This window comes from Saccoglossus kowalevskii, chromosome 1, assembly GCF_978046115.1.
Source record: "Saccoglossus kowalevskii chromosome 1, keSacKowa6.1, whole genome shotgun sequence".
NCBI classification, from domain to species: domain Eukaryota; kingdom Metazoa; phylum Hemichordata; class Enteropneusta; family Harrimaniidae; genus Saccoglossus; species Saccoglossus kowalevskii.
In genome coordinates this window covers 43,675,035-43,747,123 of record NC_140641.1, presented here as the reverse complement: position 1 = coordinate 43,747,123, position 72,089 = coordinate 43,675,035, and the positions used below count along the sequence as shown (strand labels likewise).

Here is a 72,089-nt window from a genome sequence, read left to right as displayed (position 1 = left end):
TTAAACACTCATAATGCTAAACAGTTAAACACTCATAAAGTTAAACACTCATAATGCTAAACAGTTAAACACTCATAATGCTAAACAGTTAAACACTCATAAAGCTAAACAGTTAAACACTCATAATGCTAAACAGGTAAACACCCATAATGCTAAACAGTTAAACACTCATAATGCTAAACAGTTAAACACTCATAATGCTAAACAGTTAAACACTCATAAAGCTAAACAGTTAAACACTCATAATGCTAAACAGGTAAACACCCATAATGCTAAACAGTTAAACACTCATAATGCTAAACAGTTAAACACTCATAAAGCTAAACAGTTAAACACTCATAATGCCAAACAGTTAAACACTCATAATGCTAAACAGTTAAACACTCATAAAGTTAAACACTCATAATGCTAAACAGTTAAACACTCATAATGCTAAACAGTTAAACACTCATAAAGCTAAACAGTTAAACACTCATAATGCTAAACAGGTAAACACCCATAATGCTAAACAGTTAAACACTCATAATGCTAAACAGTTAAACACTCATAATGCTAAACAGTTAAACACTCATAAAGCTAAACAGTTAAACACTCATAATGCTAAACAGGTAAACACCCATAATGCTAAACAGTTAAACACTCATAATGCTGAACAGTTAAACACCCATAATGCTAAACAGTTAAACACTCATAATGCTAAACAGTTAAACACTCATAATGCTAAACAGTTACACTCATAATGCTAAACAGTTAAACACTCATAATGCTAAACAGTTAAACTCTCATAATGCCAAACAGTTAAACACTCATAATGCCAAACAGTTAAACACTCATAAAGCTAAACAGTTAAACACTCATAATGCCAAACAGTTAAACACTCATAATGCCAAACAGTTAAACACTCATAATGCTAAACAGTTAAACACTCATAAAGTTAAACACTCATAATGCTAAACAGTTGAACAATCATAATGCCAAACAGTTAAACATTCATAATGCCAAACAGTTAAACACTCATAAAGCTAAACAGTTAAACGCTCATAATACTAAACGGGTAAACACTCATAATGCCAAACAGTTAAACACTCATAATGCCAAACAGTTAAACACTCATAATGCCAAACAGTTAAACACTCATAATGCTAAACAGTTAAACACTCATAATGCTAAACATTCCAAATGACATATTTGTATACGAATCGCTGCCACCATGATTGATGTTGCATGTGATCTTGATGTAAGAAGCATTCTACAATGCATGTATTTTATACAAAACTTTTTGATCACTTCAATATATTTGCATTGCACTATAGAGTCTACAGCAAGTATGGGCTACGATTTAAGCTAATCTCATATGTTTTCATATCGATTAGACCCAATTGCATTCATGCATGAAAGGAATCAGCACAGGCTAAGTAACATCCAAACTTGTTAGGAATATACAAATCTTATTATAGTACTCAGTACAGTTACCAGGAAGGTATACATGTTAGTTCTTTGTTATGAAACAATTCAGAAAGTGCAGATTACACAATAACAGGAAGTAGTAAAGTGTTGCATTGTCTATTTTTTTCCCTCAAGAACATGTTCTTGGATGTCGGACATGGCATACCCAAATTAATAGTTAAGAATATAATAGTAAGTCTTCCAAATGGGTCTTAAAAGCTGATCACATTTAGCTCATATTTATTGTTCACACAAGTTTTTTTATCAGCACTGACTAAGTTTTTAATAAATTTGACCTCTTAGCCGTGCCAAGAAGCTGTACGCAAATGCTACTTATGATTGTACTAATCTTTTTCTAACCATGTAAATAAAGTCTGTTTTTGATACTTTTGATATTTATAGAAATATAATTTGAAATCCAAAAGCGCTGTTTTTATTGCTAAAGAAGTCATTTGGTAATGCCAAGGATATGTACCAGTGTGTTATATGCAATGACATGTCACTTGAATTGATGAGGTCATGTGAATTCTGAGATACTAACAAAATCACATGACAAACCAACATTTCTAGAATTCCTTATGCAAATTAGTGAGTATTGTATGCGAAAAAAACTAGTAATAATTTCAGACCTATTTTGATAGTATCCTTGTATTTTCACAAAGCGTGTAATACATTTTAAATGTTTAAATTTATTATATACTTCTGTTCACACAATCACACGACCACTACATTCTATGATGCTATTTTTTTTTATTTAAATATATTGCAGTTTATTCTATATATATTGTCAGAAGTTATTACATTTCAAATCATAATAAAGAGTTAAAATTACATATCACAGAGATATTCTGTTCTCAAAATATGTGTTCTTGACAAACCAAATATATTTCTCACAGACTCACTTATATGTGCGATTTGTTGGGGGTATATAAATATACATGACGCTATTTGTTGCTCATGGGTAAACAAAGAGTTTGTTTCTTGTGAAATCTTCATCTTGCATAAATCCAGGATACTGCCCATTACCCATGAGTCTTTGCAGGTTTCTATCAATAATTAGCTGATGTACTGCCATATGTATGCAAAATATTCTGTGTTGTGATTGGTCGATTTACTACTAACACTAATTATTCAAATTAACACATAATGTATCATAATTACTAATGGAGCATGCACATAACAAACAAAATAATTCTAAAAACTAAAATTCCCCACAGTTTTTGTATACAGAGTGAAAGTTAAATGTACAGAATCACAATCACAAAGTCATATATTTCGACATTATTGATATTTACTAAAACAAGGATTTGGAAATTAATCATAAAGCAGAATGTTTTAATATTATTCAGTGTATTGAAATGTCTATAAAGTGATGAGATTTGCTCATATAATTAATTAAATTTGTGAGCATTTTATATTTAACCAAAAAATGATATTCAGATTACACTGTCATCAATGTTATTGCAGTTACAAAATTGTTTGTCTAACTTTATGTATTATGTGTATATTTGTCAATTGGAAGCATCTGGGCAGAAATTCAATTTTTTTTAAACCCATTTTTAACCCAGTTCAATAAAATTATTACAAATTGACAGATGCAACTTAGTGAGCTGTATAAAATGTAAAAGATGTTGAACAAACCTGTACATATCATGGATCCAATTTTAAGTTTTGCAATGTTTAAAAGTTGTATCCAAATAAAAATCAATGTAGAATACTTTATTTTCGCTTGGAATTTATTTTCGCTATTTTCGCTGAAGGGATGATTCCGTGAAAATAAAATCCAGTGAATATACTTTTTTTCCTATATTTCACATTAAACTCATGAAAAATCAGTGAAAATAAATTCCAAGCAAAACGCCCAAAAAGCCTTTTCAGCGAAAATTAATTCCAGCGAAAATAAAGTATTCCACAGTAGTTTTCTTAAGGAATACAGTGAAGGGATTAAAAGTGTGGTCATCATAAGCATTTAATAATTATACATTTTTATAAATCAAATTGGATGTTAGTGTTAGAATTCAAATTGACCAATCCAGAAATGGTATTGTGACATTGTTGTTAGTTCTAATTAACACTAATGAAAAAAATTATCCAATAAACAAAAAGCCCCATTTTATACAGTAAGTGGGATGTCACAGTTGATGTGTCAGATGAATACATGCACACTATTGAATATTTGAATGAAAGCTGATGATCAACATTTACAACTTTTATAAATATGTTTATAAGTAAATCTCCAGCTTTGTGATTTTCACTGTAAACATTAATGTAATTAAAGTGGATAGCAGTCAAGTTCATCCATGCAATGCATTGATTTTGTGAGTAGTTGATCATTGGTGGTTTAATAATTAATCCACCCCAAATATCAGGGTCATAAATTAAAATTGGTTTGGTCAATGCATTGAACAACTTACATAATAATACCTGTATCACAGAGTAATTACACTCTCTCCATATACTAGTAGCATCTTGTACATTTTGAATAATGCCTTTCAAGACTTGGACAAGGTAAATTTGACATTTGATTGGAAAACAATAATAAGATGGTTTATTTAAGTAAAATTGAAATGTATCTTTTAGATTATTATTTTAATTATTTGTAAAATACAATTACCCCCCCCCCCCCCCCACTCCGCCGGCCATTTTCAACATCAGAAGTTGAATGAGCAACCATCCCTTGGTCACCAATAACGAAGGTCCCACTGAAATTAAAAGTATGTTTTAATATATTTAATATATCAACATAAAACTAGCGAAACTTTACCTTGTTGAAGAACTGGAGCATCGATATATCGGGGGGGGGCACTTTTAAAGGTCATATCGTGGGATCATTAGGCTAACATTATTTCACTTCCGGGTAAGAAGCGTCCGTGCTGTGATTTGATTGGTTAATCAGAGACAGCGATAACCAATAAGAACATGTTATGGGCGTTCCAAATTCCACCAGCGTGTATTTCAAATTTGCTTGGAACGAACACAAAGCAGTTGTTGTCCAGCGAGTGTGTTTAGTTTCTTTCGATTTTTATTAGTTTTGCACAATCCTTGGCATTGAAACTAATTTAACTACAACTGCAACGTATCTTAAGAACATTCTTTAGTTTACAAACGTTATTAACGTGCGTTGTTATTCGAGAAAACATCAACACTGTGATTTTTAAATCGGTCATTATCGTAATTCCGTTTCCGACGTGACAAATCTTTAATCACGATGCCTTTAACCAGACGCGGGGTTTCTAGCAACTTGACGACTCTTTCCAACGAACAGTTCGCACAAAATGGCAAGAAACAGCGAAAAAACAATCAACTGAAACAGGTAGGTTCGACAGAGTTACATTTATTACGGTTGGTCTAATAGTATTCGTAAATAGTAGGACATGTTTTTAACGTCTCCCTGACGCCTTAGAGCTTCGGCGTTTTACATGCGTTATTCTGTTAAACTATGGAACTGCTCTATGTGAAGACTTGTTTTTTTTTTCGTACACGTGGTGCTATCGCACTGGAATACCGGTGAAACGTTCTTTTTCCGAATAGAATTCGTAGCTATATGATCTCCGGGTGTTCTTCGTTTCGCTGTTGGGTTTTGTGGTAGCCCTGTATCCACAGCGTTACATCGAGTCGCCAGTGGTTTATGCGCATAATGGTGCACACGCTTTTGAACCAAATAGATAGACCAAATACATAACAAGAAAATCAATTTCCCTGAAAAAGATTTAGTTGAATTCTCGCATGCAAACAAAAAAATGGATTATTGTTGTATGTATGCGTATTGAAGGTTGAGGTGCATTTGTCTAGCTTCCTGTTTATTAAGTATTGCTAGTCTCATAAACCAACCACGTATCGAAAGGGATGACTGTTTGACGGCATAAAGTGTATTGTACTTCAAAAATGACATGGGCTTAATTCATTAATTGGTAATAACACTACAATGGTAATGGTCCCGGTAGTTTAGGTTGTTTAGTGAAATGCATTTATAAATCCGGCAGACATTAGAGCAAAAACCTCAGCATGCTGGTTGTCTTGGAGCAAATCTAAGTTGCTGGCATCCATTCTGCCATGGGAGTACTTGTGAGGGAAAAGTTTCAACTCTTGGATTCACTGGCAACACTGGCCGATATGCTGGCAAACAAACAGACATGCTTCTTTGTCTGGACTTGGTTGTGGCAGTTGCAGTTAGAATACTGCACTGCACGACTGTTGGTTGAAATTTAGTTTTTCTTTTGTACATTTTAGGTCAGGAGTTTATTTTACACTGTTACGCCACACACAACGTATTTGCTGTGGCATAACAAATTGTGAACTCTCGCATCTCTAATCCATCTCCCAACTTCCTTACAAATGTTCTTAAACCAGTACGTCTATGTGGTATTCTGGGGTGGACCTGTAGCAAAAGCATGTACACACAGTAAAATGACAAGACACAAACACGACCAAGGCTTAAAGAATACTGACCACATTTTATTGAATTACATTTCTTTTATAGCAGTGCATGCCAGATGTACTGGCATACCAGGTGTACATTAATTATCATATCAATAGTGTGTACAAATCACTACACCTCTCTTCACCTTTAAATAGTAAGCTCGGCACAGATCTAGAAGCAGTACCTACACACGAATTGGTGACGTCATAAAATACATGACCTTCAATCGGGGTCGTTTCCTCGGTATATACGAATTGGTATATACAAATTACAATAAAGATACTTAAGACATTACACATAAGGTAAAACAAATCACGTGACAATATAATGATAATAACGGTAATAAATCCTAGCTTAACAGTTGAACAGAACGCTCATACAGTCAGTCGGGTGACGCCGAGGATCACGAACTGTGTTGCAAAATGGCCGTGTGGTTGAAACTGGGTCATGGCGTTACGGGTGAGGAAGACATCATTAAACACTCAAAATCACAATAAAACGGGGAACTGGTTGCATATTACGGCGTAGCCAACATGGGAAATAAAAAAACGCCCAATACAAACGACATGGGTTCGAATCACACTAGATACACTCACCAGAACCGAAGCAATCAGAAACCAGCAATCGTTTGGGCTTTTCCGTTCAACTCATCGGAACACTGGAGTAGTTAGAAAAATGAACACCACTTAACGACCAACGTCGTGGCGTGGTACACAAGCGTGCCATCAAAATAAAACAAAATTAGCTTGAAAAGACAGTGGGTTCGAGTCCCGCTCAGAGCTACCGTAAAAACGTAAATCAAATAAACTGAAATCTCTCAAACCGTAAACAAGTAAACAAAGAACGTTGCAAAAAAATAATAAACCTCACAAAACTCCACCATACAAAACTGAATGAATAAATAATAAAATAACTAACGTCTTAAACTGGACGACGCGCAATTTGTTCAACAGTTTCCAGATTGTGACAAGAGATAAACAAGACCCAAGTCAAGGTAAGTTTTGTTAAAGTGTCGATGGCGTTCCCTATATTACGAAAACAATTCAGGCAACAGACGAATATCTTCTGTCGTGTTGTGGAATTTATACCGTGTCTGCGGAATTGTTGATTGAGGGTTCGAAGCCAGCAGTTAACATTTTGTTAGAAAGTTTCACAATTAAATCAAATATCCAATGATACCAGTATATTTATTTCATTATTTTAACAACTTGCAATGGCAGTGTTCGAAATACTCGGGTGCACACTGCACTATACACATAGGTTATTAGCTAGTGCAAGTAAACTCAAAATCCAATGTGCACGCTGTGCATGTAGAAATTAACACAACATTTTCTCATTATATTCACTAAGCCTAAATTAGTTTCAACCAATATTGTAAAAAAACTCAAAAGCACAAGTGAAAAAAATCAAATTCGTCCGTGATCGCATCGTTCGTGAACGCATCGATCGAGAAACTGGAAGTAAATTGGTAGCTTACTCGCGTACATTGTGAGAGTACTTTGGGTCTCGCGTGACCTCAGAACAGCATACAGATTTGCGCATGCTCGGTAGTCACGTGTCATTCGGTTTGTATACAATCATGTCAAAACAACGAAGCCTTTTCGAGTGTGGGCTATTGACATCGTTACAAAAATCTGAGACGGCTGAATGCCCAGTATCTCAAGCAACAAAAAATGATCCCGATAATGGAAATATTTCTGAACAAGGTGTAGTACTTGGACACGTTTCTACCACTGAAGGAAATATTGAATCTCAGCAGAGCACGAGTGCGGCATCATGTGTCAACATTGGGGGCCGCGACGCAAGTACTTCGTTTGACTCAGTGATTGAGTCGCCACCCACTAAGAAAAAAAAGTTTATCGTTTTCAACAGACGTGGCTTCAAGAGAAAAAATGGCTAATATTCGATGAAAAAAATAACGTAATGTTTTGTGATGTTTGTCAGAAGTTTGACCACAGTGGAAAGGTAAAAAATTTCGCACACAAGGGTGTAATTCCTTTCGTTTACATGTTTTAAATGGTCATGAAAATACAAGTAACCATGTCCAGGCTGTATTATCAAAGCAAGTCAAGGAATGTAATCACATCACATTTGTTCCTGACAATGCAATTGACTAGTGGTTTCAAGATAGCAAAACAAGCAGAAGACCCCAAAAAAGACGATATGGATCTCGGGTACCAGAAAATGAGGCTGCATGGTCTGATGACGACGATCTTATAAAGAAACTTTAAACTTTATTAAAACTTTAAAAGTGGTGCATTTCACAACAAGTTGGTGCAGGTAAATTTCAAGTTCAATATGCACACTGTGCATGCAGGTAAAAAATTCTAATTCAATCCCTGAATGGTGGAAGTTGGTCAAACACGAGTTCTTACACCTAAATAAGTATCAAATATTTGTCGACACATTTATTCTCTCAACCTTGTAGAGGTGGAAATTAATTAAACAACAGGTATTTACTCACAAATATAATGGTCAATATTTGTCCATACATTCATTCTGTCAATTTAAGAACTTGTAATTGTTGGAATTAATCAAATGAGTTGTCTACACCAAAATAAGTTTCAAATACTTGTCCACACATTTATTCTCTCAATTTAACAACTTGTAATGGTGTAAAATAATTAAACGAGAGTTGTCTACACCAAAATAAGTCTAAAATATTTGTCCGCACATTTATTCTCTCAATTTAACAACTTGTAATGGTGTAAAATAATTAAACGAGAGCTGTCTACACCAAAATAAGTCTAAAATATTTGTCCGCACATTTATTCTCTCAATTTAACAACTTGTAATGGTGTAAAATAATTAAACGAGAGCTGTAGACACCAAAATAAGTCTAAAATATTTGTCCATACATTTATTCTCTCACGTTAACAACTTGTAATGGTGTAAAATAATTAAACGAGAGTTGTCTACACCAAAATAAGTCTAAAATATTTGTCCGCACATTTATTCTCTCAATTTAACAACTTGTAATGGTGTAAAATAATTAAACGATAGCTGTCTACACCAAAATAAGTCTAAAATATTTGTCCGTACATTTATTCTCTCAATTTAACAACTTGTAATTGTGGGAATTAATCAAACGAGAGCTGTCTACACCAAAATAAGTCTAAAATATTTGTCCGCACACTTATTCTCTCAATTTAACAACTTGTAATGGTGTAAAATAATTAAACGAGAGTTGTCTACACCAAAATTAATCTCAAATATTTGTCCACACATTTATTGTCACAATTTAACCACTTGTTAATAGTGGAAATTACTTAAATGCGACTTGTTTAATCAGTTGACATCAATGCAACTTACTGTAAATGGGGTAATTATTCACTGGGTTTTAATTTAGCTTATTTCGCTGACTGGAAAATGCGCTAAATTAAAACACAGTGAATATGTACAATTTAGCATAGAACACATTATCTAAATGACGAAACCGTGAATTTAAAACCCACTTAATATGCCTGAAATGGTAAATCAGTGAAAATTAAACCCAATGAAAATTAGTCATTTTACAGTACCCGCAGACAGTGCACAACAGAGTATCATTATTGAGCAATTATAAACAGGAACGTGTCTTGGCATTAGGGTTAGGGTCGGGTCAGGTATGGGCAACGGAATTATTAACAGGAACGTGTCTTGACATTAGGGTTAGGGTCGGGTCAGGTATGGGCAACGCAAATGGCAAACACCCAATTGGCAAGATGTACACTAACGGGTTATGGCATGCATATAGTTTACATAAGTAAAAACACAAAATTGGCAATTTTTTTGGACAATTGTAACTCAATAATAGAAATATGTTGTATTTCTATATATATACACACTATATAGTCTTATCAAATGCAAACACATCCAGTTAGTCCATTGTGGTCTTGTGGGTCAGTTCTTTACATAGTGATCAGGAGGACCTGGGTTCAATTCCCTTGCCTGCCCATCTTTTTCTCGCAAACACCATTTGGCAATAAAGCTAAATATGACAACAAATTATTTAATTTGCATGACTACCCACATAGCTCAGTTGATTTGTACTATGTCAGCAATGTGAGCGATCGCTGGTTCGAATCCAGTATGTTTAGTTAGATTTTTGAATGCTAGTGAAGACAGTGCTCCTATGAGTAGGACTTAAATCCAAACTCCTGTGTGAAGACACTCGTGGTACAGTGGACAAGACAGTGCGCTGGGAACTCAAAGATCGCAAGTTCGAATCACGGATTGGACACTCCTACAAAAGACATGAAAGACGTTAAAAACATAAACAGCGGTTTCAAAAACTCAAGTCAGGAAAACAGAACACAAGAATACTACCCCACATGGAAGCCCGTCGAAGAACGAACACAGTCGAAGAACGAACACTGTTGACAGCTGTAGGTCACGTGCAACAACAGACACGAGGAGCATGGCTGCTCTCCAAATGGGTCCCTTCTTTTGTATAGACCCCCTAAGGATTGCTAATCCCCCTTTCTAACTCTTCCCCCAAAAATAATATATCGCCCCTTTTAAAATGTATTGAGCCTTAAATTAATGAATATTCATGAGCACAGAAACTGCTACGTCATGAATAAATTAGCATAATTTTAAAAAATTTGCATAAAGTGTAGGTACTCCTTCTGGAGCTCTGCCGTAAGCTCTACAACAAATTATGATTAACCAGTATTCAATTTTTTATATGCAATACATGAATAACTATACTTTTACAAATACAAATTACAATTGTTAGTACATACAATACTCGTCTAAATATATACTTTTTTTTTATTACTTTTATTTATTATTCAACTTTTTTTGGATTAGAACAATTGTTTTTATTTATTTTATTTAATCTATACATTTAATAAATAATCTAATAATATAAATAATCTGGTCTAATATTTGGTTTTCTTATTCGTGTTGACCTTCTAAGTGGTCGTGCTTGCTGTGTGTTTTGTTGCGTAATCTGTGCATCTTGCACTTCAATATTTGGTGTATTGTTTTCCGCAGGGAGTTTTTGGTTATTAATTTCATTCATAATTCTTTCTAACTCTTCATCTTCATTATACTTGTCCATATCAACATTATCTACATTTGGACCATGGTAACTTTTAAAGAAGGATTTATCTCGAGTAATTTGTTTATTATGTGCGTTGCTGGCTGTCACCATACTACCTTTGGAACGCACAACACGGAATATATCTTTCTTGTACCTTGGTTCATATTTTGTTCGTTTCGTATTTTTCACAAACACTCTCTCCCCATCAGGAAATGATGTTTGCTTCACTCTAGCATGTTTATCGTGGAACAATTTATTTTTATTCATGCTACAATTATGTCTTAACATTATACTCTGATCACCTTTAGATAATTTCGTATTGAGATCGATAGAAAGAAGTTTATTTTTAATTTTTCGATTGAAAATAACTTCTGCTGGACTTTTCCCAGTTGACGGATGGGGAGTCGAACGGTAGTTCAACAAAAATTTTTGGATTTCAGTTTTCCAATTTTTTCGTTCTACTCATGAGCAACGAATTATTTTACCCAAGTTTTTCATAAAGTTTTCTGCCAACCCATTCACTCTAGCGAATTCGGGGGTAATTGTTTGATGTTTAAAACCAGAAACCTTTGAATATGTCTTGAATTCTTTTGAATTAAACAGAGGTCCGTTGTCACTTAAGTTTATCGGGGTATCCATAAGAAGTGAAAATGCGATCAAGCTTTGGTATATCCGCTGCCGAACTTGTAGAACTCGTAATTCCAACTTCTGGAAACCGCGAATACTCGTCTATAACTACAATTAAATATTCACCGGACGGCAGAGGGCCATACATATCCGTTGCTAGAGATGACCATACCGCTTTAGGTAGTTTCGTTGGTTTTAATGGTTCTTTGACCTTGGTGTCAATATTAAGTTGACATGCATAACAATTAGACACTGCAGATTCAACGAGAGAATCCATAGCAGGGAACCAAATTTTCTCTCTTACAAGGGCCTTTGTTTTGGATGACCCCAAATGACCTTCATGTGCAGTCGAGATAATTTGATGCTGTAGTGAAGACGGGACTACAATTTTAGTACCTCTTAGAAGTATTCCGTCTGCGAAACATAATTCATCCTTAATTTGTTTATATACATTCAGAGCATCTTTATTCACATTTTCATTGATGTTCTTGTGCCAAATATTATATTTTAAACACTGCACAACAAACATTAATGTTGGATCATTTTGGGTTGTATTTCCGCTAAACTAACGGCACAAGGTTTGGCATGTTGTTGCACAAAAGAAATATAGTTATTTGCTTTAGTTACGTTATGTAGCTTAGAATGATTCGGATGGCGCGACATGTAATCACTGGGATTTTTGTCGCCCTGTATATATTGAACATCGAATCTAAATCTTTGAGATTTTATCACCCATCTTTCAATTCGTGCTGACATTTTATGCAATTGTTGACGATTAAATATTATAACGAGTGGTTTGTGATCGGTTTGCACTACAAATGTTGGTGAACCGTCGAGATACAAACGATGGTAATCTAAACCCCAAAATATTGCCAACGCTTCTCTTTCTAGCTGACTATAGCGAGTTTCAGTGTCAGTCAGTGCTCTACTGGCACAACTAATAAGGGTGTTACCTTGACGTAGAATCGCGCCAATACCAACAGGGCTTGCGTCTACAGTCAAAGTAGTCTCCTTATTTATGTCAAAATATCCTAAAGAAATGTCAGAACAGATAGCGTTTTTAATGGCATTAAACGAAGCTTCTTCAATATCACCCCAAACAAATTGTACACCCGTCTTTGTAAGACGTCTAATTGGCTCAGATATGGTACTAAATTGGGGCACCATCATGGAAGGCAAACCCAACATTCCCAAAAATGAACGTACCTCGGAGGCATTTTCCGGACGTTTCAACTCGCGGATAGTTTTGATTCGTTTCTCATCGCAACTCATCCCATTTTTATTAAACTTAAATCCAAAGAAGACTATTTCGGGAACCGAAAATTTTCATTTTGATAAACCCAGAGTCAAGCCACAAGCCAATAAACGAGACAGGCAGCTACGTAGCGCTTTGTCGTGCGAATTTTGATCGTTGCCATGAATAATGATATCATCTGAAATAGTTTCTATACCTGGAATATTTTGCAAGGCCAATGACATTTCATTCTGGCAAATTTCAGCTGCCGAATTAATACCAAAGGGAAGTCGTTTGTATCGTCTAAGCCCAACATGTGTACTGATTGTCGCAATGTTACGTGATTCTTTATAAAGTTCAAATTGGAGAGAATGTTTATTCGCATCTAATTTACTAAAAATGGTGGAACCATGAAGTTTTGTAAGTATCTCTTGTACAGTGGGAGTCGCGTGACGTTCTCTCTGTATAGCCAAGTTAGGAGCTTTATAATCACCACAAATTCGTACACAATCAGTACCGGGTTTAGGAACAATGACAATCGGACTTACCCAAGGTGTTGGTCCTTCAACTTTTTCCAGTATGTCAGACTCTTCAAGTGATTTCAGTTCTGTTTCTACTTTCTTGCGCAGATGGTATGGAACACGCCTGTGACTTTGACAAATTGGTTTAACAGTAGGGTCAACATGAAGTTTAATTTGCTTAACATTATATTTTCCCATTCCCGTAAAAACATTTGCGTTATCGCGTATTATTGCTTTTACCGACTCTGGACAATTTAGCAAAGCTAGATCATCGATTTTCGATTTATATGCAGGTGTTGAAGTGTGTTCAACGACATTCTTATTAACAAAGAAAACCGTATCATTGTATGGGTTAATTTGAATAAAACCAAGCAGACTTGCGGAAGAATATCCCAGAATTGACGAGTCTTTCGTATTGACAACAACGAATTCCATGTTTTCAAATCGATTCCCCATGTCAATCTTGGTTTTAACAGTACCCAATACATCAACTCTTTGACGTTTTCCATATGTAAATAAATCTTCACTAGTTGGTTCAAGTACCACAGTATCGCTAATCAACTGATAATCACTAATATTAAGAACATTACAAGTTGCCCCTGAATCTATCATTAAATCTAAAGACACATGGTTGATACTTAACTTCGCAAAAGAGTTTTCCGCCATATTTCTCATAAACATGAATATTAAACAAGAAATCATTATCACTGCTGCTACTATCTGAAATATCCTGATCATGTACATCGTTAATGTTGGAAACCTTAGGCTCGGATCTTTGCGTTTTGTTCTTGCTTTTCAATTTACGACAACAAGAAATAAAATGTCTGACCTCGTGACAGTAATTACACTGCTTACCCTTTGCAGGACAGATGTCTCAGTGTGGATAATGTCCGCCACAATGGAAACAGCTTGATGAACGTTGTGATGAATCTTTAATTTGCCGACTTCTTGTATTGTGCCTTGATTTCGTAGGACGTTTCTGATTTGCTGCATATTGAAAAGTTTTGTTCACGGGGTCTGGTAATTCGCTTCGTGTTCTGATATCTCAAGTGATCTTGCTAGGGAAATAATTTTGTCAAGAGTTAGTTCTTCCTGGAGAGCTTTTCTGCGAACCCTTTTATTCTTGCCTCCTTGGACAATCTGATGTTTTATTTCTTCATCCCTCACTGCTTGGTCAGAAATGCCACAATTGTTTATCAATTTTCGAAGTCATGCAACGAACTGATCAATACTTTCCGTATCATGTTGTACGGCATGACGAAATTGAAAAATTTCAAATTCAGTGTTCTTTTTAGGTGTGAAATAATCGATTGCCTTTATTATCTTTTTATAATTGTCGTCATATTCAGGTGCAGTAGGCATAACAAGAGTTTCGGAAATGTCAAATAGATCTTCACCACCTCTGTCCAGCAGCATGGCCCTTTTCTGATCTGGGTCTGTAATTTTCCAAGCAATGCAACTGTTTTCGAAACGGGACAACCAGCGCTTCCATCGTGGAGCCAATGTAGTAGAATCTGTATGCACATCTAAAGGAGCAATTTGCGAAAATATAAAACCAGCTTCAACTGCCATTCTGACGACTTCTAAATGGCTAGCACGTGTAGACTGGCGTAATAGTACTCACTGTGTAACAACCTGAAGAAAACAATCACTCTAAGTGCAGCGCCTTCTCTCCCTGTTCAGTATTGTTTATCCTCGTCGCCAATGTGGTGTTCTGGGGTGGACCTGTAGCAAAAGCATGTACACACAGTAAAATGACAAGACACAAACACGACCAAGGCTTATAGAATACTGACCACATTTTATTGAATTACATTTCTTTTATAGCAGCGCATGCCAGATGTACTGGCATACCAGGTGTACATTAATTATCATATCAATAGCGTGTACAAATCACTACAGTCTATATTTCCATTGCTGTAAAATTGCATTTTATTCACAAAATAAGTGAAAGTTGGATGTGTCCTTTAGCCAGTTAGAAACTTTGCGCTGTTCAATAGTTTCCATTTACCGGTACTGATGTAAAGCCCATCTGTCACGTGTGGGAGTCGCAAATTAGTCATTCATTATTTATAGAGCTATTTGTTTTTTATCTAGAAAATTCACAACGATGGTTTGCCTAACCAATCCAGTAGAAATGGCAAGAGAAGATCCAGTTCACCATCAGAAAATGGCCCAAAGAAAAGAGCTTTTGGGGACATAACAAATGTAAGTTATTTTATATGTAGGTTTTTTAATGTTACATTATTTGCTTCAGGGTTCTCCCCAGGGCTTTTTAGCGCCGAGGTCCGCGGCGCTATACCTGTGAATCTCGGCGCTTCACTTGGGACCTTGGCGCTATGTGTTCCCACCTCGGCGCTTGATTTCATATTTGACATGCCAATATCAGATGTGAAAAAGCTTTGTTCGCCACGCCGGTCGGCCCCGACCGTCACTCAAAATTAGTGACCACCACGGAAATGCTTCCGACCAGGACTATTGTCTGATTGTTGGTATAATTACGTACCGACCGACACGCATCCTGCCAGTCGTGGATTATAATTTATAAACAATAGACCTAGTCGCACGATACGTAGCGGCTAGTCAAATTTGTGGAATTAGCACCTCTTTGTTTGTAAGTAAATACTTTCTGCGATAGACAGTCTTTAGATTGAAAGCTAAAATTATTTCAAAATCAATTCCACCTCGATATATCATGGTCAAATCGGAGTTCACGATCAGTTCACGCTACTCAAGAAAAAAACAACGTGTTTATTGCGTGAATTGGTAAAATACATTTGAACTGTTATCATTACGAATCATGTAAAAACAGTTCCTTCAAGACCTAATTTACCTTTTAAAAATTGCAAATCACCTCTTTCGAAAGCTATCATGCAGTTTTCAATTGAAATAGATGCCAACACATCGTGCTACGACATCGCTTTACTTCCGCAATGTAATTATTATGATCACTACCATTCGGAAAACTTTGGGTTCTTACCGGCATTACCATGCGGCATTTTGATTGGTTAATGGAATTCTTCATCCATCGGGTCAAAGGACACATGCTAATGTTTCACAAACATCATGGCGGGTCTGTTTTTTTTTTTACCGAAGCGATCAAGTGATCAAAAATAATCGCTCCCGATAAAAATAAGTCGGATTTTACTTACATTTCATATCAAAAAAAAAAAAAAGTAAAATTTGTTGAGGAATTATTGCTATAACTGGTGTATAACATGGCCAAGTAAGTTATGTCACGTCGTAACTTTGATGATCGTTTTGAAGCTTTATTTGTTCGCTCATTACTGTAATTGTAAACGTTTTAGAAATTGATGGTACGAATAATAAATTACAACAATACGTCAATTAATTACGTGATCGATTTTTTGAAGGAGAATGTTTTTGGAGTGAATAAAATTATGAGATTCGTGAACATAAATCTGGCTTAACGTTTTGAATGCATTTCCTTCAACGTTTTACAAAACAATTAAATTGCAACAATAATGTATTTGTGTTTGTTTTTAGTCTGTAGCATTTGTATTTCGAGAATGTTTCAAACTCTTCTAAATTGTGAAACATAATGTGTTGATTCCATTAAAAAAAATATTTGCCCTGTGACTGAGCTCACTAATATTCATAATTGTAAATAAGTTCTGTTAATCAATGAAAGAAAGATATGTAAATAATATGCAAATTAGCCCCGGCGCTATGCGTTTTTTCTGGGGAGAACCCTGTGCTTTAATGATGGTTCTAATAGATCCTCTTATTTCCAGGCTGTTCTTAAGAAGCAAGAAGGAAAGAAAACTCAAAAAGTGTACACAATTTCTGCCAAAGACGGAAAAGCATCAAAGAAATCTTCGGAAGGAAATCTTGCACCACTTGCTGTCCATGAAGATGACAGTATGGAGATTGTTATTGATGAATGTACAAGTTCACAAGAATCTGTCAGGTAGGTTTGATTGGTAACAAGTGCCAAAATTGCTGGTCAAAATGATTTGAACAATTGTACATAGCAGGGAAAGTTGTAAATTAACATTATTTCATTATTTTCAGTTCAATTGATTCAGAAGTTCAAATTATGAATAAAAAGAACATGGATATGATGGAAGAGATGGAGCAAGATTCAGAGGTGAATGCAATTTCTTGGGACATGGTGCATATTTTCCAAATCGATCTAATTCAATATTTACAAAATTCTGATCATAACCGATTCCTTACTTGAAATAACTTTTTTCTGTATGAGGTTTTATGAAAGTGGAATGTGCTCATTTTCAGATGGACTCAGAAAGACTCGATTACATTGATATTGATGCAGAGAATAGATTAGACCCTAACCTCCTACCAGAGTATGCTAGTCAAATATTTGATTATTACAAAGAAAGGGAGGTAGGTTGTGTATGTGCCATGGTAAATGTTGAATGACATTTTTCTTAGTTTTGACAGTTTATATATTTGTGTATTTGGTAGTTCTAAGTAATTACTGTAAAACGTCTTTTCAGCATGTTATTTTTGCTAATTCAAGATGTCACTAATTAAAAAAACATATTTTCTCAGAATAATTTGGCACTTCAAGAATTGAGATTGTTATTTTATGCATTTAATCAAATTTGCTAAAATGGCTTGTAGCTTTTTCAACACGTTTTACAGGATTCAAAATACCTGGGCATTTGAAACATGGTAGTAAAGGTTATATCAACAGTTTGAACACATAGGTAGAACATGAGAATGTACAACACAAATGTTTTTTGATTGGACAGTCCCATCCAAATTTGCATGCAATTATTGAACTTGCACTGTATAGAGTGGCAACCTTACAAAATTAATTCAGTGGATTGGTTTCTGCAAGCAATGCAGAATCTATGCAATATGGCAATTACCTGTACACCAATAATCAACTGAATGTGTCGTAATTTGAAAAAAAACAATCAGTGAGCAATTAAAATAACTGACGCATGTACTTTCCCAATGAGGATCATAGATTCACCAGTCTTAAGCCACTATTGGGCTACCTGCAGTGAATTTGCTTTAAGTTTTCTATAACCCAAACTTGATAAGATATTAATAGATGAACCACTCAGTTTGAGACGTGGTGTTTAATTGTATGGGGTGCTTATGGGCAAAGTCTCAAACAAGATGTTTCCACCAACTTGTGTAAAGACTAGTATTCTGGGCTATATTAAAGTTTTGTACCACCCTTTAGTATCGCATGAGTTTACAAAATTAATTGATGTGTACATAGATCATATTCAGTGATTCAATTTTAAATTAATGCAATATTTGGTCTTGTGAGAGTCGGCTGAAAATGTTCTTTATATATACTATACAGTTTAAGATGAAACGCTGCATTCTCAAAGTCCCTATATGTCTTTCAGATTCTTTTTAAAGTTGATCCGTATCTGGATAATCAGACTGACATTACTAAAAATATGCGTGCTATATTGGTTGACTGGTTAGTGGAGGTGCAAGAGAACTTTGAACTAAATCACGAGACTCTGTACTTGGCAGTGAAGATAGTTGACAGATACCTCATGAAAAAGGATGTTGGCAGAGAAGTTTTACAATTAGTTGGTGCAACTGCTTTGTTTATTGCTTGCAAATTTGATGTAAGATTTACCTTTAATTTCATTGTTGTTTAATTCAGCTATTGTAAATTGTATATTCACTAATCTGAAGGTGAAAGTGATGTCTAAAAAGGACTGCAATCGTTAACTACCGCTACCACTTTCTTAGGGTACATGTATTCTGTAAGCAAAAACTACTCCAGTTACGTGCTACAAGTATTGTTTTGCCAATCTAGCAATACACTGGATGTACATATTTGAATCCAAACTTAATTTTTGTGTTACAGGAACGATGCCCGCCTGTACTTGATGATTTTATCTTCATTTGTGATGACGCTTATCGTAGGACTGAGTTTTTAGCGATGGAAAGGACTATTTTGAAGACTTTGAATTTTGATGTTGGTGTGCCATTGTCATACAGGTTTCTCAGGAGGTTTGCCAAGGTAAGACTTTCATGAATTGTTATAGTGAATTGATTACCAGTCTACTTACTGAAAGTGTGCTTTAACTTGATTCTAATTTGACTTGCAGTGTTCAAAAGCTACTATGGAAACGCTTACGCTGGCTAGGTATATATTGGAACTAACATTGCAAGATTACGATTTCTGTGTAAATTATAAGGAGTCTCATCTAGCTGCTGCCACGTTACTGTTGGCCTTTAAAATGAAGAGAATCATGGAATGGGTAAGTAATAGAACTCACAAAACTAAAGAGTTCATTGCAACTGTAAAGCCAGAAGAAAGGTTCACCAATTTACACATGCACACAAAAGAAAATATTCATTTGATATTTAGGTAGGTTCTAAAAACTCTTGCTCTTTGAACAATGGACACTTATTTACATATTAGCCTCCATACGCGTTATCTAATGCTATCCATAGCCTAGATGAACAATTGAAAATACCTAGATGTAAATGGCACGGCACATGCATTGATCTTAAGTTTGTCTCATTCCCTCATGTCGCCCCACAACTTGGTAGTTTTGCAATTCAGGTGGTTACATTACAACTTTCATTATGAGAGATGTCCAGGTGAATTCTAGAACTCAGATTGGTTTCAAGAACTACCTTGTGTCCCCACCTCGCGTTTGTAGAGATAATGGCAATAGTGACATCAGTGTGGGTCAAGCATACTTGTCTTTAGTAGCAAAATTTGTTCAATGGAAGAATACAGGCTGTTAAAGAGTATCCCCTTTGTTGAGCTTGGAATTTTTTTTTACTTGTACACTGCAGTCAGCAACTCGTAGCTAGACTTATTAGATTTTTCTCTGTATCAAAGTGCAAATTTGACCCATGTGCCTGTGACCATAAAATTGATACATTAAACTGTTTCTGGTCACCTTTATATTTTGTACATAACTTGCTGTCCATATAATCTGACAATCATTCTATTAGATATGCAGGTATATTTGAATTCATGTACTCTTGTGTTTTGTTGTAGGATTCAACTTTAGAACATTACTCAGGCTACAAGAGTCAAGATATATTACCTTGTGTAAAGAAACTGAATGCATTAATATCAAACCCAAATAAACAACTTGCAACTGTCAGAACAAAATACTCTCACAGGTAAGCAGTCAAACACAATTTGCATCATCACTGCACAGTACATTATCAAGCACTTTTAGAATTCTTAAACCATAGAACTTGCCATAAAGAGTTTAGAAACTACAGTATTTTTCTTAATGCAAGGTTCTGAATCTAGTTAGTGGAATGGTTTCCACTTAGTGCATTCAATTCAAACCACAATTTGCCCTATTCATGGGATATTATACAAAGCTTGGGTTTGAAGAGTGCAATGATGAAACTATTGCACTAGATAAGATGTTTTTAACATGTACACAAATTGAGACAATTTATGAAAGAGCATTCAGAAATTGTGATGCAATGTATCTAAACATGATAATGTAAAATGCTTAATTTTCCCTGGCATATAACCATTTTGATGTTTTAAGCAATTTACTGAATTTTAAGTTCACCAACTTGGCAGGAAGTTGCATTATTTCACATGGATTTAATTTAGTGGATTTTACTTATTAGTGAAAATAGCAAAATTAAAAGCCACTGAATAATGTCAAACGAGAACAAGTTAAATATTTTACAACTGGACACAAACTTTGCAAGTGAATCAGGTCAATAAAAACTAATTCTGTATGTGGGCAGTGTTAAAATGTTGCCGTTTGGATTGTAATGATTGTTTTCTTGTTTTCAGGGTTTTCTTTGAAGTAGCCAAGATTCCAAGCCTGGACATGTTAGAACTCTAATGTGTATCCAAATAATTTCCAATTTACTTGTACCAGACTGCCATCAGCGTATCTTTACATTTTCAGATATCTGCTTAGAGCTCTACACTGCCTTCAAAATTGCATGTCTCTAAGACTGGTTATACTGCCACTTTTATATTATGTCAAATGACACATTTGTGCTAGTGTTTATTGCATTCAGCAGCATTTAACTAATTCATAACCAAAGCCAATTAATGGCTTTTTTACTGTCACTGCCATACTGCTCAAAACACCAAAATGGCAACATTGCCAGCCAAGTTGCTGACTGGTTTGCTTATGTGTCTTGAGATCGTTAACGATTAGAACTGGATAGTTGAAATCACTATTACGAGGGTGCGCTGTTCAGCATTAGCTTTCATTTATGGGAGACATGTAAATTTATGCAATTGAGTGAAATAAATTGAAAGGCAATTGCATTGTGATTTTCTATTTGGCAATGTTGCAGTTTTGGTGTTCGGAACAATATGACAGTCACAGTAAAACAAAGTATTGAATGCTTGCACCACATAAAATCCCGAAACTATTGTTTGCTTACACAGCCGTAAATAAGTGTTACCCAATACTTCCTTCCCAGCAAGTGTTCATGAGACAGTAACTTGTCCACGATAATGAAGATGTAATTTGCATTTTATTAACATTAAGTTGCTATGCCTTGCATTGTGTATTTTTAATTTTTTAACTAATTCTTAGCTTTTTATAGTTTTATTTTAAAGTATACCTGGCATTCTCTTTTCAAAGTGTTGACAGGTATAGTTTATCTATCCTGCTTTAATTTTTTAGCTATCTTGTGTAAATACGTTATTTCAATTTTTATATATTTTTTCTAAAATTTCATAATTTATATGGTTAGTGTCGTCATGGCAACAATCTTTTACATGCATTTTATTCATATATAACAATTAGAATTGGTGGACATAAGGAGTGACTAGTTCGATAATGTAATTGAAAGTGACACTGCCATTGTTTTCTGTTATTGACTTCAAATGTAACTCATTTAATCATGAAATAAGAAAAGCATCAGTCGTGTTTATTCAAAAATTCACTTGAAACAATCTCAATTGTACACAACACCTGTAAATATAAAAAAAAAACAATGCTTCCCCTTGATCCTTGTATTGGAGAATTCCTATTAGAAGTTTGCATTTTATATCCAAAAGTTAACTGAAATGCAAGACACTGCTGTTTGATCTTGTCAATTGCTGTAAATAATATCGTGCTCATTCACAAAGTTCCTTTATTAAAAATGGTCAGATAACAGAATTTTTTCAATTGATGTTTTTACATGATAGTTTTATATTACAATTGGAACTTGAAGTTGAATGACATTTTGTACCATTTCTTTATGTAGATAACTTGAAAATAAAGTGGTATTCACTCTTAGTTTGTGTAAATGTTTTTTGTGATGTGTAGTTTTATTAATGTACAATCAATGTGGTTTTAAGGTCTGGTTTCATATGAAAACCTCTATCAGTATCTACCTTTAATTGTCAGATTTACATCCTTCAAATAACCTAAAATTGTAATTTTGATAATAGTATCTGGAAGTGAATATTAAAACTCTTCTAGTGCCGTTTTCAAGACTTGTTTAAGGTAGAGATGCAGTTTACCTGACAGGTATTTTAATTAGGAAACCAAGATGACCTACCTTGTTCACAAAACTATATTTTCTATTTTTTTTCATAGAGACTGCTTTTTTGGTCGAAAGTGATTTAAAAAAAATTAGCTTCTAAACCATGCTTCTGTTTCCTGTCGAAATTGGTTTATGGGTACATCTCTTTACTATGAAGAAAGTGCCGTCTTGAAAACTGTCTACCAGTTGTTAATTTTGCAGGGCAGCAGCTCATATTGCACTTCAAGTTTATGCATAAATTAATCCCCAGGCTAGTTGTCTGTACGATTGCTGTAACACTGTTCAACCAAAAACAATGCCCCGACGATGTTTTGAAGATAAACACATTGTCAATCATTTTTGAAAATTTCAAAACAAAAGGTCAAATCGTCTAGGAGCTTTTTTTTTTAAAGTTCTGGGATGTGCAGTAAAAAGAAGCAGAGATAATTGCTAATTTGCATAACAATTCACTTAGAAGTTTGCTAATGCTCATTAAAATGGCTGTACAGTTCCAAATTTAAAAGCATTGTCGTTTTGTTAAAAGTTAAATATAGTGCATAACATGGAGATCCTGTCATTTCTTTTTTTCACCATGTTTCCTTTTTACTATTTATGTACAGCTTTGCTAAGCATTCAAAAGAATGTTTGCACCTGTTATCTATACATTTATTTTTGTATTTTAAAATCGTTTTTTGAGTGTTCCACTATTCTACAAAATTTTAACAGTCTATATAGCCAAGACTGTTTAGATAATAAAAAGCAAAAAAAAAAAAACATTTCTCTCCTAAGTGCCCGCATCTCTACCTTAACTTGCAAGGATTTGGTGGGCAAGGATGCCATGTGATTTGAATGTAAAAATACATGGTTGAATTGGTCATTATCATTCTATTATGGCCTTTTAAGTTGTTTCCTAATCTGTCTTGAGTGGCACATTCAAGAATTTTAAACTAGTGTTACTGTAACAGGAGTAGACAATCTTCAGGAAAATTGGTAAAACTTGTAAAATGGTTTGCATGCCATAGATTAACTTGGCAATCTCTTGCTTTAACGTTTACCTAAAATGTAGTCTTATGAAGCCAAAATTGTTATTTTGAATGAATAAAATTGGATATTCTATGGGGTTGACATGTAATGAATAAAATTGGATATTCTATGGGGTTGACATGTAATGAATAAAATTGGATATTCTATGGGGTTGACATGTAATGAATAAAATTGGATATTCTATGGGGTTGACATGTAATGAATAAAATTGGATATTCTATGGGGTTGACATGTAATGAATAAAATTGGATATTCTATGGGGTTGACATGTAATGAATAAAATTGGATATTCTATGGGGTTGACATGTAATGAATAAAATTGGATATTCTATGGGGTTGACATGTAATGAATAAAATTGGATATTCTATGGGGTTGACATGTAATGAATAAAATTGGATATTCTATGGGGTTGACATGTAATGAATAAAATTGGATATTCTATGGGGTTGACATGTAATGAATAAAATTGGATATTCTATGGGGTTGACATGTAATGAATAAAATTGGATATTCTATGGGGTTGACATGTAATGAATAAAATTGGATATTCTATGGGGTTGACATGTAATGAATAAAATTGGATATTCTATGGGGTTGACATGTAATGAATAAAATTGGATATTCTATGGGGTTGACATGTAATGAATAAAATTGGATATTCTATGGGGTTGACATGTAATGAACATTTACTATAAAGTTAACGTAGCACACTAAGAGCTGTTTTTAAATGTTTGCAAATCATTCCATTCAAAGAATACCAGACTCCTAGTTCAGTTCATATCTTGGGAAGCTAGTGACAGACAGACTTTCATGTCAAATTTTGAATACAAGATAAGCTATTTGTTTTTGTATAGATTGTTGACTACCGGTATTCACGCCAACTGTAGAGCCTGCTCTTGTCGGCTAAATAGCCTGTCCAGATTAAGTTAAGTTTATCACAATTTCCCCAGACAGCAGCAGTCATAACGTGTACACATGAACAATGAATTACTGTGAAATACTTTTCGCTGAAAAGTCTTTTTGGGCGTTTCGTATGGATTTTATTTTCACTGATTTTTAACGAGTTAAATGTAAAATATAGAAAAAAATAGAATATTTGCTAGATTTTATTTTCACTGAAGTGAAGCCTTCTTGCATTTCTCCAAGGCTTTGTTCAGGCAATAACATTTTTGGATGTACAGCAAAGTAACACCATTGGGTTTGAAAATGTTATCTGCACATATCATGCACTAATACAGTGTCCTATGATTACTGTTGAATACTTTATTTTTCGCCGAAGAGACTCTTCAATGAAAATAAAATCCAGTTAATATACTTTTTTTTTTTATATTTCCCATGCAACACATCAAAAATCAGTGAAAATAACACCCAAACAGCTTTTTAAGCAAAAATTAATTCCAGCTAAAATGAAGTATTATATAGTACACAAGGTCTCAGGAAGGACAAACATAATTGCACATGTAGCTGTGTATTAACTCCACAATTGGTCTTTATCTCATGCACTGTTTGTCATATGCACATTAGTAATAACCAGTTTTGGTTTGTGTACATGTAGGTTAGTGTAAAGCCTTTCTAAACATAGAGCTTGACCTGGTGTCAAGATTTTGAATTTTTGATGTGAATCATAGTTGGCCAAATTTGATTCAAACTACGATTCTTATTATTGTACTCAGTACCTATAAAACCAACTCTAGGATTGATTTGGTTGGGATGGCTATGCAAATGTTTGAAAAATGCATTCATTGTCATGAAATATGCATCTCTGTCAGCTTGTATCTGATTATCAAACGAGTACTTGTCCATATTGAGAGATATTGCTCTAGAACAGCATTAATTAAAACAAAATTGCTTGAGAAAAATGGTGGGCTGTAACAGTGGACAGTTCTTGAAGCACGCAGAATGAATGGCAGTAATGGAGTCTGGGCAAACTGAATATCGGCACATTGGGGCATTCTTTGAGACCACAGGCACATTGGGGCATTCTTTGAGACCACAGGCACATTGGGGCATTCTTTGAGACCATGGCACATTGGGGCATTCTTAGAGACCATGGCACATTGGGGCATTCTTAGAGACCATGGCACATTGGGGCATTCTTAGAGACCATGGCACATTGGGGCATTCTTTGAGACCATGGCACATTGGGGCATTCTTTGAGACCATGGCACATTGGGGCATTTTTGAGACCACAGCACATTGTGGCATTCTTTGAGAAAATGGCACATTGGGGCATTCTTAGAGACCACAGACACATTGGGGCATTCTTTGAGACCACAGGCACATTGGGGCATTCTTTGAGACCATGGCACATTGGGGCATTCTTAGAGACCACAGACACATTGGGGCATTCTTTGAGACCATGGCACATTGGGGCATTCTTTGAGACCATGGCACATTGAGGCATTCTTAGAGACCACAGACACATTGAGGCATTCTTTGAGACCATGGCACATTGGGGCATTCTTCGAGACCACAGGCACATTGGGGCATTCTTAGAGACCATGGCACATTGGGGCATTCTTTGAGACCATGGCACATTGGGGCATTCTTTGAGACCACAGGCACATTGGGGCATTCTTAGAGACCATGGCACATTGGGGCATTCTTTGAGACCACAGGCACATTGGAGCATTCTTTGAGACCATGGCACATTGGGGCATTCTTAGAGACCATGGCACATTGGGGCATTCTTTGAGACCATGGCACATTGGGGCATTCTTTGAGACCACAGCACATTGTGGCATTCTTTGAGAAAATGGCATATTGGGGCATTCTTTGAGACCATGGCACATTGGGGCATTCTTTGAGACCATGGCACATTGGGGCATTCTTAGAGACCACAGACACATTGGGGCATTCTTTGAGAAAATGGCATATTGGGGCATTCTTAGAGACCACAGACACATTGGGGCATTCTTTGAGACCACAGGCACATTGGGGCATTCTTTGAGACCATGGCACATTGGGGCATTCTTTGAGACCACAGACACATTGGGGCATTCTTTGAGAAAATGGCATATTGGGGCATTCTTAGAGACCACAGACATATTGGGGCATTCTTTGAGACCACAGGCACATTGGGGCATTCTTTGAGACCACAGACACATTGGGGCATTCTTTGAGACCATGGCACATTGGGGCATTCTTAGAGACCACAGACGCATTGAGGCATTCTTTGAGACCATGGCACATTGGGGCATTCTTTGAGACCACAGGCACATTGGGGCATTCTTAGAGACCATGGCACATTGGGGCATTCTTTGAGACCACAGGCACATTGGGGCATTCTTTGAGACCACAGACACATTGGGGCATTCTTTGAGACCATGGCACATTGGGGCATTCTTTGAGACCACAGACACATTGGGGCATTCTTTGAGACCACAGGCACATTGGGGCATTCTTTGAGACCACAGACACATTGGGGCATTCTTTGAGACCATGGCACATTGGGGCATTCTTTGAGACCACAGGCACATTGGAGCATTCTTTGAGACCACAGACACATTGGGGCATTCTTTGAGACCATGGCACATTGGGGCATTCTTAGAGACCACAGGCACATTGGAGCATTCTTTGAGACCATGGCACATTGGGGCATTCTTAGAGACCATGGCACATTGGGGCATTCTTTGAGACCACAGGCACATTGGGGCATTCTTTGAGACCACAGCACATTGTGGCATTCTTTGAGAAAATGGCACATTGGGGCATTCTTAGAGACCACAGACACATTGGGGCATTCTTTGAGACCACAGGCACATTGGGGCATTCTTTGAGACCATGGCACATTGGGGCATTCTTAGAGACCACAGACACATTGGGGCATTCTTTGAGACCATGGCACATTGGGGCATTCTTTGAGACCATGGCACATTGGGGCATTCTTAGAGACCACAGACACATTGAGGCATTCTTTGAGACCATGGCACATTGGGGCATTCTTCGAGACCACAGGCACATTGGAGCATTCTTAGAGACCATGGCACATTGGGGCATTCTTTGAGACCATGGCACATTGGGGCATTCTTTGAGACCACAGGCACATTGGGGCATTCTTAGAGACCATGGCACATTGGGGCATTCTTTGAGACCATGGCACATTGGGGCATTCTTTGAGATCACAGCACATTGTGGCATTCTTTGAGAAAATGGCACATTGTGGCATTCTTTGAGAAAATGGCATATTGGGGCATTCTTAGAGACCACAGACACATTGGGGCATTCTTTGAGACCACAGGCACATTGGAGCATTCTTTGAGACCATGGCACATTGAGGCATTCTTAGAGACCATGGCACATTGGGGCATTCTTTGAGACCACAGGCACATTGGGGCATTCTTTGAGACAACAGGCACATTGGGGCATTCTTTGAGACCACAGGCACATTGGGGCATTCTTTGAGACCACAGGCACATTGGGGCATTATTTGAGACCACAGGCACATTGTGGCATTCTCTGAGACATTGGCATATTGGGGCATTCTTTGAGACCATGGCACATTGTGGCATTCTTTGAGACCACAGCACATTGTGGCATTCTTTGAGACCGTGGCACATTGGGGCATTCTTTGAGACCATGGCACATTGGGGCATTCTTTGAGACCATGGCACATTGGGGCATTCTCTGAGACATTGGCACATTGGGGCATTCTTTGAGACCACGGCACATTGGGGCATTCTTTGAGACCTTGGCACATTGTGGCATTCTCCGAGACCATGGCACATTGTGGCATTCTTTGAGACCATGGCACATTGTGGCATTCTCTGAGACATTGGCATATTGGGGCATTCTTTGAGACCATGGCACATTGTGGCATTCTTTGAGACCACAGCACATTGTGGCATTCTTTGAGACCACAGCACATTGTGGCATTCTTTGAGACTGTGGCACATTGGGGCATTCTTTGAGACCATGGCACATTGGGGCATTCTTTGAGACCATGGCACATTGGGGCATTCTCTGAGACATTGGCACATTGGGGCATTCTTTGAGACCACGGCACATTGGGGCATTCTTTGAGACTTTGGCACATTGTGGCATTCTCCGAGACCATGGCACATTGTGGCATTCTTTGAGACCATGGCACATTGTGGCATTCTTTGAGACATTGTAGCCTCCACTACCTCACAAACTGTGAGTGATCAATATCTGTAATGACTAATCAATGATATGACAATTAATTCAAATGTTTCATTGTTTATAAACGGCTCAACTTGGTAGCCATCTTGTGAACACCAACAATCAGTTATGAAATAAGTAACGTTTATTCTTGAAATACAAATGCTCTTTACATGTACCAGAATATGGCTGTAGCTGCAATGATAGCAAATTATTTCCCACAAGCACCCAGTCATCTAATGCAGCAATGGCAGTGACATTAGTCATAACAGTTGTCATGCCAAACAATATCAATTGAAAAAAAAATGGAAATTAAAAAAAAAAAATACAATTAAATTAAATTTGGGACATCAGAAGCTAAAGAAAGACTCAAAAATTCCAACTAGGTTTAAATAATTTGTTTTAAAAACAGCCTTTTTTTAGAATACAAAATTCTGTGAAATCTTCACCCAATAGAATTTTCAGAGTAAAAATCTGTGTTTACAAAATGTTTGGCAGAATTTCTGACCAGACTATCAAGTCCAATAACACAGTGGCAGGTCATAAAAATAGCTAGCTAGTCTTGTTTTGTACAGAAAAAATGAAAATATACACTCAGAGAAAGTTATTTCATAGCAAAGAAATAACTTTCGTTTATGTGGTAATATAATTGTGACTGAATACCGCAATACTAATTGCACTTTAAAGTATGCACACTTCATAACTACCACGTTGTTTGCAAGTAATGGTTACACAATGCTCGGACATGTGCACATACACGAGTGACAAAATTTCATGCCATAATTTGTAAATAAATAATCATTTTAGTAATAGTCAACAGTATGTATCAATCACTGTCAATTTGTTAAGAACAAAATAATATGTATAACATGAAATACACACTACTGGTATATATCATTTTTGCACCATATGTCACTTGTTCTTGCAATAGGAAATGAGGTAAAATGCCCCAAAATCTATTTTTACTCAATATTTTAATTTTGTCTCCATCATCATTGTAACATAAGATATCACTCACAAAAATATAAGACATTATTTTACTACTGAGTAAAGTTCTATCTTAAAACTAAAATTAGTATTGAACTACTGGTTTAAGAAAGAAAAAGACTAAATTGTGAAAGAGAGAGACAAAATTGTGAAGTATCAAAACATGCACAATTCTACAATCAGACGGAATTTTGGGAGCCAATATATTAACAAAATCTGAGGAACAATTACATGGGGTGGAACATTTTCAAAGTGGTAACAACTGGTTTAACAGAGATGAATGTTTTCAAAGTGGTAACAACTGGTTTAGACTCTTAATGTTAACTTTACCATACTGTCTGTATAACCAATTTAGGCATGGTTTAATGAGTTGAAGCTGCTTCTGTCACAAAGAGTTCATTTCTAATTGTTCTACTCATAAACTCATGGTAGTGCATACTGTGTCTATATACAATGTGTTGTATGATACACCAATTCAGTTGCTATAGAGACATCTTGCGTCCTTCAATACTAATATTTACAGCACGTGGATTTTTATTCTTGCTTTGCTGTTTTCTTTCCTTGAATTTCCTCATGTGTTTATCTAACCTGGACACTGGTTTCTTACCACCCTGACAATAGAGTATATATTATTAGGTTAAAACAAGCTCATTTGATTAATAATATTGCAGGATAAGGTAAAGATGCAGGTTTGAGCACTGCGCTTAGAACACTATCAGATTCTAAATCACAGACTGAGCACTGCAAAATTCTAAACTCGCAGTTTGAAAACTGCCAAATTCTAAACATGTGCGATTAGAAGATTCTAAACTCACTTTCAAACTCCTGGTGTATAGTATTTGCTTTATTAGAAGCACAATTGTATTTATTGTATGCCATTGAAATTTTGACCACAAGCCCACTGATGTCATTTATAGAAGCACATACATGTGTTTCTATTAGAACATGGTATGTAGATGGCATGTATTTACACTATGTGCTTATGTAAATAATTTGTTGAACAAAGTAGTATCAATGGAACAGTTAGATTTTAGTGTGCTTCTAATAGAGTACATGCACCTGTATTGCTTCTAATACAGTAATTGCAATTCTACTAAAATTATCCGCACAATATGATTATATCAACCTACCCTGGCAACTTCAGCTTCAATATTCCATTTTGGTCTCACAACGTAATCTTTTGTTGAAGGCATTGGTACACGTGCTCTACCAATCCACCCTTTATCACCAGGCCTTAGTGCTCTGAAATCAGAATATATCAGGTTATTGATAATAATAGTCCAACCTAGTCCTTCTCCACCAATCAGAATGCTCCATTGCAAGACACAATATACACTAAAAGTCTGCGAGTCTGACTCATTTTCTCAAGTCAAAACTTCTTGTTCTCATAAATTGTCCTAGGAATGTTATACACTTTTGTTCCCATAAATGTTTTGTTTAAAATTCTCATATAGATCACGTAAAATCTAGTTCACTATGTTAAAAAGAAATCACAAAATCTGGGTTCGAACTGACATAGCCCACACAATGATCAATGTGACAGACACAGCGCCCATTGAGCTACCTGGAACATTATTTCTCAGTATGTATTTGTTGTTTATAATGCTGTATCATTACTTTCTATTTTCACCATTCTGTACATTCAGAAGGCCATTGCCCCAATATTTTTGGAAGACGCTTGGATGGCCGACGTGCAGTACGTGTCACACAGGCAGTACTTTATTTGACATAGTATTTGTTATGCAGTTAATTCAGTGATATTTGCTGGTCATTGGCTCTTGGGTTTTATGATGTTTTGAGTTAATCAATATATAGTAAAGTGCGCCATAATCTCAGTATGCAACTTCTAAGAGACCAATGATTCCAAGTTCTGAAAGGCCAATTCTCACACATACATGTACTGCACCATTCATACATATATCATTTAAAAATTGAGACACAGTCCCTTTTTCTCCATTACAAATTTCATACAGAATCGTTGACAGGATTCACAAACTGCTCTCATCAGTACAAGACTTTCCACAGGAAAATATATCTATAGAAGGTTTGGGTGGTGGACTTCAAATAAAATAAATCCCTTGTACTCTTCTAGCTATAAAGTCCTCACCAATATGAAATGTCTCACCCTGCATATTTTATCTCGGGGTCAGACAAAATATTCATACAAGGGCTTTATCCAATACTTAATTAAGCATCTTATTTTAAGGTTAAAGGCGGTGGCTACAACAAGGGTGGCGGGGGCAACAGGGGTGGTGGCTACAACAGGGGCGATGGCTACAGCAGGTGCGGTTGCTGCAACAGGGGCAATGGCTACAGCAGGTGCGGTTGCTACAACAGGGGTAGTGGCTACAAAAGGGGTGAGGGGTGGTGGCTACAACAGCGGCGATGGCTTAAACAGGGGTGGTGGCTACAGCAGCTGCGGTTGCTACAACATGGGTGGTGGCTACAAAAGGGGTGAGGGGTGGTGGCTACAAAAGCGGTGAGGGGTGGTGGCTACAACAGGGGTGGTGGCTGCAACAGGGGTGGTGGCTACAACAGGGGTGGTGGCTACAACAGGGGTGAGGGGTGGTGGCTACAACAGGGGTGGTGGCTGCAACAGGGGTGGTGGCTGCAACAGGGGTGGTGGCTACAACAGGGGTGGTGGCTACAACAGGGGTGGTGGCTACAACAGGGGTGAGGGGTGGTGGCTACAAAAGGGGTGAGGGGTGGTGGCTACAACAGGGGTGGTGGCTGCAACAGGGGCAGTGGCTACAACAGGGGTGGTGGCTACAACAGGGGTGGTGGCTACAACAGCGGCGATGGCTATAACAGGGGCGGTGGCTGCAACAGGGCCGGTGGCTGCAACAGGGGTGGTGGCTGCAACAGGGCCGGTGGCTGCAACAGGGCCTGTGGCTGCAACAGGGCCGGTGGCTGCAACAGGGTCTGTGGCTGCAACAGGGTCGGTGGCTACAACAACGGTGGTGGCTACAACATGTGCGGTTGCTACAACAGGGGTGGTGGCTACAACAGGGGTGAGGGGTGGTGGCTACAACAGGGGTGAGGGGTGGTGGCTACAACAGGGGTGAGGGGTGGTGGCTACAACAGGGGTGAGGGGTGGTGGCTACAACAGGGGATGAGGGGTGGTGGCTACAACAGGGGATGAGGGGTGGTGGCTACAACAGGGGTGAGGGGTGGTGGCTACAACAGAGGCGGTAGCTACAACAGGGGTGAGGGGTGGTGGCTACAACAGGGGTGGTGGCTGCAACAGGGCCGGTGGCTGCAACAATGTCGGTGGCTGCAACAGGGTTGGTGGCTGCAACAGGGTCGGTGGCTGTAACAGGGTCGGTGGCTGTAACAGGGTCGGTGGCTGTAACAGGGTCTGTGGCTGCAACAATGTCGGTGGCTGTAACAGGGTCGGTGGCTGTAACAGGGTCGGTGGCTGTAACAGGGTCGGTGGCTGTAACAGGGTCGGTGGCTGTAACAGGGTCGGTGGCTGTAACAATGTCGGTGGCTGTAACAATGTCGGTGGCTGCAACAGGGTTGGTGGCTGCAACAGGGTCGGTGGCTGTAACAGGGTCGGTGGCTGTAACAGGGTCGGTGGCTGTAACAGGGTCGGTGGCTGTAACAGGGTCTGTGGCTGCAACAATGTCGGTGGCTGTAACAGGGTTGGTGGCTGCAACAGGGTCGGTGGCTGCAACAGGGGTGAGGGGTGGTGGCTACAACAGGGGTGAGGGGTGGTGGCTACAACAGAGGTGGGGGTTGTGGCTACAACAGGGGTGGTGGCTACAACAGGGGCGGTAGCTACAACAGGGGTGAGGGGTGGTGGCTACAACAGGGGCAGTGGCTGCAACAGGGTCGGTGGCTGCAACAGGGGTGGTGGCTGCAACAGGGGTGGTGGCTGCAACAGGGTCGGTGGCTGCAACAGGGTCGGTGGCTGCAACAGGGTCGGTGGCAGCAATAGGGGTGGTGGCTACAACATGGGCAGTGGCTACCACAGGGCTGGTGGCTACAACAGGGGGTGGTGGCTACAACATGTGCGGTTGCTACAACAGGGGCGGTGGCTACAACAGGGGTGAGGGGTGGTGGCTACAACAGGGGTGAGGGGTGGTGGCTACAACAGGGGTGGTGGCTACAACAGGGGTGGTGGCTACAACAGGGGCGGTGGCTACAACAGGGGGTGGTGGCTACAACAGGGGTGGTGGCTACAAAAGGGGTGAGGGGTGGTGGCTACAACAGGGGTGGTGGCTGCAACAGGGGCGGTTGCTACAACAGGGGTGGTGGCTACAACAGGGGTGGTGGCTACAACAGGGGTGAGGGGTGGTGGCTACAACAGGGGTGGTGGCTACAACATATGTGGTTGCTACAACAGGGGGTGGTGGCTACAACAGGGGTGAGGGGTGGTGGCTACAACATGTGCGGTTGCTACAACAGGGGCGGTGGCTACAACAGGGGTGAGGGGTGGTGGCTACAAAAGGGGTGAGGGGTGGTGGCTACAACAGGGGGTGGTGGCTACAACAGGGGTGAGGGGTGGTGGCTACAACAGGGGGTGGTGGCTACAACAGGGGTGAGGGGTGGTGGCTACAACAGGGGGTGGTGGCTACAACAGGGGTGAGGGGTGGTGGCTACAACAGGGGTGAGGGGTGGTGGATACAACAAAAGCGGTGGCTACAACAAAGGCAGTGGCTACAACAACATTATCAAATTAATTTGAATCCAAGATGGAATACAGATGCTAATTTCAGTTTACCCTAATGCAGTATGCAGAAGTGGCATACAATATACAGCTGGGACAATTAATTGGTTGTCATCTTACACACAGGTTGCTAATATTATGTAAATAGATGTTTGTTTACTTACTTCTGTCCTGTTTGTAATGCTGTATCTATACTCCTGGCTGTAACATTGTCCATTTCAGAACTAGTGTAGATAATAACATTGATTTGGCATACATTAATAAATATGTTAATTATCACATGTATAATATTCAAATCATCATAATATATGTAATATATAACAGTTTATACAGGATTTTTTTGCACAGATGGAACTACCGATAGTTTCACTGCACAAGTATGTGTACTCCATGAAGCACTGACCAATATAAATAATGCATGAAATGTAAGGAATAAGAAACAATGAATGGTATAGAAGATGAGCTTTACTTTGTGTTAGTTTGTAATCTTTAGAGTTAACACATGTGTAGAATTTTCCATCTAAAGATAAGTTTTGTTAACTTTATACACACATAGTCTCCCAGGTATTCAAAGCATTCAAGTTAAAGAAAGCAATAAGTATATACTGTAAAGTACTATATTTTCACTTAGAGCGTATTTTCGCTATTTTCTGTGAAGGGATTAAACAGTGAAAATAAAATCCAGTGAAAATACCCATTTTCCTACATCTTACATTTAACTGCTCAGTCAATATGCATTTGTTTTGTAATGTCATGAGGGCCTGTGGCATTAAAGACAATAATTAAAGACTGATAACAAAAAATCAAAGATTAGCTCATCATGTAAAAATAAAAATGCATGTATTAAATAATTCTATAATATTTGTTAACACGTAACATTACACACTTTTAATCTTATATCATATCACATAAAAAATACCTTAATCTCCTCCTCTTCGGCTTCTGTGCATAGTCTCTAGCTTCTCTTTCTTCTTTCGTCATTGATTTGAAATTAGCTTCAACACCAAATATAGGTCTAGACCATTCATCTGTAATAACAGTCACACAAGAATGTACAGTATATAACCATTGAATACCAATAGAGAAAATATGCTGCAGCAACCCATTACAAGTAATATTCATCTCAAGTTTTATTGAAATCTGCCTGTTCATTGAAGATGCTGATAATGAATCCCATCCAGGAAAAAATATCATGGTACCATTACATACATGTATGACTTAGATCTTGGTCTGAAATGGCAGAAAAGCTTGATTTTGATACATTTTTAACATTAAAATGGCCGCCATTTGACCATCTTTAATCTGATGGTCAAACAAATACACTTGCATATGTGCGACTAATTAATGAAGAAACAAAGATTAAAAACAAAATGGCCTTCACACAACCATTTTAAGTTCGACCTGAAAAAACAAAATGATTTGCACCCAGGTCCAATAATGTCTAACGCATGTACCAAGATCTGCTTCTGGAAAGGAAAAGGGATGATGAGATTTGAAATAAAAAGATATAAATCTGGATTAAAACTCATTCACTCTTCTTCCTTCCATGATATAGGACAGTTGGGTGTTTAAATGCATAGCTTACAGTATACTTACTGATAAGTCTCCCTGCTAAATCTCTGTTAATTCTTATTTCCTTGGGGTGTTTATATAAGTACATTACTGCTTTTCCAATACCACTAGTTTTTAACATGTGAGAATTCACTGATGGCAGCTAGCAAGAAACATAGAACACGTTTATATTATTGAGATTTATGTAATGTACATAGATGATTACTGTATTTTAATTTTATATAGCCTGGTAAACAAAACACCTGTCAGACATTTACCACAGAGCTACTGGCTGCAACAGGTTTTCAAAGGTATTTAAAATTCTTGCAGCTCAATTGATTTAGTTTTTAAAATCACATGCTATACAATAGTACACAATCACAGTCTTTTTTAACGTACTTTGGAATAACTTAGTAAAAACATCATAATCAGTGCTTACCTCTTGTAATATTTCCAGAATGCCTTCTCTAATTTTAAGATGCGGTAAACTTTTATCTGGTAGCGGTAATAGCCATTCTTTTAATGATGTTAAAATACCACAGTCAATAAATGCCATATGTAAATCATGTCTGTAAACAAATCAGCATATATCATGTAAACAAATCAGCATATATCATGTAAACAAATCAGCATATATCACGTAAACAAATCAGCATACACTATGTAAACAAATAAGCATATATCAGCATATATCATGTAAACAAATCAGCATATATCATGTACACAAATTAGCAAATATCATGTGAACAAATGTGATTTGAGTTTAGCAGTTTTACTGCTGAGAAAAAATCACTTACTTTTTTAATTGTGACATCACTACTGGTAGCATTTTAAGTTTATTGATAGCTGCTTTGCCTGTTTTATTGAGTTGTTGGTCATCCTAAAAAGACAAATTAAGGTCCTCCTATTAAGCCTATATCTTTAACCTATTTGTAAAGTCAGTAAAGCACTCAGACAGAGTACACAAGTCTATCTATGGCACACTCACACAGAGTACACAAGTCAATCTATGGCACACTCACACAGAGTACACAAGTCAATCTATGGTACACTCACAGAGTACACAAGTCAATCTATGGCACACTCACACAGAGTACACAAGTCAATCTATGGCACACTCACACAGAGTACACAAGTCAATCTATGGCACACTCACACAGAGTACACAAGTCAATCTATGGCACACTCACACAGAGTACACAAGTCAATCTATGGCACACTCACACAAAGTACACAAGTCAATCTATGGCACACTCACACAGAGTACACAAGTCAATCTATGGCACACTCACACAAAGTACACAAGTCAATCTATGGCACACTCACACAAAGTACACAAGTCAATCTATGGCACACTCACAGAGTACACAAGTCAATCTATGGCACACTCACACAGAGTACCCAAGTCAATCTATGGCATACTCACGGAGTACACAAGTCAATCTATGGCACACTCACACAGAGTACACAAGTCAATCTATGGCACACTCACACAGAGTACACAAGTCTATGGCACACTCACACAGAGTACACAAGTTTATGGCACACTCACACAGAGTACACAAGTCTATGGCACACTCACACAGAGTACACAAGTCAATCTATGGCACACTCACAAAGAGTACACAAGTCAATTTATGGCACACTCACACAGAGTACACAAGTCAATCTATGGCATACTCACACGGAGTACACAAGTCAATCTATGGCACACTCACACAGAGTACCCAAGTCAATCTATGGCACACTCACAGAGTACACAAGTCAATCTATGGCACACTCACACAGAGTACACAAGTCAATCTATGGCACACTCACACAGAGTACACAAGTCAATCTATGGCACACTCACACAGAGTACACAAGTCAATCTATGGCACACTCACACAGAGTACACAAGTCAATCTATGGCATACTCACACAGAGTATACAAGTCAATCTATGGCACACTCAGACAAAGTACACAAGTCAATTTAAGGCATACTGACAACAACCTGTGTAAACTGACCTATGGCCATGACAACAACCTATGTAAGCTGACCTATTGCCATGACAACAACCTATGTAAGCTGACCTATTGCCATGACAACAACCTATGTAAGCTGACCTATTGCCATGACAACAACCTATGTAAGCTGACCTACTGCCATGACAACAACCTGTGTATGGTCATGACAACAACCTGTGTAAGCTGACCTATGGCCATGAAAACCTGTGTAAGCTGACCTATGGCCATGACAACAACCGATGTAAGCTGACCTATGACAACAACCTGTGTAAGCTGACCTATGACCATGACAACAACCTGTGTAAGCTGACCTATGGCCATGACAACAACCTATGTAAGCTGACCTATGGCCATGACAACAACCTGTGTAAGCTGACCTATGGTCATGACAACAACCTGAATAAGCTGACCTATGGCCATGACAACAACCTGTGTAAGCTGACCTATGGTCATGACAACAACCTGTGTAAGCTGACCTATGGTCATGACAACAACCTGAGTAAGCTGACCTATGGCCATGACAACAACCTGAGTAAGCTGACCTATGGCCATGACAACAACCTATGTAAGCTGACCTATGGCCATGACAACAACCTATGTAAGCTGACCTATGGTCATGACAACAACCTGTGTAAGCTGACCTATGGCCATGACAACAACCTATGTAAGTTGACTTATGGTCATGACAACAACTTATGTAAGCTGACCTATGGCCATGAAAACCTGTGTAAGCTGACCTATGGCCATGACAACAACCGATGTAAGCTGACCTATGACAACAACCTGTGTAAGCTGACCTATGACCATGACAACAACCTGTGTAAGCTGACCTATGGCCATGACAACAACCTATGTAAGCTGACCTATGGCCATGACAACAACCTATGTAAGCTGACCTATGGTCATGACAACAACCTGTGTAAGCTGACCTATGACAACAACCTGTGTAAGCTGACCTATGACCATGACAACAACCTGTGTAAGCTGACCTATGGCCATGACAACAACCTATGTAAGCTGACCTATGGCCATGACAACAACCTATGTAAGCTGACCTATGGTCATGACAACAACCTGTGTAAGCTGACCTATGGCCATGACAACAACCTATGTAAGTTGACTTATGGTCATGACAACAACTTATGTAAGCTGACCTATAGCCATGAAAACCTGTGTAAGCTGACCTATGGCCATGACAACAACCGATGTAAGCTGACCTATGACAACAACCTGTGTAAGCTGACCTATGACCATGACAACAACCTGTGTAAGCTGACCTATGGCCATGACAACAACCTATGTAAGCTGACCTATGGCCATGACAACAACCTATGTAAGCTGACCTATTGCCATGACAACAACCTGTGTAAGCTGACCTATTGCCATGACAACAACCTGAGTAAGCTGACATACAGTCACCACAGTAAATTCAGATACCTTTGCTGCTTGGTTCATGCGTGTTAACATAGCCATAATTATATCATCATTATCATTAATAATATCATCTCCTCTTCGCTTACGTCGCCTTGACTTGTTTTCTTGTTTCTTCCTTGCAATCATGAGATCAAAGTCTGATACAAAATCACTGCAACGAAGCATAAATAACCACAATTATAGATCTTGAAGGGTTTTCATAAATCCATAAATAATGTGATAAAATTATTAACTCAATTATTAGGTACATTAGAAGATTGTTTTTTACACTATGGAGTATAAAAAGTCTTGTACATTTGTGCAATACGTTCAGTTTTAATATGAGGATGTTAAATATGATTGATTTAAAATTTATTCAATACAGCAATATGCAAATGTTCATTTGCACATTATCATTGTATCAAATTTCTGTGGTATCAGCCAATGCACGTCTGAGGAAAGGTTGAATGCACAATCAAAATGGTCACCAGACCAATATTCAACAAAATCACAACATAAAATAATGTGAACCAATAATCCATATAATACAATTAAATCCAACTACAATAACAAACATAGTTGAACACTGGTGACCTTGCCCTTTGTTATATAATATAATTCCCTTTAACATAGTTTGTTTCAATATAAATATACATTGTCATAATTAATTTTGAATACAAAAAAGTTTTGGGGTTGAACTAACAGTGGGGAATCAGTCTACCGAATGTCCTTTAAAGATGTAAATATCTTACAAAAACATTGGTGCCTTATTTGTTTAATTATTTTAAGGGACATAATTTCCAGCTTTATTCAAAGTAATTCAGATATTTTAGTATAAAAACAAATGCCTCATTGCAAAAAAAAGTGCTGCATTTAGACGTGAATAGATTCATAAAACATGCAAGATAACAGAAAATCTTAGCTGGCTTTTGTCCAAGTATTTTGTACAGGTGTCTGTCAAAAATTAATGATTCACTGAGACAAATATGAACTGCCTCATTGTGTGACTACTGTATTATATGAAAAGTAAAAAAAAAACCACCCTTTATGAATAGCTATCATGTTGCAAGCTCTGCTTTAAATAGTTAGTTGGTGTCCAGTGGAGGGAGAAGTCAATAGTACTGTTGCCTCCTGAGAACCTACATCTTCAAACACTGCAATCTTTGTTTGAAGTGAGTTTTTAAACTAGTATTATAAAAACTATCATTCTGTTCTAATAGCTGAAACATATTCCTGTGAGTTTTCATTTGTCGAATGAACTGTTTGTCAAATACAGAATACATATATTTTAGAACAATTTTCTTTTTAAAATGTGGATGAAATGTTTTGCTTTTTATGTATTTTTTATGTATTGTTTTTGATTTGATAACTTTGAACTAAACAGATTTTCTATTAGCTTCAGATCTTGATCAAAGTTTGGCACCCAGTTCATAGCAGTGCTTATATTGATTTTCTGACATCTTGTTTTCTGTAAAGATTTATTGGTAGGTTTGCAAATGTGTATCAGACTGTGCAATCTCTCCATGAGTTGGTTTTGAAACCCAGTAAGGGATTCTGAGATACATTACCAAGGATATTATTACAAGATAAATCATTTGCTTCATTGAACACATACAACAATGCATATTTCCACTGAGATCAGTGACCTTTGATGTGTATCACCAGTGATCAGTCAAGTAGAAACAGTCGAAATATTTTATCAGTTTTTCTCAATTTTTGCATGATATTTTCATACAGGACATCTGTTGTTCAAACTCAGGGAAGACTTTATACTGATGAACAAGGTGACCAAGTTTGATGAAGTTTGGAATAGAATTAGTAAAGTTATCATGCACACAATAACAATTATTAACGACGACAACGACGACGACGACGACGACGACAACGCCGGACAAAATCTTTCCCTTAATATACCTTTCCCTTCCATCTTTGATGGTACGGGCAAGGTAAAAATGTCTTACAGTACTACAAAGCACTGATGCATATGCTGAATGCAAATTATTAGTCCCCATTTTTTTTTAATACTGTAAAATACTTTATTTTTGCTTGGATTTATATTAGCTATTTCTGCTGAATGAATGATCAAGTAAAAATAAAATACAGTGAATATACCTTTTTTACTATATTTTACATTCAATGCATCAAATATCAGTGAAAATTAATTCCATATAAAATAAAGTATTTTTCAGTATGTACTAGAAAGTTAAGCCCCCACTTAGTGCTTGAGACAAAGTGAATTTAACTTAGTCAAGTAACTGTGAATCACATGAAACATATTTCCTATATAATTTCTGATGTATATGTGAAGTTTGAACTTGATCAGCCAAAGCATGTGTGAGATATGGTTGGCTACAGATGCGCGCACATGCACACACACACAGGTCAATAAGTCCTCATAAGTTCCGGTTTTCGGCTTCATCCAAACTAGACTAAAATGGTAACCACGTAGAAGGCATTACTTACTCTTCCCTGGACTGCTTGCGAAGTTCCTCATCTTCCTCATCAGAATCTAAAGCTGCTTGTCCTTCCGTAGTGGGCCCTGTTTCCATGGTAACAGCTTCTTCTTCATCTTTTTCTTCAGGTATGCCAACATCATCATCTTCATCTGAAGATATCATGGCTGATGAGTTAAAGCACACAAAGCAATCAATCAGATGGGATGAGCATTTATCTCATTAAGAGAAAAACAGTAATTTCTGTTGTGTAATGTCACAGAATAAGTGCCCATGCCCAGGCAAATGCCCACCCCCAAATATTTATACAATAACAAAATTGAGGTCCAGGCATATGCCCTAGGGGTCTTTTTCTACACTTATAATGAAAAAAATAATAACAAAAATCTATTTTTTGTTGTTGTATTAACAGCTGACTTTCATGCAGTCTGTTATGATTCTGATAAAAAAAATTGTAAAATAAATGTCAATTGCCTAAAATGAGAGGCAAACAGTGACAACAAAATAGGTAATGTTGCATTCTGCCTTCAGGGCAGCGCTGTTTACGTAGTTAACATTTATGTTTCAAGATTTTTTATCAGAATCATAACAGTCTGCAAAAATGTATATTAAAGCAGAATTCCCTTTTTTTAAATACATCGTGGCCCTGAAAAAGGCTGTTTGGTTTATGTTTCCTCAGAAACAATTCAAGCAAATCTTACAGTATCGAGAGCCGTGACAATGTCACCAGTGTCGCAATATTGTAGCAGCCCATACATGGGAGAGTGGTTGAATCACGTTGTTTCGACTTTATAAAATATTTGGTAACAGCTTGCAAATCCATAACTTGGGCCAGAAATTTTGCAATTTCACATCGATGACTTGACCTCTGTGATGAAACACTAGTAGTGATGTCATTTTTAGCCAATCAGTAAAGCAGATGCTTAAAGGTAGAAGATGATAGAGCAAGTAATTTGCACGCGACCCCATTTTTCTTGTCTCTTCATTGTGATAAGACATGCCAAGCTGACAGACAGCGAAATCAATTGATTTAAAGTGTGTCCAAATTGTGTGTGACAACATTGATGAACTTCAGGGCGAAGCTGTAGGATTTTGTTGGACGGCGAAGTGACGCCGACTCGGACTTCAAGGGCTTTGACTTTGACTTTTTTTCAAACAACTATGAACTTTCATAATTTTTACTGTGTAAATCCGTAAATTATTATTGTTAGTGTATGACTGTCAATCCGGTATTTGTCAAAACCAGAAATAATTTTATGCAGTTTAATCCCTGACATTGTAGTTCATTTTGAGTTCACGAATATTGGGCATATTTGCGGCGAGGAAATCCAAATTCGAATGATTCCAGACTGTAGATTTTTATTATTTCTGGTTTATTTGTCACAATAAGCAATAAATTATTTTTGTTATACTTCTAATGTTGCATATTGTTTATTTCCATTGTATGTTTTCATTTGCCATTCTATTCCCTGTCGCAGTTCAATCTACGTGTTGTCAATTTCTGCGAAATTTCTTTTTTTTGCAGGGAATGTCTGGGAATATGCCCACCCCTATTTTTTGGCAATTCCATGTTCAGGACCCTGACACACTTTTCTTACAGGATCAAACCATTTTAAAGGGGCTGTATTCTCACCTGTCTTTTTCTTTTTTGTAGTTGCTTCAAGATCAGCGGCATCAAATCCCTATAAAACAGGTACCGGTAATTGCATTACATAGTCTTGTGAGTTCTCATGTTTTAACAAGACATGAATGTCACAGTCCCAGTCATTTAATCATAAAATACTTGTGTTAAAATAATACATGGAACATTTACAAACAATTGAATTAATATGTACTCTATGTGGGTACAACTAATCATATAATGATTTCCCTTAATCTAGTATTGTACAGATAACTGAAAACTTCCCTTGACCCAAGTCCAAAATCTCAGAGTACACAAGTGCAACCAAACTATGTCTTATACATGTATACTGCATTCATAAATCTGAGTAAACCTTGATGTACCTTTAATAACAACTTGACTTCTTTGTTAATTCAAGTCTTTATATATTACTAGGACCTGGGTTTGTTTCAGTATCACAACTATAATCCCCCTCAAAATGTAGCCCTGACACCCCTCTACAGTTTCCACAGAGATTGGTAATGGTACGACCCATCTGTCACTGATTCAGATCAGGTCATGACATCACTGAAAACCCTAGCATTACAATCTAAGCTTATTATTTATCTTGAGCATGCTCAGTTGTTCTTTCAGTGGTGTTGGAAGAGGTAATTTTGGATGAAAATGCTGACAAAAACCCACTTAGGATTTTCAGATCTGGTAAAAAAATTGTGTGCATATTCGGCAGAGACTTATTCATCAACCTGCGAAGTTTCATCAATATCTACTGCAGAATTTCTGAGAAAATGTTGGACATGTGTGACATGACGTATGTATGATGACAAGCTGAACACCATTGGTCAATTTATGTCAGACATATGGCACTGGAACAGCATTTATTAAAATAAAATGTGGCACCAGATCAATTCATCAATCCACCTTTTCAGATTGTGAACTTGTAAAACAGGAACTGATAAAATAGAAAGGCATTCAATATGAGCAGTTTTAGTGTTGTTGTTTTTAGTGTTTTAGTGTATAGATTTGTTGAATCCACAGTCTCCATATGTAGTAATGTAGAGCACATAGATGATGAAAAAAGCCGCTAATCGACAACATCAAATGACATTGAACAACTCTTACCTCAAATTCTTCCTCTTCATCACTGGAGCCAAAGATGTCTGCAATCAATTCTCCAACTTCTGATCTGAATAATATAAAAGTTAATTTGAATGCATGAAAATCAAAAACTAAATTTAAAATAGCAACTGACAAATTGACAAGAAACCTCAAAAAAAAAAACGGTTTATGAGATCTTTTAAAATAGATTCAGGCAGGGGTGTTTTCAACCCACCTATTCACCTAGTTCATACCCACTATAGACCCCGGTCAGTCAAAATGATTATTTTGAACTGTCTGTAGGCATTAATCTGTGATTTAGCCAATGACAGAGTGAGAAAACCAGGTCAGGGGAAGCCCCATGACCTAAGGATTTTCTTCCACGTCACGTATCACGTGATAAGGTATAGAGGTCAGCGGCCATATTGCCTTATATTCACTCTCCTGTTTTTCCCGTATACAAGGACTTAAAGCCAATGGCTACGGAAAGTGGGGTGGTTGGGAGTGTCTGGAGTGCCGAGACTGCTCTATCGCCTATGCGCAGTTAGCCCTGTGATCGTCCTTGCTGGGTCAACAATCATGTCTGACTCGCTACGACAGGGCCCACCCCTATAAACTGATCTAATATCTATGTATTAGTAGCATGTGCATGTTGGTGTTGTTGTCTTTGTCATCGTTGTTGTTGGTCATTGAGTTAGTATGTTTTGAAGTGTATGGTCAGAATAGACTCGCGAGTCTATGGTCGATAAATGAACGTAGTGAATCGAGTGTTGCAGGATACAATCAACCCCTTTTATATATTCACTACACATGCAGTTTCTATTTTGGACTATACTGTTTACTATATAGTCTTTAACAATATGTCCTGAACATGTTATTTACTAAATCCAATATGATATTATCACATTGCTACTTGATATTCCACAAGAATTTTCTGAAGTGACTGGTCATCTTGTGTCAGCTGCTGGTCTATATATTCTTGTGTGTTTTTCTTAGATGTTTGTGATTACCATCAAATGCCTGCCCATTTTATTGTAACCTTCATATGGTCTGATAACTTCCTTGTTGACTTCAGCTTGCTTCCTTGTTTTTTTTCACTATAATTGTTATATGTGGCTCTTTTGTTATAGTAGTAGGCCTGTCAGGCTTTGTTGTCAGCTTTACTACATTCTCATTGGTGTAAGAAGTTTAGTAGTTGTATATAGTAGAATCGTTGACTTCCTTGCTCTGGACTCAAGTCTATATCTTGTGTGAGGGTGTTTCTGAAATCTAATATTGCTACATGTAATTAAAGGACCTGTTCAAGCCAATTTTGCTTTCCTCATTGCTGTTGAAGTGAGAAGCTACAGCAATGACTAGTATATGCATTAACAATTCTTATGCATGTTCACTTATGTGCTGCAATTGAACAAATTAATTTTAGGAATATATTTATGGTAATAGAGACACACTGACAACATTTTAAAAATTAACAAAATTCATACATCTTAACAGTGAATCGACAAGCAGTAGCAGTGGTTCATTGGATAGCACAAATCCCATATGTTGCCACTATGAGGTTGAAATGGCAAAATCCTTGAATGAAATTTAAAACAAAAATCAGCCTCTCAACCGAGATACAATGTAGCTCCACTGTTAGCAATGCACATTTCAAATAAAGAATTGAAAATATCACAAAATGAACAAATCTGAGAGAGGTCCACCTGTAACAAAAAAGCAGGGAGAGATGCTTACATAACTTTAAAAAACACAAACCAAGCTTCGCAAATATCCCATCATGCAGACTAATTAATCCATCAAAATCTGAAATAGGGAAGATAACCAAACAAATCCTGGATAGAATTAACAAGAAGACCATCACAGCTACTGGTATCAACCAGTGGAAGACTAGGTCTTCCGTGATCAAATGGTTTGACCATATCGATAACAAGGCACGTTATAACTTTATTTGTTTTGACGTTGTGGAATTCTACCTATCCATAAGCAAATATCTACTAAGCAAAGCTTGCGTTGCGTTGCGTTTTGCCTCAGCCAAAGATAATATCCCGGATGAAGAAATAAACATCACTCATGCCAACAAACAACAACAAACGTTGTTAATCCACAATCAATCACTGTGGCAAAAGGGCTCCAACACGTGTGATGTCACAATGGGAAGTTTTGACGGCACAGAGACCTGCGAACTTGTGGGCTGCTTCCTGCTTTCACAACTTGAAGCACGGTTAGGGAAGAATGTCTGTATCGGTCTATACAGAGATGACGGTTTAGTCGCCTTAGACGCCACACCCAGAACAGATCAAAAAAGAAATCTGTCACATATTTAAAAACCACGGCCTAAAGATTGTGATCGAAGCAAATAAGAAAATAGTCAACTTCCTTGATGTCACGCTAAACCTCATTGAGGGTTTATACAGCCCCTTTACAAAGCCTAACGGCACATGGTATACATACACAAGGAGAATAACCACCCACACGCAATCACAAAGAATATCCTGGCTGGGATTAACAAGAAATTATCATCAATATTGTCAGATATGAAGATGTTTGACATTGCGGCACCACCCTACCAAAGAACTGTCATGCAGTAATGCCCTTTGGTTTAACCCACTATACAGCTGAAACGCCTGTAACAGCATCGGCAAGCAATTCCTGGATTTAATCGACAAGTGCTTCCCAACTGGCAATAATCTCAGGAAAATATTCAACAGAAATACCATCAAAGTCAGCTATAGCTGTATGAACAATATAAAAGATACTACCGTATCAAACAAATGCCAACTTGCGACCGATAAGAACAGAGTAATAAAATGAAAGTCAACATGCTATTCAATTGCCACAAGAAAACAGCATGTCCACTGGAGGGAAGTGCTTGAAGTCCATCGTCATATACCATATACCAGAAGTTACGCGACTTACTGGAAATTAATTCAAAACAAGGTACAGAAACCACACAGCCTCATTTCGTAATCAGGCATCGAGAAATGCGACAGAAATTAGTAAACATGTTTGGTCACTCAAAGAAAAAAATATAGAGCATAGAATAACATGGAAAATTCTTGCTCGTGGTAGCCCGTACAGTAGCTCTAGCAAACGATGCATTCTATGTTTGAAGGAAAAAATCATAAGTTTTAGACCTCACCACTCCACACTAAACAAAAGAAATGAATTCATGTCATCATGCCAACACAGATCAAACACCGTATTATGTAACACTTAAACCTGTACATTTTTATTTTAATTAATATGTTAATTTGCGAAGTTTATAATGTATGTAGTACCTATATATGTAATATCAAAGCAATTGGACTTGTGGTTTTTAACAAGAAGTCGAAAATATCACTTTTTACCAAAAATGACAAAAATATTCACAAAAATTAGAGAATTGAAGATATCATTACAAAATGAACAAATCTGAGAGAGGTCCACATGTAGTACCTATATATGTAATATCAAAGCAATTGGACTTGAGGTTTTCAACAAGAAGTCGAAAATATCACTTTTTACTAAAAATGACAAAAATATTCACCAAAATTAGAGAATTAAAGATATCATTACAAAATGAACAAATTTGAGAGAGGTCCCCATGTATTACCTATATATGTAATATCAAAGCAATTGGACTTTTTAACAAGAAGTTGAAAAAATCACCAAAATTAGAGAATTGAAGATATCATCATGAAATAAACAAATCTGAGAGAGGTCTACCCAAGGTACATATACACCAAGTATCAAAGCATTCAGGCTTGTAGTTTTCAAGGAGAAGTCAAAAGAGTAAAACATTGACACGGACGACAACGACGGACAATCACTCATATGATAAGCTCCACTCGACAAAGTCGACAGCGGAGCTAATAAGTCAAAACATGGCTCTAGAAGCCCAATCATTAAAACAGTCAGCCATTTTGAATTCAATCTGAATCAAAGAAAGCTTAGAAAGAACTCCCATGTGCTGAGAGTATTGGAGACACATTAAATATAATTTGAAATTACTTTGCTGAAAACTAATTATGCAAATCAGGAAATTAACATGAACAGATTTGATTGTAAAACTAATGAGGTCTGCGCAATGTAACAAAAACTCTATGTACCAAGTTTAATTGAAATGTGATTAGAACCAAAAAATTATGAATTATTATGCTAATTAGGGAAATAATATGAACAGAGTTTTACCAAAAACTAATTGGGTCTCTGCATAATTCTAGATTCATTGAAATGTGATGATTAGTACTTTAGATATCAGTAGAAAAGCTGAACATTAATTATGCAAATTAGGTAATTAATATGCACAATTATTTACCCTGAAACTAATCAGGTCTCTGCATAGTCCTAAAGGATCTATGTACCAAGTTTCATTGAAATGCGATGATTAGTACTTGAGATACCCGTGGAAAAGCTGAAAATTAACTAATTATGCAAATTAGGTGATTAATATGCACAAATATTTATTCGAAACAATCAATCTCTGCATAGTCCTTGAGTATGTAAGTACCAAGTTTCATTGAAAGGTAATGCTCACTACTTATATCAAAAGCTGAAAATTAATTAATTATGCAAATTAGGTAATTATATGTACTGATATTACCATAAAAACTATCAGTGTGCAGTGTCATATGACATCTATGTACCAAGTTTCATTGAAATGTGATTAGTACTTGAGATATCAGTGGAAAAACCGAAAATTGACTAATCATTATGCAAATTAGGTAATTAGTATCCACGGATTATTACCAAAAACTAATCAAAACCTAGCATTAGTTCAGAGCATCTATGTACCAAGTTTCATCAAAATCCAATGAGTGGTTGTTTAGATATCAGTGGAACAGTCATGGAACCACTAAAAAATAGCTAATTATCATGCAAATTAGGTAATTAATATGCACGGATTTTTACCAAAAACTAATCAAATCTGCGCATATGTTCAGAGCATCTATGTACCAAGTTTCATCAAAATCCAATGAGTGGTTCTTTAGATATCAGTGGAACAGTCATAGAACAGCTAAAAATTAGCTAATTATCATGCAAATTAGGTAATTAACGAGCATGGATTTTTACCAATGTATGGTTCTTGAGATAGCAGTGGAACAGTCGAACACACATACACACACACATACATACAGACACACTAACTGCAAAGACTCCCATTTTGTGCTCCGCACATGGAAGTCAAAAATAAAATGATGAGCATCAGGAACCCGTAATGTCTAATGTGTCTACCAAGTTTGAACAAAATCCACCCATAAATGCTTGATATTTGATGCTTTTTTTAGCACAAAAATGACCACCATTTGCCATTTTGAATAGGATCGTCAAACCAATATATCTGTTTATCTATGACATGATGTATAATGAATATTTAAAATTTGAAAATATTATTCAGATTGATCAACAGTTTTCAAGTAATTCAATAAGACATGCCATGGCATTTAAGGTGACTATTTGGTAATGTCAAAATTTCAAATTTGTCACTCAGGGGTGTAATATAGAAACATATTAGATGTCTTAATGTCACTGATACTGCACGATACATGTGATAATATGACTATTGACATGAAGACAAATACCAATATATTAGATGTCTTAATGTCACTGATACTGCACGATACATGTGATAATATGACTATTGACATGAAGACAAATACCAATATATTAGATGTCTTAATGTCACTGATACTGCACGATACATGTGATAATATGACTATTAACATGAAGACAAATACCAATATATGATCATTAATTACATGGTAACATTTCCTTTCTATTGTAAAACAAGGTTAGAAGTTGAGTTAATCACCTGCTACATGAATTCATATTTACAATTAGATAATCCCTTGATGTGTTAGTGGACAGTTCTATTTTTGATGGATTGTTTCAGCCCAGAATCAACCTTTTCTGATTTGATGGATGCCAGATGTCTTGTCTTTGAGTTTTCAAAAAAATAAAATGGAATCAGCATTTTTTTAAAGTGTTTCAATATTTTGGCGTAATATTTCTGACATTTCAATCTTTCCTAACGCCTAAAATAGAGTATAATTTAAGTTTTACCATGGTCATTGACGCCATTGTGATTGTGACTAGTGTGTAACTAGTGAATTGATCATGCTGGACTTTGAATCATCCCATTGACTCTATCCTTGTACATAATGAGTACTCTATACATGTATCTGAGTTCCTCAGCTCACCAAAATCTTTCCCCAGGTTTCTTCCAGATTTGTTGAATTTCATTTGCTTGCTATTAATGATCATTGAGGCATGAAGAAGTTACTGACAAAGTTGTCCTTATTATTTATAGCTATACTGTGTTTTGTCTTGATTTCTTTTTTTTTTTGCATGTGCTGTGATGCAATGTTTCATTTTCTTGCAGTTACATCATTCTTACCATATGCAAGACATTTATTATGATATTCTTCACAATATTGTCAGACTGACTGCTGCACTCTAACTGGCTTCTTATATAAACTAGTATCATCGTGCTTTACTGCATGGACAGCTACTGGATTAATCTCTCTGGTTCTTTCTTTTGACAATTAAGACACCCAACATATTTGAATGCATTTCTCTAGACCTCGATCCACAGCCTTTCTCTCAGTTGAGAGTCATCGATTTGACAAATCAGTCTCTAATAAAGAAATAGTTTGCGTTTTTTCTCTTCTTCTTGTTACGTTCATACTAGCTCAGCTAGTGTTAATTCTTCATGCCATTCATATCAAGTTAATCAGGTGCTCTGGCTTTAGTAAATACTTGGAGATTTGCTTTTCTTCACACTTTTCTGTTTCTTGAGTACTTTTACTCTTACTCTTGAACAAACTTGCGTATGTAATTAATTATGTGGTAGAAAATTAAATAACTCGCTGGTGTGATGTGTAAAATTGATCACTCGCTCATAGCTTTGGTTGACTGATTTAACTAAATGTAGTCGTTTCTTTGGTCACTTGATCACACAATGTAATTCTGACAACATGTTTCAATGTTTTCTTTGTACTTTAATTAAAACATCAGAGTTTCTATAATTGCGAGCGTATTCTGACTCTACACTTTAAAACTCAACGGCAATGACAACAACAACAACAAAGACGACGACGGTGACAACGACAACACCAACACCAACATGCACATGCTACTAATACATAGTTATTATATCAGGTTATAGTCCAATTACAAAACAACATTTGTTACAGTTGTTATTGAAATTGAAAATAAAAGTTGACTTACTTTTCTTCATCACTTTCATCAGCACTATCATCACTACTATCAATAGTTCTTTTTCTGGATACAGTGTCTTCATCTCCATCAACCTGATTTGTATCATCTTCATCTTTGTTCAGTTGTACATCCGTAGATTTGGACTCTTCATCTTAAATGAGAAGAATGAATTGTTTATTATGCATCATCTGATATCACTTCTTTGTCTTAGCCTTGAGGGCCATATATCATTCTTTTGTACTTTAATTGCTATGAAAGCTGATCTGATCATTTCTTCTACTGTGATAAGTTAATTTCTGTACTATTGTACATGTATGTGTGTAATTGTACTTTGTCCCATGTACATTGTTATATGTCCATTGTACTTGATTAATGGATGGATGCTTCTTATTTCAACACATTGATATTTATTAGACACATTACTACTTTGCACAGGTAAACTCTCCATGACACTTGTTTATAAAAGTTTGACTCATATACATTGTGAATGGCAATGCACAATAACTGAACTCAATTTGGACATTTTTCAACTCAATTCAACTAAGATTTGAACATAAATTTGTATTCCAAACCCCTAATCTAAAACAGCAGCATGCTCACTGATAATAAACACCTAAGCCTTCTCCAGAGGGTAACCACTAATACTAATTAGTCATCAAATTTACCTTGCATATGTTCAGATTCTTCCTCAATCTGTAAAGAATTGTCTCTACTGGCACTACCTTCCTCAGACTGTTCATCATTCTCTTCTGTCTTTTTCCCTAGACTACTTTCATCTCCATCTTCTATATCAGCAGCAACTTGATCTTCACTCTTCTCATCCTTTTCCTCTTCCTGTCTCTCTTCATCACCACTCTCTTGTTCAATTCTTACTTCTTCCTCTTCACTAACACCTTGCTCAACTGATACTGACTCTTCCTCATCAGGTTCTTGATCTTCAGCATCTTCTCCCATTTCTACATCATTCGCACCCCTTTCCTCTTCATCTTCTTGCTGCTGCTGTTCAATCTCCTCTTCATTATCCTCTTGTATCCCCTCAGCATATTGATGCGCATCACCTTCTTCAACTGTCTCCTCAACCTGTGCACTCTCTTCATTGTCACTTTCTTGCTCATTTTCATCTTCTTCAGATCCACTTGCTGCATCACCAATTTCTACATTTTCATCATCACCATGGTCACTACCTGCTACTTCCTGCTCATCACTTTGCTCTTCATCAACTGCTTCTTCATGTTCTTCTTCACTCACAACCTCGCCCTCTTCACCTTCATTACCACTCCCTTCCTCTTGTTCATATTCAATGTCGTCATCTTCTTGACCCTCAACCTCTTCACCACTGCCATCCTCTTCCTCACCACCTTCTTCTATCTCACCCTCCTGTTCTACATCACTACCCATCTCTTCCCCTTCCTGTTCTTCCCCTTCTTCCACACCCACCTCTTCTTCCTCACCATCCTCCTCTCCCTCTTGTTCTTCATCATCACTAGCCACCTCATGTTCTTCCATACCATCCCCTTCCACACCATCTTCCTCACCAACGTCTTCCCCCTCTTCCTGTTCTTCATTTTCGTGCTCCTCAGCTTCTTCTTGAAATTCACCCTCACTCACTCTCTCATCATCACTGTCTTTTTGTTCTTCATCATTGCTCTCTTCATCATTTGCTTCTTTATCTGATTCCTCATCAGAGTCCGACCGATATTCTCCTTCCTAGTAAACAAAAAAAAATGCTAAGAATAAAACTAAGAGTAGGAAGTGTGTTCATGCATATTTACAAACAGTTTGTGGCATATAAGAGCTGTCAGAAACCAATACAGTTTCTCATTAACCATGTTTACACCAGAAACCTAAATAAGGCCAACAAAACTTATCAACTGGTGCATATTAGAAACCTGTGCTTAACACAGTTTTGCAGATCAAACATTATATATACATGTATAATTATATATATTTTCTTGATATGCATTGAAAAATATAATCACAAGACTAAAAAAACACTGCATCACCACATCATTTTTCAATTCTTTATATGTACCTCAAGATCTTCATTTCCTTGTTCCTCCCCTTCTTCTTCATATTCATCTTGTACTGGTGTACTCCCACCTGAAAAAGTAGAAATAGATGTAAACCAAAACACAGAAAACTGAGTTCAGTAGATTCATGTTCATGAAAAATAAAAAATTAAAAAGCATCTAGAACCAAGCATCAAGAAACTGCCACCACACTGGCCATGTTTTCACTGTCTTAAGCATTTGTTAAAAACAAAATTTCCATCAGTCAACAATTGTTTCAACAATCTGTTGAAAAAAAATGATTTGCATCAAGGACCCATTATGTTTAAAATGCACACACAGAGGTGAACTTATATTGTATAAGAGTTTGTTCTACGTCAGAACAGAGACTAACAAGTCATTGTCAATGACACGTCCCCGTTCTGTTCATATTTGAGTGACATAGACATTCAAAGCAGATCATGATCGAAATCTCAGACCACTTTCAGTGGTCTGATCCGAAATGCACCTGCATATGTACAACACATTGTATGTGTGTGAAGTGTGGTCTTGATCGGTTCAGGCATGCCTGAGATATGGATGCTGAACTGTATTCAGTTAAAACCCGATTTGGAAAACAAAACAACGTGATACAAGGTACCATAATGTACAATGTATGCATGAAGTGTGAACTAAATTCACCCATGGTGAATATGTGCAATTTTGACGAATTTTTGACCTTTGATGGATGTTATACACCCATCTTAAATCAGATCTTGACCCACCCAACATGTATGATGTATGTATGACGCCTGAGAAATGGATCCGGAACTATATTTAGTAAAACAAAATAATACAACATTCGTTAAAAGTCAAAATTTCATCTGAAAAACTTGACGAAGATCTGCAAAATAAATGATGTGCTGCAAGGTCCAATTATGTATACCATGATGTATGATGTGTGTGTGAAGTTTGAACTTGATCAGCTTATACGCAACAATATGGATGTTGAATTGCATGCAGTAAAACAAAATAGCCACCAGTCAGCCATTTTCAACACAATCCTAAAAAAAAATTTAGACTAAATTTGCCTACGCATGACTAAAATTCAGTTCCGGTATGGTGAAAATGTGCAATTTTGGTGAATTTTTGACCTTAAAAGGACTGGCCTAAATGCACAGGCATATGTATGATATAATGTATGATGTGTAGGTGAAGTTTGAACTTGATCTGTCCAGGCATGTCCGAGATATGGATCGAAAACTAAATTCTTTAAAACAAAATGGCCGCCAGTCGGCCATTTTGAACTTGATCCGAATAAAAATTGGTGTGCATCAAGCTTATATAATGTTTAATATATGCACTAAATCTGAACAAAATCCATCTATGCATGACTGAGATCCGGTTCCGGAATTGTGAAAATACGTGATTTTGATGCATTTTCGGCCTTAAAATGGCAATCATTCAGCTATTGTTAAGCGGATCGTGAAACAAATGCACATATCTATTTGTGACATGATGTAACATGTGTGTGTGAAGTTTGAACTTGATCAATCCAGACATGTCTCGGATACGGATTCAGAACTGAATTCTTTAAAACAAAATGGCCGCCTGTCGGCCATTTCGAACTTGATCCGAAAAAAAAAATGACGTGCATCAAGATCCTATTATGTTTAATGTATGTACCAAATTTGAACAAAATCTGTCCATGCATAACTGAGATCCAGGTCCGGAATGGTGAAAATGTGCGATTTCAATGCATTTTCGGCCTTAAAGCGGCCGCCATTTGGCTATCGTTAATGAGATCATGAAACAAATGCCCATACATATTTGTGACATGATATACCTTGTGTGTGTGAAGTTTGAACTCGATCAATCCAGGCATGTCTCAGATACGGATCCAGAACTGAATTCTTTAAAACAAAATGGCCGCTAGTCGGCCATTTCAAACCCAATCCCAAAAAAAAATGACGTGCATCAAGATCCTATTATGTTTAATGTATGTACCAAATTTGAACAAAATCTGTCCATGCATAACTGAGATCCAGGTCCGGAATGGTGAAAATGTGCGATTTCAATGCATTTTCGGCCTTAAAGCGGCCGCCATTTGGCTATCGTTAATGAGATCATGAAACAAATGCCCATACATATTTGTGACATGATATACCTTGTGTGTGTGAAGTTTGAACTCGATCAATCCAGGCATGTCTCAGATACGGATCCAGAACTGAATTCTTTAAAACAAAATGGCCGCTAGTCGGCCATTTCAAACCCAATCCCAAAAAAAAATGACGTGCATCAAGGTCCTATTATGTTTAATGTATGCACCAAATTTGAACAAAATCCGTCCATGCATAACTGAGATCCGGGTCCGGAATGGTGAAAAAATGCGATTTTGATGCATTTTCGGCCGCTATTCGGCCATCGTTAATCGGATCATGAAAAAAATGCATGTGCATATGTCCCATATAATGTGTGATGTATGAGTGAAGTCTGAATTTAATCGGTCCATGCATGTTTGAGATACAGGTGATCACGGACGCACACAGGGCAAACCATAAGTCCCCGTTTTCGGACTATGTCCGAACGAGGACTAAAAATGCCAAGTATCCAGGTGATCACAGTCTGTAATAAAGGGCTATGAGCAGACCCCCTTAGTGAATGGTTGATTCATCCCAAATCACATTTGTCACACATGTCGATTATTCCCACAAGTTTATTCATACCAAAGTCGATTCGTCCCACAAATCGATTCGTCCCACAAGTCGTTTCGTCCAAAAATTGACTTGTTGAATCAATATGCTATTATTCCAAAGTCGATTGAAATTAGCCCTGCAATACTAATTGTGGTAAAACCACACAGACCCAATGTATGTTGGTTGTTCTTAATATCTTGTTGATTTCAGCCCGTTATTATTACTATTATTATTATTATGTGTATATTTCAGATCATAAAAAATCCATAGCAAAAAAAAACAAGCAGCCTATCGGCTGAGATAGCTCCGCTGTTAGCAATGCACATTTCAATTAAAGAACTGAAGACATGATTAGAAAATGAACAATATGAATAGTATCAAAGCAATCAGACTTACAGTTTTTAACAAGAAGTCGAAAATATCACTTTTTACCAAAAAATTACAAAAATATTCACCAAAATAAATTAATTAGAGAATTGAAGATATCATCACAAAACGAACAAATCTGAGAGAGGTCCACATGTAGTACCTATATATGTAATATCAAAGCAATCGGACTTACAGTTTTCAACAAGAAGTCGAAAATATCACTTTTTACCAAAAATGACAAAAATATTCACCAAAATTAGAGAATTGAAGATATCATCACAAAATGAACAAATCTGAGAAAGGTCCACATGTAGTATCTATATATGTAATATCAAAGCAATTGAACTATTGGTTTTTAACAAGAAGTCGAAAATATCACTTTTTACCAAAAATTACAAAAATATTCACCAAAATTAGAGAATTGAAGATATCATCACAAAATAAACAAATCTAAGAGAGGTCCACATGTAGTACCTATATATGTAATATCAAAGCAATCGGACTTGCGGTTTTTAACAAGAAGTCGAAAATATCACTTTTTACCAAAAATGACAAAAATATTCACCAAAATTAGAGAATTGAAGATATCATCACGAAATGAACAAATCTGAGAGAGGTCCACATGTAGTACCTATATATGTAGTATCAAAGCAATTGGACTTGCGGTTTTTAACAAGAAGTCGAAAATATCACTTTTTACCAAAAATGACAAAAATATTCACCAAAATTAGAGAATTAAAGATATCATTACAAAATGAACAAATCTGAGAGAGGTCCACATGTAGTACCTATATATGTATTATCAAAGCATTTGCACTTGCGGTTTTTAACAAGAAGTCGAAAATATCACTTTTTACCAAAAATGACAAAAATATTCACCAAAATTAGAGAATTGAAGATATCAACATGAAATGAACAAACCTAAGAGAGGTCTACCCAAGGTACATATACACCAAGTATCAAAGCATTCAGGCTTGTAGTTTTCAAGAAGAAGTCGAAAAAGTAAAACATTGACACGGACGACGACGGACAATCACTCATATGATAAGCTCCGCTCGACAAAGTCGACAGCGGAGCTAAAAAGTCAAAAAATCCGCTTCTCCCATAATTTCTATATCACACTCTGCAACTCCAAATCAAGCTCAGCATGATAATGCATCAAATTAGGCTGTTGTGATTGTATGGATGAGAACACATCACAGCAAAGGTAGCCAAGCAAGTAGATGATTTTATGATACTTGTAGTCGACTTTAATGACAGTTGTGAAATTAGTTTAAACTCTGCTCAAACGCAATAATCCACCATTGAATGAATGAAGGAATGCAGCTTTATATATGGTTTACATATGAAGTATTTTCATTCCAGCAGCTTTCGAGTAGTTACCATTGCTACTATAAATTAGACTTGACCATGATACTTTCGGCACTGGTTTACCCATGGTAAATTTTGTCTTTTAAGAAGAGAGGTTTGGTTGGTTGCCAGGATCCTTCCTCGAAAAATAATATCGAAAAGATAATTTTGTCTGTGTGTTAGCTTGATTTATCTAATGTTTTCAAAGTGTTTTTTGTGAGCCTTGTTGGTGTTCTTGGGCTGCATAGAAAATGTGAAATATACCATCCATAACAGGGTTTGATCCCTAGAAACATTTAAACCGGGAAGCTTTTTCAATTCATCCACGAGGATTGCTTGTTATGGTATTATGATCTAAAACTATTCAAACTAGAGACCACAAGATTTTGCTGATCCTCCCAGTTATCAAAGAACACCCTCTTTGTCCAGTTAGTGCTGTTTTGCATGCATTCGCTGTGATATGATATAAGCCCACCCCACTAACTAATTTTACATGTCAGGCCCCTGGGCTTATACTCTGGGAAGTACAGTAGATTGAATAATTTTTTAGTGGATTTACAAGAAAATCAGAACTATAGCTATCAGAAGAAGCCATCATATCCTGATGCTTTTTTAGTCTTAATTTGTTTAATTGCAATTTTGACATCATTTTCATAATATTGAATCTTATCTGAAAAACAAAATGACGTACATCAAGGTCCCATAATGTCCAATGTATGTACCGAGTTAGAACAAAAGCCATCTGTAAACAACTGAGGAATGGTTGATTTTGATGATTTTTCAGTGCAAAAATGGCCGCCATTTGGCCATCATGAATCAGATTGTGAAACAAATTAATGTGAATACGTACAATATCAAAAGTAATATTCAATAAAACAGGTAAATGTCTAATCAAATTTAAATTTTATATTAACAATGATGAATTGGAAAGAATAACTCTTAGCCTGTGTCTCGGCCCAATGCTAGGAAGCAATGTACATGTATGTTACCTCTCAACATCAGGAAATGTCAGGGATCGACAAACAAAGATGAAAACAAAATATAGATTTATTTGTTCTGTGTGCACAAGGTATCACATGATTGTACGATATACCAGGCATACACAAATATTTACTGTAAACACCAAAAATATCTAGTACGTGAACATTACTTACAATGGATTAATATACAGTTAATAATGATCAAATACTATATATATACCTCAGATATCAATAAACCTAATACTATATTAATTCTCCAATGGTATGTGATTAGACTATAAACACAAATTATTTGAAATATCATAGCTGTACACATTAACATTAATCAGAAATGTGCAGATATCACTGGCATTCCAACCGTATTCAATTCATTACAAACTGTGACCAAGCATTCAGAACATTTCATGAATATACTATTATTGCACCAGACTATGGCTAGGTTTTATATCAACAAACTAATTTGGTTAACTCAACAGTGGCTTCAGACACCAAACCGCATTAATTAGTCCCTGTTCAGTCACAGTCCAAAAACGGGGACTTACAATGTATGGAATAATCTCTGTGCATCAATGTGTCTCTGCGTGTGTGCGTTTGGACCTACATCTTGGACATGTCTGGACCAATTACATTCAAACTTCACACATACATCGTAAGTAATTTAGCATCAGTTAGAAACTTCCATAATTTATAGTATGATTGCAGGGCATTGATAGCATTCTGTAGACCAGTTTGTGGGTCATAGTGCAATGAATTTACATCTACTTTAATGTCATTTATGAATAAATTAAAAAACAGGTGACTCAAGCCATATTCCCTGCCTAAGTGGTTAGCTGATTTGCAAAGAAATAAAAAGTGATAAACATCCTCCTTTCCATCATTACAAAGCTTACATACCCCGTTACCTTTATAATTTTCCTATCCTGTTTTATTCCCTTCCAAGTCTTCCTCAGTTAGAACTCTTATAAGGAGAGCCACGAAGCAAGTGTTGCACTCACTCGGTCGGCCGTAGCGTCATCAATAATTAAACCAATGTTGCAATATTGTAGCAGCCCATACTGAGAGAGTGGTTGAAATCATGTTTATTTGGCTTTACAAAATATTTGGTAGCAATTTGGCAGCAATTTTGCAATGTTACGCCGAAGACTGCCTGCATCTTTCATCACCGCTATTGCATTTCTGTCATGAAAACTATTCTTCAGTCGCTGGATAAAAAAAAAATTTCTATTTCAAGCCCACCGCGATATCCATATAGTGAGACATTCCAACCGCCGGAACTTGCTGAATGATAACTTTCACCGTGATTGATAAGCATCGAGTCTGATAAGAAAGCAATGTCACGATTTGACCTCTATGATGAAACACTAGTAGTGATGTCATTCTTAGCCAATCAGTAAAGCAGATGCATAAAGGTCAAAGATGATTGCCAGACTGTAAACAAAAGCATCGTATGCCATCGCAGCAGAGCGACCCCATTTTTCTTGTTTCTTTATAAGTGCCAAGCTGACAGATTGCGAAATCCGTGGATTAAAAGTGCTAAGTCCAAATTGTGTGAGACGATATCGACGAACTTCAGGACGAAGCTGTAGGGATTTTTATTCGACGGCTACAGTGGCACTGACTTGAACTTTGAGGCTTTTGAGTTTGACGAAGATGGCAATGAGCATACAAATAAAGATCTGAGAAGTTATTTCAAACAGCTATGAATTTTTATAATTTTCACTGTGTAAATTTTTAAATTATCAATGGTCTTGTATGACAGTAGATCCGTAATTTGTCGAGACCGGAAATAACTTGACACAGTTAAACCCATGACATTTTAGTTCATTGAGTTCACACGTATTGGATGTGTTTGTCGGCGGGGAAATCCTAAATTCGAATGATTCCTCACTGTCGATTTTTATTATTTCTGATTTATTTGTCACATTATAAGTAATAAATTATTTTTTTTATACTTCTAGTGTTGCATATTGTTCATTTATTTCTGTTGCATGTTTTCATTTGCTGTTCTATTCCATGCCGCAGTTCGATATGTGAGTTGTCAATTATTTTGCAGGGGATATATTGGCAATTTTCCATGTTCAGGACACTGGGCTCTTACCCGGATAAATACGGTAGATGATGTCTTGCCATCCAAGATCTCCCAATATTGCTGGGCATGCTACATTCCTATTAACTTTAAAGACAAACTTAACAAATTGATACTGGATGCTTTTAAGTTTGTTTTTATTCATTGTACTTTCTGTCTGCCATACACTAGATCCATAGTTACATCACCACATTCAAATCTATTGTAACTGTTATTTATGATTTACTGTATGCCAGTGTTCTCCCCAGGATGTAAACAGGGTGGCGACCCCGCCACAGTGCTTTGATTTGCCGCCACATCGGTCTGACACTGCCACGGTAATTTAGCGAGACCGCCACAGTGCTTTTTTCATTGGGTATCTCGTCACGCTGGTCGGCCCGACCGGCACTCAAAATTAGCAACCACCACGGAAATTCTTCCGACCAGGACTATTGTTATATTGTTATTATACTTACGTACCGGCCGACACACATCCTGCCAGTCGTGGATAATAATTTGTAAACAATAGACATAGTCGCTTCAAACAATACAAGTCAATTTAGTAAAATTAGCACCTTTTTGTTTGTAAGTAAGTAAATACTTTCTGCGATAGACAGTCTTTAGATTGAAAGCTAAAATTCTTTCAAAATCAATTCCACCCCGATATAACATGGGCAATGCAGAGTTCATGATCAGTTCACACTACTCAAGAAAAAACAACATGTTTATTGCGTGATTGGGTAAAATACATTTGAACTGTTATCATCGTGAATCATGTAAAAACTCTTCTTTCAAGACTTCTTTTACCTTTTAAAAATTGCTAATCACCTCTTTTGAAAACCATCATGCAGTTTTCATCTGAAATCCATACCATGGAGGTAAAAAGAGAAGGAGTCACAGCCAAAATAATTCTCCTAAACTTTTGTTTTAGCCAAGTTTAATCCAATAATCCCCTTTGTCTTATCGTCCTTTCACCTCAGGATCGCCGCCGACACGCCATTTCTCTCAAGCATTGCTGCGTACAGTACGCACTCCAAGGTCTTGTTTTACGGTGTCGCAGTAAAAGCCAAAAGACATAAAGCATGCGTAGATCTTTTATATGTAGAGGAATCGTGTTTGTGAGAACGGAAAGTTGGAATTTTGAAAATCAGAGAATTTCTTTAAGTAATTTTTCGTTTTTCAGCACATTTTCCGTTGTATTTTTGAATCGGTAATATTGTCATGTTTTGAAACCTTGCTATTACTGTTTTTTAGTCCAAAATAAAGATCGTTTAATGTTCTTTGCAATGGTGCATGACAAGGACCACACCATGTTGTACCAGAGACTGAATTTTGAGGTTTAAAATGACACTTTTTGAATGTCCTACCGCCGAGTGCTGCCGAAGGCGTTCGTAGTATGATAATACATGGTAATCCTCGCTGCGCTAAGAGGAAACTGTCCTCCTTGATCCGTTCGGCAAATAAACTCCCTGATCTATGTACAAACAGCGGCTATGTATTTTTTACCATTCGGCAAACTTCTGGTTCTACCAGCATTACCATGTGGCATTCTGATTGGTTAATGGCATTTTTGACCCATCGGGTCAAAGAACACATGCCGGTCTACTAATGCGTCACAACTATCATGGCGGGTCTGTGTTTTTTATCGATCGAGTGGTCAAAAATAATTGCTCCCGATAAAACTATTTCAAATTTTACGTTTTTTCATATAAAAAAAGTAATATTTTTTGCATGGCATCATGACTGAGTAATAGGAATTATTGGTATAACCGGTGTATAACATCGCGAAGTAAGTTATGTCACGTCGTAACTTTGATGATCGCTTGGAAGTGTTATTTATTTGTTCGTTCATTAATACTGTAAATGTAAACGTTGTAGAAGCTGATGGTCGAAATAATAACCAGCAATCCGCCAAATAATTACGTGGTCGATTTTTTGAAGGAGAATTTCGTAGTAAATAAGATCAGGGTTCTCCATGAGGGGTTTTAACAGGGCGCCGCGCCCTGTTATTGAAATTGGCGCCCTGTTTAAATTGTCAGCGCCCTGTTATATTTCCTGTGCGCCCTGCATGGTCCCAGACAAAGAATTGTACAAAACAGGCCAACACTCATTAGTTGTGTTCACGTTACACGAAGTACGGGCTAAGATTTAAGCTGATTTAGGCTTATCTAGCATATTTGCATTTCGGCTAGACCCAATTGCGTCCACGCACAGGGAGGGCCAGTCGTTAGCACAGGCTAAGGGGTGCCATTAGTCAGTGACCTTTGGTCAGCTGCTATTTACGAATGAAAAATGGATGACATGCGCGAGGTTCTATTTCTGCTGCTGGCATGTTTCGTTCTAATTTTGAAGCGACGTGCACAGGAACGTGATAGAAGACGGACACAACTTATTTGGATGCACAGAAACAATATACAACGGGCGTAACAGAAGACAGAGTTTTATTAATGCATGTCGTAGACAGCGAACCAAATTTATTTTGTCTACGATTGGAGCTGCTGTACGCTCTACTACAGTGACCCGATTAGTGTGGAAGCGAGCGCGGAGTAATGACTGGTGGAATAGTGTCGTTATACGAACATGCATTCTCCGTCGCAGAGACTATGGGTCTTTTATCACTAAGCTAGGTAGTCGCCAGGGAACGTCCCACTAGTCTCTGCCACAAGCTAATTTAAATATTAATGATTGGACCTACTTTTTGCTTTGCCGTGAGTGCGTTCGCATCGCTCCCTGGGGGTGCCGCAAACAACGCAGTAGGAAGTAGATGTATTGGTCTGCTGCTATGCAAGTGAAACTCATATAAAATGTATCAAATTTATTTTGAAATCACGCCCACTAGCATTTTATGTTAGAGAAAATTACCTAAACATCTTTTTACCTATCGATTTCGTAGTTCGCTATCTTTTTCCTAACATCGCCCAGTTGTGACGTCATATAGCAGGCGAACGAAAACTGGGCAGGCGTGAGGCGCCCGCGTCACCCCAAGGCAACGACGCGAACGCACAGACGATTTGAACTGACGATTCACATCTACGTCTCCTACCGCACGATCTACTTTTTCATTATTTTAACATTTTGATAAGATTTTAGCACTGAATGTAAAAACATTTGACATATTTATTTTAAATAACACACATTTTTTTCAACAGAAGCTTAGGATATCAGAAACAAATAAATTAAAAAAAAACGCGGAATACCAACAATTTGGGTGTAAAATGTCGTCTGTGGCAGTCTAGTTGCAGCTCTCTGTGGCTCCCTAGGTCAAGAAGACTCTGCAAGGGAGAGTGACGAACATGGGACAATTTTCACACCCAAAGGTCGTTGCAGAGGGCGCTTAGCCCTGGGCTAAGTGTTCACGCATACTTCGTTAGCCCGTGCTAAGGTCTAGACCGCGTCTTAAATTCGGATCAGATTTAACCCGTACTTAGCATTCCTTAGCCTGTGCTAAGCGTTCACGCACGTTTTAATCTTAGCACGGGCTAAGGAATTTGACCTCTTAGCCCGTGCTAAGGAGCTGTGCGTGAACGCAACTAATGTCTTCCGAAGATGATTCATTGTGCTCAGGGTAACTGGTTCATTGTTTTAAGGTGCAACTGCGAAAATTCCGGTTTGTTACCATGAGGTGATAACACCACCGAACAAAAAGTTCAAAACGATTAAAAATGAACATGTGGCCTAGAAAAGTGCATTACCGTACCCATATTTTTACTGCCAGGGTGACGTCAAATATATAAAATCGTTATCGGTAAAACCATTCATTAAACATCAGGTCTATGGTTAAAACCAAGTTCACGCCGTGACTAGGTAGTGGCAACATCGTGCATGATCGGTAATTTACCGTAAACGACCATCACAGACATTGCTGATCACCAAGAAGTACACACAAATGCTTGCTTGAACATGTAAATGTTTATATTTAAATGTCACTATTTAAAGTTGAATTTTCTTTAAATCACGATTTAAAAACCCTGGTAAAACAGCCATGCTTTCAACTCGCATCATAAGTTGAGGAAATAAATTTACTTGTGTTCTTTTGGAAGAAATATTCTGAATGGTTGTTTTTCGCGTCAATGCATGGCTTTGGCCAATCAAAAGCATCGTTACATAGTATCAGGGTGCACACAGTAAAATGAACTGTTTCCGGGTCATAGCCTGTTTCAACGAAGCAGACATCAACAAACTTTCGATTCGAATGAAAAATATTCTTTTAAGTATGTATTTTGTTTTTTTATACCTAATTCTATTATTTTTGATAGTAACTGTTAACTGCAGATCGAAAATCTTCTATTGTGTACATTTTATGTCATTTGATCACCTTGGTTTTTGGTGCCATTCATGCAAGTTTTTTAATGAACCAATTACGAACGTTTGTGCGACTTCATACATTTTATTTTGCTTCGTCCAAATAAATATAAATCATAAATATAAATTTTTGCTAAAAATTAAATAAAGCATGTATGTATCTATTTGGGAAAATAAATTAACAAACTTGTTAGATAGAGAACCCTGAAGATCATGAAAGTCGTGAACATAATCCTGACTGAAAGGTTTCAAATAAGTTTCATTTAACCTTTTACAATTTATTTGTTTCTTTTTAGTCTGCTAAATAAATATTGTTTATTGTGTGGGGTGTAAATGTGCTTTGGTCAATCTTTATTATTATGTAAATGATATGCAAACTATATGCAAATTAGTCCACCACAGTGGTTTAAATTCCTGGGGAGAACACTGTATGCGAATATTTTCATTTCTTTTTTATAAGTTTCCTAAAATTTGAATGATCCTTCAATGATTTTGAAATAATTGCTATGTTCACACGACAGCATTTTATCAGAACCCGACGGCTCGAGCCAGCAAAAATGGGCGTGTAAACGCGTTCGGCTCAACTAAACCCTCTGGGTTGAACTCCGATAGGGTCGAGTCCTGTCATGGCTCCGATCGTGTAAACACATCAGGGCCAAACTATCAGAGCCAAAATCACGCCCTCAATCGTCTTCTTCGAGTAAACTCTCATTTCAATTATGGCGGAGACAACATCTTTCGTAATTTAGCGTAATTTCCGGCTTGACAAAGTCTAGAGGTACGCAACCTAATATATAGTAACGAATTATTGTGATAGATTGATAGCTCAACGGGAAACAAAAAAATGGCGTACAAAATTATGCGACAAAAACTTGAAAAAATGACTGAACGGCAACTTTTTAAAGACACTAAACATAAAAATCGTAGAAGCGATCACGGTACGGTGACATGTTCCTGGTAGGTTTAGATTCTTCCATAGTCCCTCTATGATAGCTAGAGAGAATCTGTGATTCTTCCTAGTAATTTAGATATCACTACAGTTGAATAATGTAGAATACTTTATTTTCGCTTGGAATTTATTTCCGCTATTTTCGCTGAAGGGATGTTTCCGTGAAAATAAAATCCAGCGAATATACTTTTTTTCCTATATTTCACATTAAACTCATCAAAAATCAGTGAAAATAAATTCCACACAAAACGCCCAAAAAGCCTTTTCAGCGAAAATAAAGTATTCCACAGTAGTTACAAAATGGTAATTTTGCATGACAATAACTTGAGCGAATAGGTTGTATTAAACGCATTTTAGCTGCCGTGTTTCCTGTTGATTCGAGATACTAGTACCTAAATCATAATACCAGTCATTGTCTTTTCTACCTACATGCTCAGGCTCTTTTTTCTCCTAGCTCAACAGCATCATGCCATGTAAAGAAAAAAACACAAGCACAACACTAAAATCGTTTTCAGTCACTAATTATTCGAGGGCACTGTTCCGTTCGGCTCTGAACGAACTGAATCAAACTCTGGCAGATCTCGTCTCTCGTTCAGCTCCCGACCGTATGAATGCATTGGAGATAATCTCCTGTTAATCCGTGGGAGGAGCAGTAGTTCGGCTCCAATAGAATGCTGCCGTGTGAACATAGCAAATGATGCCTAAGTATTTGTATGTTTTAGTTTCTTATTTCTAAATTGTTTGTTTTGTATGTAGTTTAACTGCGTTATTTGCTATGATAACTATGTCATCTGCCTAGAATAGACCAGGTATTAATTGTGTTCCAATCATTACCCACAGTTTAGATAGTAAAGAACTTAACCCCTTCATTAGATTTGAAATAATATGTTCTAATATTGATTTTGTTTAGAACATTGTCATACATATCACCACCTTGAATTTCGCCTAAAAATCAGTTTCTTTAGTTTTGTTTCTACTATTTTAGCATATACTTTTCTTGACACTGATGATAGTTATTTAGGGGGTTTCATGCACAGTCACTTGGGGACTGAAAATCAATAAATACTAATTTTCAAAAAAAATCATCCGCTATACGTATATAAATAAACAAGTTGTGAAACACGGCACCTAGTAAATCGACACCCTGTCGGTTTCAAATGTCGATTTCTTACCTTAAAATGCGAAACAAAAATTTTAAAGGGGGTCAGGTGTTACATTAATAACCATTGTTCATAATCGCTAACTTGGTTTTATTCAAAACTGCACAAATCCCGCGTTTTCTGATGATATCCGACGCTTTCATGAACGAAAATGGCCAGCAGCCAGAATCAAGGGGGATTCGCACAGAGTTCTGGGTAAATCAAGGAAATAGTTATACTCGCTGTTACGGCATGCCTGATTGGCTGAAAATGAGTATGCGCACTTGATTTACCCAGAACTCTGTGCGAATCCCCCTTGATTCTGGCTGCTGGCCATTTTCGGTCATGAAATTGTCGGATATCACCAGAAAACGCGCGATTTGTGCAGTTTTGAATAAAACCTAGTTAGCGATTATGAACAATGGTTATTAACATAACACCTGACCCCCTCTGCACTTTTTGTTTCGCATTTTAAGGTAAGAAATCAACATTTGAAACCGACAGGGTATCGATTTACTAGGTGCCGTGTTTCACAACTTGTTTATTTATATACGTATAGCGGATGATTTTTTTTGAAAATTAGTATTTATTGATTTTCAGCCCCCAAGTGACTGTGGTTTCATGTCTTTTTTTTATGAATTGGTTTTACAACTAATTTTTCCTATGTGACAGGAATATTATTGGTGATTTTTAGCCTAATATGTAAACTGTGCATCAGAATCTGATTATATTCATTCCGTGCGGCAGATTCTTTATTTAATTTGCACTGGTGACCAACGTGTGCACCTCTCAAAAAGAAAGCCTAAGTACTGCGACATGTGAGCACAGCGTGACATAACTCACTGAACTTACCGTTGCTCCCCTCGTATTCTTCCTCCATGGCTGTTACTGGATAGCGCAGAGTTTATGAGGTGCTACAATACGATGAATCAATCGACCGACCGAAAACTCTGGGCGATTATCGCGACCAACTGCTCAAGCTTCACCTTCAAGTGATTACTTCTTCCGTAACAACAAAGCACCTCAACAAAATGGCGGCATTTCCTGGTTATAGCGCCCTCACGAATCATCGATGTCATTGGGAGAGGGCGTCATCATTTTGTGTTTGTGTGTTCAAATTTTCTTTACCAAAGCTTTTCTTAGTTCAACACAAATTATCTCTCATTACAAAACATTCATAAACAGAAATAAAATATAGTTTTCATCTGATTGGCTGGGGTTGCTGTTCTGTTCAAAACACTGTCTCGGACATTGAGATATTGTACTGTTTTGTTCATTATGTTAAAGCGCGGTAGTCGTCGCGCTGCGCATATGCGAGATATATGGGTCTCATATAAACAAAGATGGCTTCTTTGACTGTTGCGCAGATCAACGAGTACGAACTGAGACGTTTCCAAGCTTTAATTAAGTAATTTTCATGTTATTGAAAGGTATCGAAGGAGTCACCGGCGGTAATCAATGCAAGTCGCGCCCAGGTCAAACCTCATACTTGTGATTTCCATTTGAAGAACGCATTGGATTGTGGGAAAATCAATGTTTATCAACACAAAAGTCGCACATGCGCAGCGCGACGACTACTGCGCTTTAACTTGAAACATTTTTGTATTGTAAAATTGAGAATAGTTTGCTTAACTTAACTTATTTCAGTGTAATTCATAGTTTCTGGAAACGAGTTTTCATCCTCTATAAAAGGAAGAGAATATGGTGATTTGAGGCTGTGACGTAGTCATTTGCATATAAATATTGACACATAATAAACATCTTAATGAAATCATTAACATGCTGTTAAAAACACATACACACGTGATAGAAAGAAGAATTTACCGTGGAATATGATTATATCATGAAAATAAATAAGCATGATGTGAAGCCCCCTGGGTGGAGGCTTGATCGGTCATGTGTACGAATCTTAGATGGCAATAGAACATGATCATTTGTAAACGCAAAGGCAGCATTATGCGAGCTACGTTATATGTAACAAGCTAGCACTGTTTTTATTTAAAACTAATACTAGTATTATGAATATATAAGAAATGCAGGTGTTCACAATCTACAAAAAACTCTCAACTCAGGCTCAGATAAGCCAATAAAGGAACATTTATGAACACACACATGGTCCAGGTTGTAATTAACATTGCATTGCGGCTAAGTCCAGGTTCTTGACCAATAGCATTCTTATACGTCATCCACTGGGTATCAAAATATCATCGATTATATTTATATCTTGGTATCTGAGGACTTCAATTTTACTATAAATAACCTTTGTACCACATGGATGCAGTATTTCTATTCATTATCATCAGTATAAATAACATACTGTCATAAACGATAATGCCATAAGCATCAACTGAATCTCCATCACTCATCCATCCGGTCACATTTGCATGTTCTATTTTGGGCAAAAAAATGAATAACCTGGTTGTTACGTCTTATCACGTGACATGATACTTTTTAGTCCGCTATATGTGCATGGTTTTTGACGCTTTAGTCTTGAATAACGCGTCGTCAAATTTAATCCAAGGTAGGTATACATTTTTATTTGGCAAAAGTTTATTTAGGATTTTAGTACTGAATTGTATTTCGCCGTAACTCAACAATTTGTGCTAATGTTAAATGAATGCAATGATTTATTTAGATACTCGTATCTATAACATATGCAGCGTGACATTTCTTATTTCAGAATTCTCATACGACTGATTTTTATAGTAAAAAAAAGGAATATTTAATCATAGACATAAACAGGTTTTTGATTCAGCTGTTCAGTATAGTCGCTACATCTGTTCTATGGCATCGTTGCAATGGGCTCATTCACTGAATCATGTCTACCGTTTTCACCACATGTCCTTGTTCTATGGTAATCGCACGTGTAAGACCGTGCGAGGTTTCAAAGCTGCTGACTTCAAATGTGTCTACTCTAGCCAAGAATACATCTCGTGTCTAGACTCAAGTCCAAGTTCTTTTATAAAGTTAATCACGTGATATCGTGACATCACCACGACGCTCACAATAGGTTAATAATGTGATTGTTTAGAATTTTATTATTATTATTAAATCTTGTTTGCAGGAAATAAAGCATGAAGTCCGTACATCCCATATTATAAATTGAATGTTCTAAAGTAGATGTGGTATATAGGCAAGTTTTCTTAATATTATTTTCAGTTAGACGGGTATAGAGTGAAAAAAAAAAACATGTTTCGTCTAAGAGCGTCAAATGTACGAATGTTCGAGGACACAAATATACTACTAGCACTACAATCCCCGGGCCGACCAAGGAAAAAACGAAATGCATTAATATACGCAACACGGAGATCATAAATACTTTTACGACTATGTTGAAACCAAAGCTGTGAACAATACATGTTTAAAATTACTACTGCAGCTAGACAAGTTTAGAAGCAATATATTGCCTCTGCCATACAATGATCGGATCTGTTGCTCCATACAATTATCAGTAACAACATATCTATTATTCATAACTTGCCAAATAAGGAATGTGCGATGACACTACACGTGGCGTACGGTCAAGGCATGCACAATGTATTACAACGTTACATCAAGGTAGTAAGAATGTAATGACAAAAGTAATATTACATGAGAAGGTTAACACGTACTGACGTCCTGTCATACGATGTGAGCGAAAACTAGAATGGCGACAAACTCTTCCTCTGCCTGTTCCAGGTCAATATCTTTTGACAACACGGTGGAATAGGATATACTACTGAGTCTATATAATTTACATAGAGTATATAAAGTTTGTTTGTTTTTAAAAAGGATTTGCAGAAGGTGTATTCACTGCTAATGCTGGAAGTCTGATCCAATAGTCAACGACTCCTTCGCTAAAGAAACACTTTCTCATGACAATGAAGAAACCATGCTTCCAAAAGTTAAAACTGTCACGGCGGCCCTTACAGTGGCTTTAAAAAATAGTTTTTAATTTTGTGACCCACAGAAATTGCGTTGTTTGCTTTAATTGTCGCGTTTTTACTGTGACCGCAAGAAGGAATGGAATGACAATATTACAGTATGAGACACTGTTTTGCTAATGATATAGTTATAATGCTACAGTACCTCAAGTGGCAACGCTTTGTATAATGTTTACAGCTATTTTGATAGCAAAACAATGTCTCATACTGTCGTTCCATTCTTTCTCGCGACCGCAAAAACAGTATTACTGTGACGAGGAAAATGAAATACACATCTCATTTGGCCACCTGTTGTCAACCTAGTAGTATTCCCGGCAAAATGATCATGGAAAAAAAACAATTGTCTTGTTTTCCACGGAAATTCAGTTTTTACGAAAGCATGGTGTATGTGGCATTATTATGAAAATTGCGTTACCATGCCGGAATAAATTTCAGGTGTTAAAAATGGCG

At 37.0% G+C, this 72,089-nt stretch overlaps 3 protein-coding genes across 3 annotated transcripts in view; 1 reads left to right on the top strand and 2 right to left on the bottom strand.

The window, feature by feature from the left end:
* LOC102807715 (uncharacterized) overlaps nt 1–4,321 on the bottom strand; it is a 35,121-nt gene extending 30,800 nt beyond the window's left edge. The window contains exon 1 of the mRNA XM_085502387.1: nt 4,211–4,321. The gene's annotated coding sequence lies outside the window, so the exon portion shown is untranslated. The remainder of the gene's footprint in view (nt 1–4,210) is intronic.
* A 23-nt stretch (nt 4,322–4,344) lies between these two features.
* Nucleotides 4,345–22,494, top strand: LOC102803313 (G2/mitotic-specific cyclin-B3-like). Its single transcript, XM_085502394.1, has 10 exons — nt 4,345–4,759; nt 15,375–15,485; nt 17,033–17,208; nt 17,313–17,388; nt 17,535–17,645; nt 18,632–18,862; nt 19,108–19,263; nt 19,352–19,504; nt 20,260–20,387; nt 21,031–22,494. Exons 1-10 carry the CDS (start codon nt 4,655–4,657, stop codon nt 21,080–21,082), a joined length of 1,299 nt encoding a protein of 432 aa, XP_085358520.1. The 5' UTR covers nt 4,345–4,654; the 3' UTR covers nt 21,083–22,494.
* A 6,511-nt stretch (nt 22,495–29,005) lies between these two features.
* LOC100375390 (uncharacterized) lies at nt 29,006–68,798 on the bottom strand. The gene is made up of 15 exons (XM_002739410.4): nt 68,569–68,798; nt 53,911–53,978; nt 52,544–53,585; nt 51,888–52,029; nt 44,703–44,766; nt 43,596–43,644; nt 41,973–42,129; nt 39,534–39,681; nt 36,886–36,968; nt 36,528–36,657; nt 36,134–36,251; nt 35,457–35,565; nt 34,702–34,761; nt 30,996–31,107; nt 29,006–30,476 (listed from the first exon to the last, which is right to left on the bottom strand). The coding sequence occupies exons 1-15, from the start codon at nt 68,594–68,596 to the stop codon at nt 30,348–30,350; spliced, it is 2,439 nt and encodes an 812-aa protein (XP_002739456.3). The 5' UTR covers nt 68,597–68,798; the 3' UTR covers nt 29,006–30,347.
* Nucleotides 68,799–72,089: the final 3,291 nt, after the last annotated feature.

What these genes read in the sequence shown, in the direction of transcription:
- LOC102803313 (XM_085502394.1), top strand. Translation starts at nt 4,655, where the DNA reads ATGCCTTTAACCAGACGCGGGGTTTCTAGCAACTTGACGACTCTTTCC. An exon ending in TTATTGCTTGCAAATTTGAT is followed by an intron (nt 18,863 to 19,107) that starts GTAAGATTTACC and finishes TTTGTGTTACAG; the next exon opens with GAACGATGCCCGCCTGTACT. An exon ending in TGAAGAGAATCATGGAATGG is followed by an intron (nt 19,505 to 20,259) that starts GTAAGTAATAGA and finishes GTTTTGTTGTAG; the next exon opens with GATTCAACTTTAGAACATTA.
- LOC100375390 (XM_002739410.4), bottom strand. Translation starts at nt 68,596, where the DNA reads ATGGAGGAAGAATACGAGGGGAGCAACG. An exon ending in CGCAAGCAGTCCAGGGAAGA is followed by an intron (nt 39,682 to 41,972) that starts GTAAGTAATGCC and finishes GCTTCGTTGCAG; the next exon opens with TGATTTTGTATCAGACTTTG. An exon ending in TTCTGGAAATATTACAAGAG is followed by an intron (nt 36,252 to 36,527) that starts GTAAGCACTGAT and finishes GTTTCTTGCTAG; the next exon opens with CTGCCATCAGTGAATTCTCA.